The sequence below is a fragment of the Pelodiscus sinensis genome, chromosome 1 (assembly GCF_052426305.1).
Source record: "Pelodiscus sinensis isolate ZL-2025 chromosome 1, ASM5242630v1, whole genome shotgun sequence".
Lineage (NCBI taxonomy): Eukaryota > Metazoa > Chordata > Testudines > Trionychidae > Pelodiscus > Pelodiscus sinensis.
In genome coordinates, this window is record NC_143052.1 from 357,579,735 (window position 1) to 357,640,682 (window position 60,948).

Below are 60,948 nucleotides of genomic sequence, written 5' to 3' on the forward strand. Positions count from 1 at the left end.
GGAGAACCAAGTACAATGGCACAGAGGTAACACTCACAAATGTTCAGCCTTTGGCAAGGCAAGAGGCCAGAGAAATTCAGACTAATGCCTGGCACCTGTGAGAGGAGCAAGTTTGATTGGCACTGGCACGTAGACTCATAGAACCCTAGGGCGGGAAAAACCTTCAGGAGTCATCGAGTCCAGCTCCCTGCCCAAAGCAGGATCAACCCAACCAGATCAACCCAGCCAGATCAAGCCGAGACATAAAAACCTCTAGGGATGGAGATTCCACCCCCTCCCTTGGGAACCCAGCCCAGTGCTTCCCCACCTTCCTAGGGAAATAGTTTTTCCTAAAATCCAACCTAGACCTCCCCCACTGTAACTTGAGCCCATTGCTCCTTGTTCTGCCACCTGCCACCACTGAGAACAGCCTCTCTCCAGCCTCTTTGGAACAGCACTTCAGGGAATTGAAGGCTGCTCTCAAATCCCCCCTCACTCTTCTTTTCTGCAGACTAAATAAGCCCAAATCCCTCAGCCTCTTGGTGTAGGTCAAGTGTTCCAGCCCCCTAATCATTTTGGTTGCCCTACGCTGGACCCTCTCCAATGCATCCACATCCTTTCTATAGTGGGAAGCCCAGAACTGGACAGAATACTCCAGATATGGCCTCACCAATGCTGACTAAAGGGGCATAATCACTTCTCTAGATCTGCTGGAAACGCTCCTCCCAATTCACCCCAATATGCCATTAGCCTTCTTGGTTACAAGGGCACCCTGTTGACTCCTATCCAGCTTCTCATCCACTGTAATTCCTAGGTCCTTTTCCGCCAAACTGCTGCTTAGCCAGTTGGTCCTCAGCCTGTAACGGTGCTTGTGATTCTTCCATCCCACATGCAGGACTCTACACTTGTCCTTGTTGAACATCATCAGATTTCTTTTGCCTCAATCCTCCAATTTGTCTAGGTCACTCTGGACCCTATCCCTGCCCAATGTATCTACCTCTCCCCCTAACTTAGTGTCATCTGCAAACTTGCTGAGGGTGCAATCCATCCCCTCATCCAGGTCATTAATAAAGATGTTGACCAAAACTGGCCCTAGAACCAGTCCTTGGGGCACTCCACTTGAAACTGACTGCCAACCATACATTGAGCCATCTATCACTACCCACTAGGCCCGACAGTCTACCCATCTTTCTATCCATCTTACAGTCCATTTATCCAATCCATAGTTCCTTAACTTGCTGGCAAGAATATTGTGGAAGACCGTATCAAAGGCTGTGCTAAAATCAAGATATATCACATCCACCAACTTCCCCATGTCCACAGAGCCAGTTACCTAATCATACAAGCTAATTAGATTGGTCAGACATGTCTTATCCTTCGTGAATCTATGTTGACTATTTCTGATCACTTTCCCCTCTTCCAAGTGCTTCCTAATGGATTCCTTAAAGATCTCCTCCATGATTTTTCCAGGGACTGAGGTGAGGCTGACAGGTCTGTAGTTCCCTGGATTGTCCTTCTTCCCTTCTTTAAAGATGGGCACTATCATTTTCATTTTTCCAATAATTCGGGGCCTCTCCTCATCTCCATGAGTTTTTAAAGATAATGGCCAAAGGCTCTGCAATGACATTTGCCAACTCCCTCAGTACTCTCAGATACATTACATCCAGACTCATGGATTTGTGTGTGTCTAGCTTTTCTAAATAGTTATAATTTGTTCTTTCTCCACCAAGGGCTGCCCACCTCCTTCCCATGCTCAACCTCTGTGAGGGAAGGGGGGCTAAAAGACACATACAACTGCCTTACTCCTAACATTGCCAACTTTCCTGGACTAGATACCATTGCCACAACATGGCATCCCTATTTACCATAATGGTGCCTAGTTTCTCTAGTTCAGGAGAATAGGCAACCCTACTGGCTCCTGTGAGTAGAATGGGGCTGAAAGACACCAATGTATGCCTGGGCCGTAGTAGGGGAAGAGAGCTGAGAGATGAAGACATATGCCCACCCTCTCTGAGGTCCTTGTGAGGGAAAGGGGACTGAGAAACACAGACACATCCGCTGCCCTCATGAAGGGAATGAACAGAAAGACTCAGACACACGCCCTGCCCCTGTCAGGGAAATGGGACAGAGAGATGTAGACACTTGGTTGGCCCCTGTGTGGGAAATGGTGTTGAGAGACTCCATCACATGACTGGCCCCTGTGATGGGAATGAGGCAGAGAGAGGGAGACCGTTGCTTGGTCCCTATGAGTACAACGTGGGACCGAGATACAGTCAATTGGCTGCACCGAGGAGAAACCATGGAGAGCCAGACACAGTAAAAGTGCCCGGCACTGACTCGGGAGCTGGGACAGTGATACCAACCGGTGCCCAGCCCCTACCAGGGATGTGGGGCTGAGAGGTGAACATTCAGGAAACCTCCTTGAGAGAGGATGGTGGAGTGGGGAGGAGACGGACGTGGTCCCCTCCCGAGTAGTTGGCCGTGTGATTCAGTGCTAAACTGCGCCGCACTCATGAGTTATTCAGCATCCTCCTGGAAACCCTTTTGTTGCCAGGCCCATTCTCCTCTACGCACAGTTCCTGCACCTGCCCCTCTCCCCCCATTCCTTCTCCGAGGCCTCTGCCAAGTCCCAGTCAAAGTCTCCTTCCCAAAGCTCCTTCATGTATTGAGACCCCTCCTGCCCCTTTTCTAGGCCTTGGCTAGTGTCCCAAAGCAAGGGGCAGATGAGCTACTTAGACATGTTCCTGCTGGCCTGAGACCCTGGGAAAGATTCCGAGAGGGGGCATGGCAGGGGAGAGGGGCCACTGGCTGGTGTGAAAGGGCATGTGCAGGGGGCACATAGATTTTCCATGTGATTGATCAGGGGCCTGGCATTGTGCTTAAGGCTTCAGACCAGGGATCAGATTTGGTTTCCCCAGCTCCGGCTGTAGTCCTCTCTTTTCCAGTCTTCTCTGCCTGAGAGTAACCAGACTAGGGCACAAGACCTCCCAAATGGGTCAACTGGGGATAAACTGCCCCCATGGAACCATTCCTCCTCAGCCTCATGGGAGCAAGTTAGCTGGTGCACAGAACAATAGCTGGCTTTGTTTATCGACTTTGGGCAACTCCTTAAGCACCCTGGACCTCACCCCCAACTGTGACGTGGAGTGGCAGCAGCGCTTCATTCTCCACAGACAATCCTTCTCGTCTGTTTGGCCTGAATCTCTCATGTGGCAGTGAGGATCCTTAACAGCACGTTGTAAAGGACCTTTCTGATGTGGCGCCCATCTCACTGGGCCCAGTGGAACTGACCAACTAGAATGATGCTCCGGAGTGGTGAAAATGTGAAGCCAGAGTGTGCTGCAGACATACAGACAAGCATGTGTAAAGTAAATTAAGTTAAATAGGTAGCAGATTTAAACTAAACAAAAGGAAGTTTTTCTTCACACAGCGCACAGTCAAACTGTGGAACTCCTTGCCAGAGGATGTTGTGAAGACCAGGAATTTATCAGGATCCAAAAAAGAATGAGATAAATTCATGGAGGTTAGTTCCAGTAATGGTGATTAGCCAGGATGGTTAGGAATGTTGTTTGTTAGAGGCTGGGCATGGGTGGGATCAGGGTGTGTCTAGACTACAGAGTTTTGTCGAAAAAAGTGGACTTTTGTCGACAAAACTATACCTGCGTCTACACTACCGCTGAGTTCTGTCGACATAACATCAACAGAACTCAGCAGTTTTGTCGACGCTGGTAAACCTCATTTTATGAGACATAACGCCTTCTGTCGACAGTGTTTCTGTCGACAGAAGGTGTTATTGCATGTAAACTGTCCTTTGCGTCTACACTACCATGTCGACAAAGCAGCTTGCTTTGTCGACAGAACTGAATGTAGTGTAGACGCTCTTTGTCGACAGAAGTTTTGTCGACAGTATCTGTCGACAAAACTTCTGTCGACAAAAGCCTGTAGTCTAGACGTACCCTTAATGATTCTCTATTCTGTTCATTCCTGCTGGGGGCACCTGGCACTGGCCACTGTCAGAAGAAAGGACACTGGGCTAGTTGGACCTTTGGTCTGACCCAGTCTAGCCATTCTTATGTTCTTATGCTTATTAGGCCTGCTCGTCTAGTAAACTAAAGTTAATTTCAGCAGTAGGGGGTGAGTGAATTGCCTGGATCCCCAGACTTGATGGCCTTAACTTTGCCTGCATGGACCTTGCTCCTCATCTTCTGACCCATGACGTGACCCTTTAGGCTGGCTTGATAGTCAAGATATGAAACACAGTCTGCTGGGTCCTTAGGTTTCTCACCCCAGAGATGATGGGGTTCATCACAGGAGGGAAGAGCAAGTAAATGTTGGTGGTGAAGGTGAGGAGCCAGCAATGTGGATGAAACATTACTTGGTTGCTAGGTGTTATAAAGCAATTGAAAAAAGATAATAAAAGAGTAAACCACAGAGCATTGCTTCCCTGGGGATCAGTTTCAAAAGTAACAGGGAAAGGGCTAGTTATAAGTGCACAGCTGAGAGAAGCAGGCTGGATTGCTGTCTACAATGAGAGACAACATGAGAGGTTATAGAATCATAGAATACTAGAACTGGAAGCTGACCAGGAGAGGTCATTGAGTCCAGTCCCCTGCCCTCATGGCAGGACCAGGCACTGTCTAGATCATCCCTGACAGGAGTCTGTCCAACCTGCTCTTAAACATCTCCACAGATGGAGATTCCACAACTTCCCTAAGCAATTTGCTCCAGTGTTTCACCACCCTGACAGGTGGGAAGTTTTTCCTAATGTCCAACCTAAACCTCCCCTGCTGCAATTTAAGTCCATTGCTTCTTGCCCTGTCCTCAGAGGCCAAGGAGAACAATTTTAATTATTATTAAATATTTAATTATTTAACATTTATTGAAAAGCCTGCCCCTGAAAGGAGACTCCAGATTGCAGAAGTGCCGGCATACGTGGAAAAGAAGTTTCTGCTCCATATGGCGTGAGGGCTGGTGTAACCCACATACCCGCTGGCTGTGGTGCATTGTCCAATGTACTGGCACCGAGATCACTTATGCAGAGAAGGAGTTTCTTCTGCAGCCTTAGCTGAGACTCGGCTGGTTTTTAGCTCGAGTAGTAGAGTGCCATCGTGGACTGAGTTCCTGAGTTCCCAGGTTTGGTTCCGCCTGTTGGCATTACACTAGCACAGCAGATAACTAGGGAATTGCAAATACTGCCAGACAATGTGGAGCAGGATCTGTGTGGAGACACTGGGCTGGAGCTAGGCCAGCTCAGAGGTAAAGTACAATCAGAAAGGTCTGAAAGGTTGAACGACAGGCGGGATAGGTACAACCAGCTGGGCACGAAAGAGCACAGGGTAGGTAGAGCGGGGGTAAACAACTGGACATGAAGGCGCCCAGGGTCCATCTTCTCTGTTCAGATTGAAGATCGTGGGACAGGGAAGGTCTCTAGCTGTGTATTGCCCAACATCTCTCAGGCTGCGACTCTGAGCTCACTGCGCCAGGTGGAAATGCTGAGCAAGAACAATGAAGATGGGAAGCCGGGCTTTCCTGCAAACACAACAAGCATCTTTATTAGCCCTGCTGCCCAGCCAGGCTGAGGCGGGATCCACAGTGGGGGTGACTGCACAGACCCGATATGTGGGACTCTAGGCTCGATTGAGGCCCAGGATGTGGAGCAATCTCTGGCGGATCCCAGGGGTTCTCACCCCGTAGATGAGGGGGTTCATCATGGGAGGGAAGAGCAGGTAAACGTTGGCGATGAGGATGTGGACGTGGGGAGCCACGTGGCCAAAGCGGTGGGAGAAGAAGGAGAAGAAGGCGGGAGTGTAGAACGCTATCATGACACACACGTGGGAGCTGCAGGTGCTGAGGGACTTGCGCCGGGCCTCCTTGGATGGCAAGCTGAAGATGGCCCGGAGGATCAGGATGTAGGACAGGATGATGAGGATAAAATCTAACCCTGCTGTTAGAAACGCCACAAGCAGACCATAGACTCTCAGGCCTGCGGTATCCACACAGGCCAATTTCACGAGTGCCATGAACTCACAATAAGTGTGAGAAATGACATTAGTTGTGCAATACGGGAGCTGCTTCAGCAGGAATGGGTATGGGCCCAGTACAATCATCCCCCTCAGCACAACACCCAGCCCGATCTTGGCTATGGCCTGATGGGTCAGGATGTCTGAGTGTCGCAGCGGGTTACAGATGGCGACGTAGCGATCGAAGGCCATGGCCAGCATGAACCCGGACTCCATGGTACCAACTGCATGAACCAAAAACACCTGGGTCAAGCAAGCGTCAATATGAATGGCCTGGTCCCTGAACCAAAAAATGCAGAGGGTTTTGGGCACGGTGGTGGTGCAGATGACCAGGTCGGCGAAGGCCAGCATGGCGAGGAAAAGGTACATGGGCTCGTGGAGACTCGGCTCGGATTTGATCACAGCCAGGAGGAGGCAGTTCCCCACAACAGACAGGATGTAGACGGAGCAGAAGGGGATGGAGATCCAGATGTGGGCCTCCTCTAGCCCTGGGATGCCGAGGAGGATGAAGGTGGAGGGGTGGGGTGTGGTCCAGTTAGAAGCTGCCATGGTGAGGCTGGTTGCATGTGTTCAGTTTGCTGGCATGACTGTTTCCTGCCCCTGCAACTAATTACACAATCGTTAAGTATCTGGTGGGAACATGACAAGATCTACATCTATTCTGTGCTAAAACAGTAACCTGCTCTTGAATTCTCCTGGTCAGACATTCCTCCCTGATTACATGGGCTTTAGCAGTAAGTGATGGCTCAGTAGTGGTTGTTTTCTGTCTTCTCTCCTCTCAGTTAATGCACTACACACAGCAGTAAGCCTTCTGAAAGGGACATAAGAGCATCTTCATGGCACTCTGAGATCTTGTGTCCTTTACAGGCAGGACAGAGAAAGAATTGGGCAGACAGCTGCTAACTACGGCCTCTGCGTACTGCTGCTCTACAAACAAGTAGCAACACACAGCCCCCAGGGTGATCCCTGCTGCCGCAGACACAGGGGATGTGGACCGTTCACAGTCTTTGCTGGAGAGCAGACTCCCAGCACATAGAAAGTGAAGCACAGAGGCCGGTGTCAATGCATTAACTAAACCCACGCTCAGTGTCTGAGGCAGAAGTTGCCTGCGGATATCGTCATCACAATTACACCCAACACGGGTGGATTCAATGACACGCTGACCGTCACCCACCAGCCAAATTCCATCTCCGGTCCCATGCAGTTGGTGGCTGTTGGATCCAATGAGACTGAGTCAGCAGCTGCTTTGTGAGGGCGGAATCAGACCTCATAGGGAACAGCCTGGACCCCGAATATCACCCCACTCACCCTGCCAGAATATACAGGGGACTCTGCGGCAAGGAGGAGAGCTAGGAAGCCTGTGAGGAAAGTCCCACTCAGTTCACATTTCCCAGCCGAGCCCCACTGGATCTCCCTGCTCTTCCGTGCAGTTAAAGGGGAATGGAACCGTGAGTGTCCTCCAGGCTAACAACATTCCTGCAGACCTGCTGCCCGGACAAAGCACTCAGCCTGCCCCTCTCTAAGCTTCCCTGCCTTCTGATAACCTGTGGGGTCCCCCCACAGCCATCGCCGTGCTGTACTTCTTCTGGGCTCTTGTGTGAGGCAGGGGCCATTCACGAGGGTTATTTCTGGACTGCCAAACCCTGCACTCACCCAGCTGTGCAGCAGAGAGGGGCTGACGTGGCAGTGGGCGGTGTCCGGAGTGGCTCTGTGCTGGGCCAGAGGAGAGCTGGGCAGGGAGATTTATAGCCATCGCTGTGCAATCCCAGCAGGGTTTGGGGCTCCCCTGAGCAGGTACAGCTCAGCAGAGAGTGTGAGACAGACAAACAGCCCCTGCTTTTCGGGCCTATCGAGCCCTGAGGGAGCTGGGGATTGCAACACGCCAGGGACCAGCAGAGACAAGAGAGAAAATGCTCCTTGGTATCAAACCAAAAAGCCAGGCTGGGTTTGCTTAAGGGGAGAAAATGTAGCAGCCAGTCGAAGTGGGGCACCTTCCTGGAGCCATTTATGGTTCTGGATGCAAGAAAATCATTCACGGCTGTTTGGGGGTTGAAACCACTTCTGAGAGTTGCTGCCAATGTGTTTGCCACTGTGACCCCATGTCAGGGCTGTGCCCCGCTCTGGCACTCTGAGGGCAGAAGGCGAGCTCCCGCAAGGGAGCTTAAAATAAAACAAAAACTTTGCCTCTCCTGGCACTGGTTACCAAAAATGTCCCCCCAGAGTCACAGATTTTGGGGAATCGCTGCCACCATCAAGTGATTTTTTTATCCCTAAGAAGGACGAACACTTAAACCTTCCCCCAGAGGTCCCCCAAGCTCTTTTGCCCCCAAAAAAGCTTGAAAAAAGGAAAAGAGAAAACAAGCTGCCGTCTCTGGGACCTGACCCCTCAGTCAAAGGCAAGTGATTTTTATTACAAAACAAAAGGTAAACGTGAGAAAGCAGACGTGGTTGCGAGATGTTATAGAGCATCTAAGGAAAACGAATTAGAACAAAGAGAAAAGTCTCAGGACACAATGCAAGATGGCAAATGGGGAGGCAGAGATCGACACAGAGCAGTTCAAACCAAACCACAGAATCAAGAAAAATACCCTGATCATGACTAGGTCCACTTTTCATTTACTTCCAATCTTTCCTTGTTCCCACTCCCATGCCCTGAATTCCTTGGAGGCATGGTAGTCCTGCCTGGGTTTAAATCATTCTGGCTACGTCTAGACTGGCATGATTTTCCAGAAATGCTTTTCACTGAAAAGTTTTTCGTTAAAAGCATTTTCGGAACAGAGCGTCTAGATTGGCACGGACGCTTTTCCGCAAAAGCACTTTTTGCGGAAAAGTGTCCGTGCCAATCTAGACGCACTTTTGCGCAAAAAAGACCAGATCGCCATTTTCGTGATCGGGGCTTTTTTGTGGAAAACAAATCTGGGCTGTCTACACTGGCCCTTTTGCGCCAAAAGACTTTTGCCCGAACGGGAGCAGCATAGTATTTCCGCAAGAAGCACTGATTTCTTACAGTAGGAAGTCAGTGCTTTTGCGGAAATTCAAGCGGGCAGTGTAGACAGCTGGCAAGTTTTTCCGGAAAAACGGCTGATTTTCCATAAAAACTGGCCAGTCTAGACACAACCTCTATGTCTCGCAACTCCTGGTTTTTCTCTCTCATACAAAGAAAGTAGGCAAGGAATCTCTATCCAGTTCAAATTTCAACCCTCTGTCTCGATTGGTTCTCCCGCCCCCATGGCCAACAATTTTGCTGAGTTTAACCCCTTAGTCACCAGGAGCTGGTCAGTGCTCCTCCTGTCCATTACACCCCATGATGCACCTCACTGACTCTGGGTCCTGCCAACTCCAGCTGCAGGTTTGGCCTGGGCCTGTACAGCAGCCCGAGTCCTGCATGACCCTGAGGAGTTCTCAGTCTGTGACTGCCTGGCCATGCCAGAGCCTGGGACCAGTGCGGGGCTTCAGGTGTCTCCCATAAATGCTCCAGGTTTCTCTGAGCTGGCTCCATCCTGCTCACTGCTCCCCACCCACCAGCTTGGGAGTGAGGGAATATGGGGAGCATGTAGCCCCTGTTGGAAGATAATAGGACTTGCTGCAAACTCAGGGGAAGTTTGGTTCTGACACCCCATGTCGGTTTTAAGCCTCCGCTGCAGGCAGTACAGCTTTACTGGTAAAGCCTCCTCGTGTCTGCACTACGGATTTCACCAGGTAGAAATGTTGCAAACAATCCCTTTACTCAGCACGGCTGTCCTGGCTAAAGTTTCTCGTGTTGCCCTGACATGAAACAGCTTTATCAGAGAAGCTCCTTATAGAACTGTCTGCAGAGCTACCCAAAAGCTGGGACATCCTGGTCAGGCCAGGGCATGGTGCTGAAGTGGCATTTCTCCAATAGCTGGCTTAGGAAGGGGAGCTGTCATTGGATGGTAGCTGATGACATAACTAGTATTTCTCCTGTGCTGGTTGGAAATGGCTGATGTTCTGGTCATGCTAGATTATGATACAAACCCTTTGCAAGGTGTCAACCTACTTCCTGAAGTGTGGCCACCAGAACTGGGGACAGTATTCCACCCATGGCTCACAGTAGTGGCCCTACTGAGAGGTTGTACCATGTCCCTACTTCTACCTGATGTTGCCCTTCTTATGCATCTGAGGATTGTTTGTTTTTTCTGTAGCATCGGCTAGGGAACTCACATTTCTTTGGGTAGCTACTGTGCCTCCTCCGTCCTGCTCACAGTCACCACTTGGCAGGACACCTTCTTTCATCTTACTAATGTAACCCACAGTCCTTGTTCATGGATTAGGACTTCACATTCTGTGGAGCCAACGCTACCGTTCCCACAGAAATGGATGAAGGGAAATTCCATGTCCTGGGACGGGGTGGCCAACATGTTATAGACGAAACAGTGGTGGATACAGCGCAAAGAGCCGAGGGAAAAAAGTTGTTGAACAACAGCAACAACAACAAAAGGGCCTCTTAAAAGGGCAGTAATAGAAATGTAGCCGTCTTAGTCTGGTGTAGCTGAAACAAAAAACAGGACTATGTAGCACTTTAAAGACTAACAAGATGGTTTATTAGGTGATGAGCTTTCGAGGGCCAGACCCACTTCCTCAGATCAAATAGTGGAAGAAAATAGTCACAACCATATATACCAAAGGATACAAATTAAAAAAATGAACACATATGAAAAGGACAAATCACATTTCAGTACAGAAGGAGGATGGGGGGGGGGAAAGTGAATGTCTGTGGGCTAATGATATTAGAGGTGATAATTAGGGACGCTATCTTTGTAATGGGTAAGATAACTAGATCCTTTGTTAAGACTCAGACACAAAGTGTCAAATTTTAGCATGAATGACAGTTCAGAGGATTCCCTTTCAAGTGCAGATTTAAAAGGTCTTTGTAGTAGGATGCAGATAGTTAAGTCACTGAGACAGTGTCCTTTCTGGTTGAAATGGCAAGAAACTGTTTTTTCTTTGTGATCCTGTCTGATATCTGTTTTGTGGGCATTGATCCTTTGGCGAAGTGTCTGAGACATTTGTCCAATGTACATAGCAGACGGACACTTTCGGCACATGATAGCATAAATTAGCTGGAGGTGAATGAGAAAGCGTGTGGTAGGGAGTGGGTCTCTAGAGGTGTATTGCCCAGCATCTCACAGGCTGAGGCCCTGATCAGGTTGCAGTGCGGAAGATCTAGGTTGGATATTAGGAAAAACGATTTCCCTAGGTGGCTGGTGAAGCACTGAGATGGGTTCCCTAGGGAGGGGGTGGAATCTCCATCCCTAGAAGTTAAGTCCTCGCTTGACAAAGCCCTGGCTGGGATGATTGAGTTGGAGTTGGCCCTCATTTGGGAAGCGGGCTGGACTGGATGGCTCCTGAAGTCTCCTCCAGCCCTAGGTTTCTCTGATTCTATAACGTGCTGCCCTCACTGTGAGCTAGGAAATGGGACAAATCTCCTTGTACCCCACATGCTGCAGGGCCAGGCCTTTGTGATACCCTGTTACTATAGCAACAGGCAGGCCTACACCCCCGCTGGTGTGAACAGCCAGAGCCCCATTGGCCTCAGCGCCAGGCCACCCAGCGATTCTGTGATACTGTTGGCCGGGTGGAAATGCTGAGTGACAACAATGAAAAGGGGAAGCCAAGTTTTGCTGCAAATCCAGCAAGCATGTTTATTAGTACTGCTGCCCAGCCAGGCTGAGGTGGGTTTCCACAGTAGGGAGTGACTGACCCATGTGCATCCCTGGACTAGCTGATGTAGCCTGCACAGACCTTGCTCCATTACTGCTGACTCCTCATGTGGGATTTTAGGCTGGCTTGAGGCCCAGGATGTAGAGCAATCTCTGGCGGATCCCCGGGGTTCTCACCCCGTAGATGATGGGGTTCAACATGGGAGGCAAGAGCAGGTAAACGTTGGCGATGAGGATGTGGACATGGGGAGCCACGTGGCCAAAGCGGTGGGAGAAGAAGGAGAAGAAGGCGGGGGTGTAGAACGCTATCATGACACACACGTGGGAGCTGCAGGTGCTGAGGGACTTGCGCCGGGCCTCCTTTGACTGCAAGCTGAAGACGGCCCGGAGGATCAGGATGTAGGACAGGATGATGAGGATAAAATCTAACCCTGCTGTTAGAAATGCTACAACCAGACCGTAGGCTCTCAGGCCTGTGGTATCCACACAGGCCAATTTCACAAGTGCCATGAACTCACAATAGGTGTGAGAAATGATGTTAGTGCAATACGGGAGCTGCTTCAGCAGGAATGGGTACGGGCCCAGTACCATGATCCCCCTCAGCACAACACCCAGCCCCATCTTGGCTATGGCCTGATGGGTCAGGATGTCCGAGTGTCGCAGCGGGTTACAGATGGCAACGTAGCGATCGAAGGCCATGGCCAGCATGAACCCGGACTCCATGGTGGTGAGTGAATGAATCAAAAACACCTGGATGAGGCAAGCATCGATATGAATGGCCTGGTCCCTGAACCAAAAAATGCAGAGGGTTTTGGGCACGGTGGTGGTGCAGATGAGCAGGTCGGCGAATGCCAGCATGGCGAGGAAAAGGTACATGGGCTCGTGGAGGCTCGGCTCGGATTTGATCACAGCCAGGAGGAGGCAGTTCCCCACGACAGACAGGATGTAGACGGTGCAGAAGGGGATGGAGATCCAGACGTGGGCCGCCTCCAGCCCCGGGATGCCGAGGAGGATGAAGGTGGAGGGGTGGGGTGTGGTCCAGTTGGAAGCTGCCATGCTGAGGCTAGTCGGGTGTGTTTAATTTGTTGTGTGTTCAGCTCAGTTCATATCTGCTTCCTGCCCCTGAAACTAACCATTAAACAATAATTAACCATCTGTGGGAACAGGAGAAGTTCTATTCTATTGTGTGCTAATTACATAACCTGGACTTGAGTCCTCCAGTACAGACAATTACTCTCCTATTATAGAATTTTTGGCAGTGAGTGAGGGCTCTGTAGTGGGTTTTTTTTTAAAAACGTGTGTCCATTCCAGGCAGGGCAAGAGAGAATGGGGCAGAGAGCTGCTAATTCCGGCCCCTGAGTCCTGCTGTTCTACAAACAACAAACAACAGAGAACCCCAGAGCAATCCCAGCAGCCGCACACACAGGGGATGTGGACCACTCACGCCGCTAGCAGGAGAGCAGAGTCCCAGCTGACGGAAAGTGAAGCACAGAGGCCGGTGTCAATGCCTTGAACTAATCCCACATTCAGGCTGTGTCTAGACTACATGCCTCTGTCGGCAGAGGCATGTAGATTAGACACATAGGCAAAGGTAAATGAAGCCGCTATTTAAATGATCGCGGCTTCATTTACATTTACATGGCTGCCGCGCTGAGCCGACAAACAGCTGATCAGCTGTTTGTCAGCTCGCGCGCTAGTCTGGACGTTCCCCCTGTCGACATCAAATCCCTTTGTTGGTAGCCCCGTTATTCCTCGTGGAATGAGGTTTACCGGGGCTGCCGACAAAGGGCTTTGATGTCGACAGGGGGAACGTCCAGACTAGCACGCGAGCCGACAAACAGCTGATCAGCTGTTTGTCAGCTGAGCGCGGCAGCCATGTAAATGTAAATGAAGCTGCGATCATTTAAATCGCGGCTTCATTTACCTTTTCCAAACAAACAAATCTACATGCCTCTGCCGACAGAGGCATGTAGTTTAGACGAACCCTCAGTGTCTGAGGCAGGATCTCAGATTCTGTGCACATCATCATCACAATTACACCCTACACGGGTGGATCCAATGCTACACTGACAATAACCTGCCAGTCAAATTCTTCCTCCAGCCCGGTGCAATTGGTGGCTGTTGGATCCGATGCGACCGAGGCAGCAGCTACTTTTTGAGGGGAGAATCAGACCTCACAGGGAAGAGTCTGGACACTGCATATCAGACCATCCACCCTCCCAGAATGTACAGGGGACTCCGCCACAAGGAGGAGAGCTAGAGGCCTGCTGAGGAGAGGAAAATTCACTCCTGAGTTCCTATTTCCCTGCCAAGCCCGGCTGGACAGCCCTGCCCTTCTGTGCAGTTAAATGGGAATGGAACCATGAATGTCCCTTAGGCTAAACACCTTTCCTGCAGACCCGACGTCCGGCCATTCACAGGTGTGGATGCAAGAAAATGTTACATGCCTGTTTGGTTGCAACCTGCCAGCCTGCCCCTCTCTGAGCTTCCCTCGCTTGTGACAACCATCAGGGTCCCCCCTCACCCATCTCAGCTCTCTGCTTCTTGTGGGCCATTAACGAGGGTTATTTAACAGATCCATAGCTCTGCACTCACCCAGCTCCTGTGCAGCAGAGACGGGCTGATGTGCCAGTGGGCGGTGTCCGGAGCGACTCTGTGCTGGGCCAGAGGAGAGCTGGGCGGGGAGGTTTATAGACATCACTGTGCAATCCCAGCAGGGTTTGGGCCTCCCCTGAGCAGCTGCAGCTCAGCAAAGAGGGTGAGAGAGACAAACAGGCCCCTGCTTTTCCCAGGGCCTGAGCGTACGGCGCCCTGAGGGAGCTGGGGTTTGCAACACGCCAGGGACCAGCAGAGACAAGAGAGAAAATGCTCCTTGTTATCAAACCAATTAAAAGCCAGGCTGGGTTTGTCGAAGGGGATGAAATGCAGCAGCCCATTGAAATGCTGTACCTTCCTGGTGCCATTCACAGGTCTGGATGCAAGAAAATCTTACACGGCTGTTTGGTGGCCGAAACCGGAACATCTGATGGTTGCTGGAAATGTGACCGGCATTTTGACCCACAGGCCGGGTGACGAGGAGTTCTCAGTCTGTGGCTGCCAGGCCATGTCACAGGCTGGGCCTAGGAGGTACCCAGTGGACAGGGCAGGGCTTGTGCTACGCCTCCGGTGTCTCCTTAAATCCACCAGGGTTCTCTGAGTTTGGGCTGACCAATTCCTTCTGCCGCCTCCAGCCTGAAACTGGGAGGATGAGGGGGAGCATGTAGCCCCTGTTGGAAGGTAAAGGGCCCTGCTTCCCACTCAGAGTATGTTCCTTTTACACAATCGCAGTGTGGCTCCTATGTAAGTTGAAAGCCTCCATCGCAGGCAGGAGAACTGTGCTGCTAAACTGTTCTCGTGTCTGCACTAGGGCTTTCTGCATCTAGAAATGTTACAGACACTCCCCTGTTACTCAGAAGGGCTGCACCAGCTAAAGTTTCTCATGCAGCCCCTGCCCAAAACACCTTAAACGGAGAAGCACGTTATAGAACTGTCTGCAGCACGGCCTGAAAGCTGTGACATCCTGGGTCTCTCTGCGTCATGGTCAGGCCAGGGCCTGGTGCCGAGGTGGCATTTCTACATTAGCTCAGGGGAGCTCAGTCACTGCAGGGCAGCTGATGACATCACTGGTATTTCTTCAGAGCTGGTTGGAAATGGCTCATTTTCTGGATGTGCTAGGCTATGCTATGAACCCTCTGCAAGGTGTCAACCTGCCTCCAGCTGTGGGGCCAATAGAACTGGGCACGGTATTTCATCAAGAGTTCACAGTTATAGCTCAATCCAGAGATTGTAGCACGTCCCTACCTCGACTTCAGGTTCCCCTTCTTGTGCGTCTGAGGATTGTCTGGTTTTGCCATAGCATCAGACTGTGAGCTCACTTTCATTTGGGTAGCTACGGGGCCTCCTCCGTCCTGCTCAGAGTCACCCCTTGCCAGGACGTCTTCTCCCATCTCACTAATGTAACACACAGTCTTTGCTCCTAGATTGGAACTTCACATTTGTGTGAAAACACATTTTCCAAGGGACCCACACTACTGTTTCCACAGAACTGGATATAGGGAAATCCTGTGACCTCTGATATGCATGAGGTCACACAGGTTATCATTACAATCCCTTCTGGCATTTTAGTTAATGAAATAGTGACCCAAGTCATTGACTCGATTGTCCCCATCATTGTTTACCAATCCACCGTTTTTTGTTTGTGTTTTCTGAAAATTTTACCAATAAACATTGGACAAAAGACATTGAACACTGGATCACTTCACTAGACAGACTCCAATTGGCTAATGCTTTCCAATTTACAATTCCTCCTCGCAAAGTCTTAGTTATCCAGCTTGTAGTCCATTTGACATGGGCTACATTGACCAACATAGTGCTATTTTAAAATCAGAGTGCCATACCAAATTAACTGCAATGATTCAATGAATAAGTATATTGCTCAGGGCAATTCGTTTTTTCAAGACAAATCTGTGATGTCTTCAGAAAAAATATGAGGTTTATTTGAAAAAAAGTATTTTCTATGAAATAATGATGTTGGATATTAATAATGCTGCTACTCTTCAATTCTATATTATATGGAAATTTATATTGTGTCCTATGTGGAAGTTTCCATAATTTTCTTTGCAATAAATATCATTTCCATTGTGCTTGGTATGCTTAAAGAAATCCTTGTTATTGTCTTTAAGATGATGGTCATGTTCTTTAATTGATTAAAGTTTGATTATTCTTCCTCAAACCACGAGAACTAGAGGTCACTCATTGAAATTAAAAAGCAGCAGTTTTAAGACAAACAAAGTAGTATTTCTTCACAAAATACACAGTCAATCTATGGAACTCCTTGCCAGAGGATGGATGTGAAGACTAAAACTGTATCAGAATTCCAAAAAGAGCTACATAAATTCAGGGAAGATGCATCCTTCAAAGGCTATTAGCCAGAATAGGCAGGGATCGTGTCCCTTTGCACTTGATTGTAAGAACGTGGGAATGGGTGATAGGAATGGATAATTTCAAGATTACCTCTTATGTTCATTCTCTCTCAAGCACCTGGCATTGGCTACTTGATAGGCCATAGGTCTGACATTGGAACATCAAATTAATCACTTGCATACATTGGGGATATTTCACATAAAGCATGTCATGTAAGGTATCCTAACACAGATTATGAATTTCTGAAGCTCACTGTCTTATCTAAATAGGTGTGTCATTAGTGTGTATGGCATGAGAGAAGTGTTGTGTGTTTGTCCTTAAACTATGCTGGGAGTGGAGGAACTGCCCTGATACTAGCACCTCTGTGACAACACCAAAGGAGGCAACCAATATCCAGGTAAGTGTCCAATAACCAACAACAAGTATTATCCGGCAGGGCAGTAATAATGCCACGATTCGCTTGCCCACGGCAATACCCGGGGAATTGCTTGGCCTCGCCTAGTGAGCAAGCAAAGCCTACCAGACATGCCGGGATGTGTGCTCCCCCAGGGCATGGGCTGAGGCTGTAAAATAAAAGATGTAGGCCAGGGGTGGGGAACGTCAGGCTCAGAGGCGGCCTCCAGCTTGCCTGGAGCCATCCCCCAAAGCATAGAGATCCCTCCGTGCTAGCACTCCAACCTCCATGCTACCCACCCACAGGGCTGGAGCACACAAAATCCTCTAGCCTGACCCCCCTCCCCCACCTCCAGGCTCTGCTGTGTGAAAGGAATGTGAGGAGGGCCCTTTTCCTTCTCAGTGAGCGGTTGCTCCCTTTGCTTCTTTCTAGTGTGTGGCCCCCGATGGTGTTTTCTGTGGTTCATTGGCCCTCGAGGCAAAAAAAGTGTCTCCAGCCCTGACACAGACCGTCCGACTTTCTTCTTCCTCCACCCCATGCAAGCTGGCAGCAATGAAAATGCTGACGCTCAGGAGACTGGTCCCTTTATTAACCTGTATTGGCCGGAGGCTGAGAGAAAACTGCTTAGTCCCAATATTGCCTAGTTTCTTAAGGGGAATCACAGGGTACGAGGAGTAACGGTAATTCAAATTAGGATCTTTAATTCAAACTACCTACTCCGTGCCGTGTGTATCCGCGGGCACGGAGTTCAGACTAAGGGGGATTTAAAAATGGCGGCACCCAGGAACGTGCAAATGAAGCCAGGGATTTAAATATCCTGGACTTCATTTGCAACTCCGATTGCCCTAATTACCCTACCTAGCTCGAACTAACGAGCTAGTGTAGATGTACCCATACAGACTGCATGCTTCCTTCTATTGTCCTTTGGTTCTGCCCTTTTGCCGATCACTTATACCTTATGGATCTGAATCCCTGCAGAGGGCAGTTATCTTAGTTCCCAGAGCAGAACTCTGCCCCCTCTGGCTGTCCTCCAGGGAGCCAGGTGTCTGCACAAATAGCCAGCCCCTGAAGGAAGGGCAAGGGACCCTCCCCTGAGGAGGCTTGTACACTAGTGTCAGTAATGGACCGGCAGCCCTGAGTGGCCCTTTGTAAAGGTTCTTGGAGGGAGGAGGCTTTTCTGTCGGCCTGATGAGTCAGTAACCCCCCTTCCCTGCAGAGTGAGATGCAGCCGGCAGCCTCAGGAAGCAGCCAGGGTGCCCAGACTGTGTCTCCTGCTCCATTGAGGGCCATGATTACACAGCAGATCAGTGGCTACAGGCCGAGCACTATCTAGGGCCTGCTCCTTGCACCTGATGGTGGCTGGTACCCAGGAATCGTCCCTCAGCTAGTTAGCAATGGATGGATGGGAATGGGAACCCATGCTGGCACCCAGCACCTAGAACAGTCTAGCTCTGGCATGGGACAGGGGAGATTCCCTGACTCCCAGATGCGGGTATGGGGGCTGTACCTGCTTGGCCCAGCACACCGTCAACCTCTGGAACTCTTTGCCAGGGGTTAATCGGGAAGCCAGAACTATAGAATCATAGAATCATAGGACTGGAAGGGACCTCAAGAGGTCATCGAGTCCAGCCCCCCGCCCTCAAGGCAGGACCAAGCTCCGTCTACACCATCCCTGACAGATGTCTATCTAACCTGTTCTTAAATATCTCCAGAGAGGGAGATTCCACCACCTCCCTTGGCAATTTATTCCAATATTTGACCATCCTGACAGTTAGGAATTTTTTCCTAATGTCCAATCTAAACCTCCCCTGCTGCACTTTAAGCCCATTACTCCTTGTCCTGTCCTCAGAAACCAAGAGGAACAAATTTTCTCCTTCCTCCTTGTGACACCCTTTTAGATATTTGAAAACCGCTATCATGTCCCCCCTTAATCTTCTTTTTTCCAAACTAAACAAGCCCAGTTCATGAAGCCTGGCTTCATAGGTCATGTTCTCTAGACCTTTAATCATTCTTGTTGCTCTTCTCTGTACCCTTTCCAATTTCTCCACATCTTTCTTGAAATGTGGCGCCCAGAACTGGACACAGTACTCCAGCTGAGGCCTAATTAGTGCAGAGTAGAGCGGCAGAATGACTTCACGAGTTTTGCTTACAACACACCTGTTGATACAACCTAGAATCATATTTGCTTTTTTGGCAACAGCATCACACTGTTAACTCATATTCAACTTGTGGTCCACTATGACCCCTAGATCCCTTTCCGCCATGCTCCTTCCTAGACAGTCGCTTCCCATCTTGTATGTATGGAACTGATTGTTCCTTCCTAAGTGGAGCACTTTGCATTTCTCTTTATTAAACCTCATCCTGTTTACCTCTGACCATTTCTCTAACTTGCTAAGGTCATTTTGAATTATGTCCCTATCCTCCAAAGAAGTTGCAACCCCACCCAAAAGTTGCAACCCCACTATACAAAAGTTATAAAAAAGCCCAAGTCCAGCAGTGCTAATTGGCTGGACTGGCAGGGACACAGCCCCATACTCTGGGTGCCCCACATTTTTGCGTCCCAGAGGCTGGGATTGGATGACCGTACCACTGGAAAACGGTTCTGTACATTGCCTGTGAAACCTCTGGATTGCTAAGAGATTGACCCTTGATCTTGTGCTTTGGAGAGAAGCAAGTAATCTACCTGGTACCACAAACCCCCTGTCAGAGGAATACAGCTGGGACACAGATATTGTATCCCAGGTCTGGCACCCTCCCTCCGGCCTTTGCCGTCCCTGCTTCCTGCAGCCACCGTGGGAAGCTTGGACCTTGTTAAAATCCGCCCGTCTCCACTCACTTTAAATTGCCTGAAGCCGCAGGCAGCTTGCAATCATGGCCCCTGTGTCTCTCCATCCCTCCAGGAATCACAGCCTGCCTTTGGCAGTAATGACCAGATGCTCCTCTTGTTTCTCCCACCAACAATCCCAGCCGCCTTCCGTCACCACAGCCCCGATTTCCTGTCAGAATTTCCTCCAGTGTACGTCTGCCTGGGCACTGGCTGTCCTCAGCAAACAACTCCCCCCCGTTTTCTCTGCAACTTTCCAACCCGCTGTTCTCCACCCAGAGTCTCATTCTCTGGGTACTGGCTTCACCCAGGTTTCTCTAGCGCCCCCTGCTGCAACCCCAGGGTGCTGGGGAAATCCTGCCCCCGCTTACATGCCTCCACCAATACTGGAGCCCGGTGCCCTGAATCAATCTGATTTGTGGTCTCCTCTGTCCTCTGTGGTTACTGGCCATGCCTGACGCCTCCCGCACAGCCTGCAGGAAGCCCTCTTGTTGCCAGTCCCCAGCCCGGTTCTCCTCTGCTCTCCCTGTTTGGAGATTGTCCCCCAAACCTTGCTTTCCACACCCTGCCCAGCCTCCAGTCACTACACTTCCACCCAGCCCAGCCATAGCCTTCTTCCCAGAGCTCTTTGCTGCAGAGAGACCCCATCCTTTCTCCGTCCCAGACCTCCCTTAGTCTCCAGAGAGCAGCCTGCTCCTTCCCAGGTGGTTTTCAGCACAGCTCTTACTGTCTGCCAGGGGTCTCTGCTCCTTGGCACCTTTCCCAGCATTCTCTGCTTCAGCCTGCGATTCCCATTCCTTCCCTGAGCAGACCAACACCCAGAATGCCGCACCCACAGCGGGCACTGGGCAAAAGGGCAGGCTGGATTGTTGTCTGCAATGAGGGCCAGCACGAGAGGTGGTTAAAAAGCCTGCCCCAGAAGTGATAGAACAAGAAGTTTCTGGTCCGTGTGGCAGAAGGGCTAGCACAGCCCAAGCAGTTGCTGCTAGGAAATGCGGAGCTGGATCTGTGTCTGGACACCCACCCAAAGCCTGGGTTGGAGTCAGGCCAGCTCTGACGTAAGGCACTAGTATAGGGTGCAGGGCAAAGGGACAGGCCCAGATGGCTGCGGAAGAGCTAGCGTGTGGTAGGGACCCAAAACAGCGAGAAATGCAGGTGCTCAGCAACCATCTGGTCTGTTCAGATTGAAGCTCATGGGAGAGGGAAGATCTCTCACTGTGTATTGCCCAGCCTCTCACCGGCTGAGATTCTGAGCTCACCAGGAGCAATGGTCTCAACTTGCGGTGGGGATGGTCTAGGCTGTATAATAGGAAAACCAACTTTTCTAGGAGGGAGGTGAAGCACTGGGATGGGTTGCCTAGGGTAGGGGTGGAATCTCCATCCCTAGAGGTGTTTCAGTCCCGGCTTGACCAAGTACTGGCTGAGATGGTTGAGTTGGGTTGGTACTGCTTTGGGCAGGGGGCTGGACTCGATGACTCCTGAGGTCACTGCCAGCCCTGGGATTCTGCGATTCCATGATCTGCTGCCTGCACTGTGAGCCAGGAAATGGGGGAAAACTCTTAGTGGCCCCCCATGCTTCAGGGCCAGCCCTTTGTGAAGTCCTGTGGGCCCAACTGTTACTATAGCAGCAGCCTGGCCAGCGCCTCAGCTGGTGTGAACGGCCAGAGATGCACTGACCTCAGCGCCAGGCCACTCTGGGATTTTGGGATTCTACAGAAGGGGTAGGCAAATTCCGGCCTGTGGGCCAGATTCGGTCCGCAGGGTTAGTCCCTGGTGGCCCCCCACCTCCATGTTTACCTGAGCCTTCATGGGTATCGGATGTTCTCAGGTCTGACTGGCTGCAAATTGCTGTTCACAGCCAATTCAAGTAGCGGGAAGCAGCGTCCCAGTCTGTGGTGCTTCCTGTAGTTCGCATAGTCCATGAATGGTGATTCATGGCCAACCAGAGCTGAGATCCTCTGATACGTGCTGAGGCACAGGTAAACGTAATGGTGGTGGCCCAACAGGGACTAACCCGGCGTTTTTTTTATTGTCCACCCTGTTCTATGGGCCGGGTGGAAATGCTGAGTGAGAAAAATGAAAAGGGGAAGTTGGGTTTGGCTGCAAATGCAACAAGCATGTTTATTAGCCCTGCTGCCCAGCCAGGCCCAGGTGGGAGGCCACAGCAGGGGGTGACTGAGTCATGTGGATTCCCTGCCTTGCTGATGTGGCCTCCTCAGATCTTGCTGCATTGCTGCTGACCCCTCATGTGGGATTTTAGGCTGGCTTGAGGCCCAGGATGTGGAGCAATCTCAGGCGGATCCCTGGGGTTCTCACCCCGTAGATGATGGGGTTCAACATGGGAGGCAAGAGCAGGTAAACATTGGCGATGAGGATGTGGACGTGGGGAGCCACGTGGCCAAAGCGGTGGGAGAAGAAGGAGAAGAAGGCGGGGGTATAAAACGCCGTCATGACACAGACGTGAGAGGTGCAGGTGCTGAGGGACTTGCCCCGGGCCTCCTTGGAGGGCAGGTGGAAGATGGCCCGAAGGATCAGAATGTAGGACAGGACAATGAGGATAAAATCTAACCCTGCTGTTAGAAAAACAATAAGCAGGCTATAGGCTCTCATGGCTGTCGTATCCACACAGGCCAGTTTCACGAGGGCCATGAACTCACAATAGGTGTGAGAAATGACGTTGGTTGTGCAATATGGAAGCTGCTTGAGCAGGAATGGGTGTGGGCCTATCACCATGATCCCCCTGAGCACAACGCCAAGCCCTATCTTGGCTATGGCCCAACTGGTCAGGATGTTGGAGTGTCGCAGCGGGTTACAGATGGCGACGTAGCGATCGAAGGCCATGGCCAGCATGAACCCGGACTCCATGTTAGTAACGCCGTGAATCAAAAGCTCCTGGGCCAGGCAAGCGTCAATATGAATGGCATGGTCCTTGAACCAGAAAATGCAGAGGGTTTTGGGCACGACTGTAGTTGAGATGACCAGGTCGGCGAATGCCAGCATGGCGAGGAAAAGGTACATGGGCTCATGGAGGCTCGGCTCGGATTTGATCACAGCCAGGAGAAGGCAGTTCCCTACGACAGACAGGATGTAGAAAGAGCAGAAGGGGATGGAGATCCAGACGTGGGCCGCCTCCAGCCCTGGGATGCCGAGCAGGATGAAGGTGGAGGGGTGGGGTGTGGTCCAGTTGGAAGTTGCCATGGTGAGGCCGGTTGGATGTGTTCAGTGTGCTGGCATGACTGCTTCCTGCACCTGCAACTGACCATTACACAGTCATTAATTGGCGGATAGGAATACAACAATTCTGCATCCATCCTATGCGACTAACCTGGTCTTGAGTCCTCCTGTACAGACATTCCTCCCTGCTTACAGCAGTTTTATCAGTAAGTGAGGGCTCAGTGGTGTTTTTTTTCTCTCCTCTCCTCTTATTCAAATCACTACTTTTTTACCTTTGGCAAGCAGGGCATATAGGGTATGTCTAGACCAGGCATGTCCAAAGTCCGGCCCGCGGGCCAATTGCGGCCCGTGTTCCGGTTTAATACGGCCCCACAGGTAATTTGGCAATATCTATCTTTTATGGCCCCCAACGAATCCATATGTATTGAGATGTAAAATCTCAGTTAATGTCAGTTGGTCTAAATCAGTTATAAATATATTTGGACACAACATGTACACTTGGTGTTATGTTCCTGTTCATATTTTTTGAACTTAAAAGTTGACAGACAACCTTTGTTACCAATAATATGTAATGTACTTTACAATGTTCCTGACATATATTTCAGCTTCCTGGATTTTTTTTTCATCTGGCCTTCAGATATGAAAGGCAGAGTGATTTAACACCTGTTTAGATTTGTCATCCATGTGACGAAATTGAAAGTATGCCGTTTGCAATAAACTTTGCATAAAATAGTTAATTTGCATTTAATTTTAATGGTTCAAAGAATGTCAGGCAAAATGGTCGGCCCTCACGCTTGTTCACTTCATCAAATCTGGCCCTCTTTGAAAAAAAGTTTGGGCACCCCTGGTCTAGACTATAGGCTTACGTTGACATAAGTTTTGTCGACAGAATCTGTCGACAAAACTTATGTCGACATAGAGCGCCTAGACTACATCCAGTTCTGTTGAAAAAGCAAGCCGCTTTGTTGACATAACAGTGTGGATGCAAAGGACAGTGTAGATGCAATAATGCCTTCTATCGACAGAACTCTGTCGATAAAAGGTGTTATTCCTCGTAGAATGAGGTTTACATACGTCGACAAAACTCAGGAGTTTTGTCGAATTTATGTCGATATAACTCAAAGGCAGTGTGGACGCAGGTATAGTTTTGTCGACAAAAGTCCACTTTTGTCTACAAAACCCCGGGCTACGTCTAGACTGGCCCCTTCTCCGGAAGAGGCATGCTAATTTCGAACTTTGGAATAGGGAAATCCGCGGGGGATTTAAATATCCCCCGCAGGATTTAAATAAACATGGCCGCCGCTCTTTTTCCGGCTCGGGGAAAAGCCGGAAAAGAGCGTCTAGACTGGCGCGATCCTCCAGAATAAAGCCCTTTTCTGGAGGATCTCTTATTCCTACTTGCAAGTAGTCAGAGGCCGGAATTAGCAGCTCTTTGCCAAATTCTCTCTGGGTGTGTCTAGACTACAGGGCTACATCTAGACTGGCCCCTTCTCTTGCAAGTAGGAATAAGAGATCCTCCAGAAAAGGGCTTTATTCCGGAGGATCACGCCAGTCTAGACGCTCTTTTCCGGCTTTTCCCCGAGCCGGAAAAAAAGCGGCGGCCATTTTTATTTAAATCCGGCGGGGGATATTTAAATCCCCCGCGGATTTCCCTATTCCGGCTTCTGAAATTAACATGCCCCTTCCGGAAAAGGGGCCAGTGTAGATGTAGCCCTGTAGTCTAGACACACCCAGAGAGAATTTGGCAGAGAGCTGCTAATTCCGGCCTCTGACTACTGCTGCTCTACAAGCAAGGAACCACAGACAACCCCCAGGGCGATCCCTTGCCACACACACATGAGATGAGGACCGCTCATACACCTGGCCGGAGAGCAGACTCCCAGCACACAGGAGAATCACAGAGGCCATTGTCCATGCATTGAGCTAATCCCAGTGACAGAGGCAGAAGCTGCCTGTCGACATCGTCATCACAATTTCAGCCCAACGCAGATAGATTCAAGGCTACGCTGACAATAACCTACCAGCCACATTCTGCCTCCAGCCCCGTGCAGTTGGTGGCTGTTGGATCTAATGAGATGGAGGCAGCAGCCGCTATGTGAGGGAGGAATTAGACCTCACAGGGAACAGCCTGGACACCGAATTTCAGACCTCCCATCCCACCGAGGATATACAGGGCGCTCTGCCCCAACGAGGGGAGCTGGGAAAGGAAAATTCGCTCAATTCATGTTCCCCAGCCAATCCCCACTGGACAGCCCTGCCCTTGTCTGCAGTTAAAGGGGAAGGAACCGCGAGGATCCACCTGGCTCGTCACAGTCCTGCAGGCCAGCCATGCAGACATGACTCTCAGCGTGCCCCTCTCTGAGCTTCCCTCGCCTGTGACAACCTGCAGGGTCCCCCCTCACCCACCTCAGCTCTCTGTTTCTTCTTGGCTATTGTGTGACCATTAACCAGGGTCATTTCTGGGCTGCCAGGCCCTGCACTCACCCAACTCCTGCGCAGAAGAGAGGCGCTGACGTGGCAACAGGCCGTGTCCGGAGCAGCTCTGTGCTGGGCCGGAGGAGAGCTGGGCGGGGAGGTTTATAGCCATCGCTGTGCAATCCCGGCAGGGTTTGGGCCTCCCCTGAGCAGTTGAACCTCAGCAGAGAGGGTGAAACAGACAAAGAGGCCCCTGATTTTCCCCTGCTGGGCGTACAGAGCCCCGAGGGAGCTGGGGATTGCAACATGCTAAGGGCTAGTTAAGACAACAGGTAAACCACTCCTAATTATAAACAATGAGAAGGTCCTGTGGCACCTGACGGAGTCACAGATTGATTGGAGCTTAAGCTTTTTTGGCGAAGACCATGAAAGCTTATCCTCCAATAAATCGGTTAGTCTATAAGTCACTACGGGCCATCTCGTCGGTTATGCAGATTCAGATTGACATGGCTACCCCTCGGATACTTGTCCTAATTATAAAGTAAATTAGAAGCTGTGCTGGGCTTACCAAGGAGTATGAACTGTAGGATCCAATTAATGTTCTGCACGTTCCTGGAGTCATTCATAGACCCAGCTGCAAGAAAATTGCCGTCTGCCATTCGGTGGCAGAAACCTCAACATTTCCCTGGTGCGACTATACTTGAGTGGCGTTGTGACCATATGCGCCAGGTCAGAAGGGGACTCTCAAGGCCGTTCCCCACTCTGGCACTCTGGTGGCTGAAGTTGAGGGTCCCAGGAGACTTTAAAACATCTTGTCCCTAAAAGCTTGTGTTAACTATTCTCCATTGTGCCACATTCCCTGGCTTTGGGTTGGTATTGTCACCGCCACCCAAATGCAAACACCCCTTTGAAGCCGAGGAAGGCGCACTTGGGAATTCCCTCCCATGAAGGACCCTCACACTCTTTTAATCCTCTCCCTTGAGGGAGCTTGAGTACGGTAATTTCCCTTGCTATGTTGGCTTTGCAGTCTTAGGCCTGTGCACACCGAACATCCCACCTTCTAGGACACAGGAACCGGTCCATTGTCTTACAGGGGTGATTTGTAATAGCAACGACAACAACAGACACCAACCTCACACACTTGGTGAAACTACTTGGTTGCTAGGTGATACAGAGCAACTGGGGAAGAAAAGTAAAACACAGAGGCTGTGTCTACACTGCACCCCTTTTCCGGAAAAGGGATGCAGAAGAGACAAATCGGAATTGCAAATGCAGACGGGATTTGAATTTTCCCTGCTCCATTTGCATGAACATGGCTGCTGCGTTTTTCCAGCTCGGGGCTTTGCCAGAAAAAAGGGCCAGTCTAGACAGGGATCTTTCAGAAAATAAAGCCTTTTCCAGAAGATCCCTTATTCCTGATTTTGACTTTCCAGGCTCTGCTCTGCTCACACAACCAGAACAAGAAGGTCACTGTTTCCAATGGGAGCTCCTACACGTGGTGGCTTCCCCTTTGCAGGCAAGACAATTTGGGTTCGTCTCAAGTTAGTGAGGCCAGTTTCGTTAACGGAATGACTGTCACATTCAGAAAAGGGCATTATCCCCCTCCCCCATTCATCGCAGCTACTCACTGCCCCGGCTCTGGCTAACTCAGGTGCGGGCCGGGCCCACCCAACAGTAGGAGGTCTTCCCAAGATGTTTCTGCCTGGCCATGCCCGAGATTGGCTTCAGGAAGTCCCTAGTGAGTGGAGGGAGGAAAGACTTGTGCTGGGACCAGAATCTCCCATAAGGCCTCCATGGTCTTTGAGCAGGTGCGGGCTCTGGGGTGCAGTTGTCAGGCCTGTCCTACTCTACCAAGCCTGGGATCAGGGGAACATGGAAAGCAGCAGCTCCATTGCAAGTACAGGATCCTGCTGCCAGCTCACTAGCTGCTCAGTGACAACACAAGCGATTAGGTCCCACATCTCATGGCAGTTTTCAGATGCAATCAGGGCATGACGGCTTTACTGGCTAACCCTCTGCGTGTAGATGTAGCTTATATGGGAAGCAAGTGGCATACACGACACATGCACAAACACTTTTCTGCGGGCAATGTTATTGAACCATGTGCAGAGCTGCCCGAATGCTGGGGCATCCTAGGTCTCTCTCAGTCATGGTCCATCCAGGGCATGGCGCTGAGGTGGCATTTCTCCATTAGCTGGTTTAGGAAGGGGAGCTCAGACACTGGATGGCAGCTGATGACATCACTGCTACTTCTTCAGAGCTGGTTGGACAATTGCTCATTTTCTGGACATGCTAGGCTGTGATACATCCCTTTGCAAGTTCTCAACCTGCTTCCTGAACTGTAGCCACCAGAACTGGGGACAGTATTCCACCAACAGCTCACAGTAATGGCCCTATTGAGAAGCTGTACCATGTCCCTACTTCTACTTCAGGTTTTCCTTCTTGTGCATCTGTGGATTGTCTGCTTTTGCTGTTGCAGCAGCCTGGGAGCTCACATTGCTTTGGGTAGCTACTGTGCCTCCTCCGTCCTGCTCAGAGTCACTCCTTGGCAGGACACCTTCTATCTTACTAACGTCACCTACAGTCTTTGTTCCTAGATTGGAACTTCACATTTGTGTGAAAACACATCTTCCAAGGGACCCACACTGCCATTCTCACAAAAATTGGATATAGGGAAATCCTGTGACCTCTGATATACACGAGGTCACCTAGGTTAGCACTACAATCCCTTCTGGCATTTTAATCAATGAGGCAGTGATCCAGGTCATTGACTCCGTTGTTCTCATCGTTGTTTACCAATCCACCATTTTTCGTTTGTCTATCCTGAATATTTTACAAATGAACATTGGCCCATGGACACATCACTTCACTAGACACACTCTGATTGGCTGATGCTTTCCAGTTTACAAGTCCTCCTTGCAAAGTCTCAGTTATTCAACTTATAGCTCATTTGATTTGGGCCACATTGACTGTCATAGTGCTTTTTAAATCGCAGAGTTCTATACCAAACTAACTCCAATGATTCAATGCATAAGTATATTATTCAGCACAATTCACTTTGTCAAGATGAATGTGTGATGTCATCAAAACAAAATATGTAGTTTGTTTGAAAAGACTTATTTTCTAAGAAACAATGATGTTGGATATTAATAATGCTGCTACTCTTCAATTCTATGTTCTGTATGGAATACTGTATGGAAGTTTATATCGTGTCCTCTATGAATGTTTCCATAATTCTCTTTGGGATAAATGTCATTTCCATTGTGGTTGGCATACTTAAAAAAATCCTTGCTATTGTTTTTAAGATGTTGGTCATGTTCTTTAATTGATCAAAGTGTTATTTATTCTTCCTCATAATCCCAGAACAAGAGATCACCCACTGAAATTAAAAGGCAGGAGGTTTAAGACAAAATACACAGTCAATCTATGGAACTCCTTGCCAGAAGGTGGTTATGAAGACAAAACTGTATCAGAGTTCCAGAAAGAGCTAGATAAATTCAGGGAGGATAAATCCTTCAATGGCTATTAGACAGAATGGGCAGAGATTGTCTCCCTATGCACCTGATTGTAAGAACGTGGGAATGGGTGATAGGAATGGATCATTTCAAGATGACCTCTTTTGTTGATCCCCTCTGAAGCACTTGGCACTGGCTACTCGATAGGCCATAGGTCGGACATTGGAACATCAAATTCATCACTTGCATATATTGATGATATTTCACATATAGCATGTCATGTAAGGTATCCTAGCAAAGATTATGAATTTCTGAATCCCACGGTCTTATCTAAATAGGTGTATCATCAGTGGGCATGAGGGAAGTGTTGTGGATTTGTCATCAAACTGTTCTGGGAGTGGAGGAACAGCCCCGATAGGATCACCTCCGTGACAACACCAAAGGAGGCAACGAATAGCCAGGTAGGTGTCCAATAACTAACAACAAGCATCATCCGGCAGGGCAGTAATAATGCCACAACTCGATTGCCCATGGCAATACCAAGGGAATTGCTTGGCCTGGCCTCGTGAGCCAGCAAAGCCTACCAGACATGCCTGGATGTGTGCTTCCTCAGGGCATGGGCTGAGGCTGTAAAATAAAAGACGTAGGCCAGGGATGGGGAACCTCAGCCTCAGAGGCAGCCCTCAGCTTGCCTGGAGCCATCCCCCAAAGCACAGAGATCACCCTGTGCTGGCACTCCAATCTCTCTGCTACCCACCCACAGGGCTGGAGCACACAAAATCCTCTAGCCTGACTCTCCCTCTCCCATGCTCTGCGGTGCGAGGGGAGCGGCTTCTCGGTGAGCGGTTTGTCCCTTTGCTTCTCTCTAGTGTGTGGCCCCTGATGGTGTTTTCTGTGGTTCATTGGCCCTCAAGGCAATAAAAGTGTCCCCACCCCTGACATAGGCCATATGATTTTCTTCTTCCTCCACCCCATGACTAATCTAATAAGGGGGACCAATCAGACTGCATGCTTCCTTCTATTTTCCTTTGATAATTATTCTGCCCTTTTGCCGATCGCTTACGCCTTATCGATCTGAATCCCTGCAGGGGGCGCCTGTCTTAGTTCCCAGAGCTGAACTCTGCCCCCTCTGGCTGTCCTCCAGGGAGCCAGGTGTCGGCACAAATAGGCAGCCCCTGGAAAAAGGACAAGGGGCTCTCCCCGTTCAGGCTCGTATACTGGTGTCAGTAATGGGCCAGCAGCCCTGGGTGGCCCTTTGTAAAGGTTCTTGGAGGGGGGAGGCATTTCTGTTGGCCTGATGAGTCAGTAACCCCCCCATCCTTGCGGAGTGAATGGCAGCCAGCAGTCTCAGGGAGCAGCCAGGGTGCTCAGAGTGTGTCATCTTCTATATTGGGGTCCATGGTACCACAGCTGATCAGTGGCTGCAAGCTGAGCACTACCAAGGGTTAGCTCCCTGCACCTGAGGATGGCTGGTACCCAGGAATTTTCCTTCCTCTAATTAACAATGGATGGACAGGAAGGGGATCCCATCCTGGCACCCAGCACCCAGAACAGCCCACCTCTGGCCCGGAGGGCAGAGGAGATTCCCTGTCTCCCAGGTGAGGTTATGAAAGGGTGTTCCTGCTTGTCCCAGCACACCGTCAACCTGTGGAACTCTTTGCCAGTGGATAATACGGAAGATAGAACTATAAAACAGTTTTAAAAAGCACAAGTTCATCAGTGGTAATTGGCCAGACTGGCAGGGACACAGCCCCATACTCTGGGCGCCCCCATATCTCTGCCTCCCAGAGGCTGGGATTGGACCACTATCCCACTGGAAAACGGTTCTGTTCATTGCCCGTGAAACCTCTGGATTGCTGGGAGACCAGAGACTGGGCTGGAAGGACCAATATCTTCTTGTGCTTGAATTGGAGAGAAGCAATTAACCTGCCCGCTACCACAAACCCCCTGTCAGAGGAATACAGCTGGGAAACAGACATTGTATCCCAGGTCTGGCACCCTCCTGCCGGCCTTTGCCGTCCCTGCTTCCTGCAGCCACCGTGGGAAGCTTGGACCTTGTTAAAATCCGCCCGTCTCCACTCACTTTAAATTGCCTGAAGCCGCAGGCAGCTTGCAATCATGGCCCCTGTGTCTCTCCATCCCTCCAGGAATCACAGCCTGCCTTTGGCAGTAATGACCAGATGCTCCTCTTGTTTCTCCCACCAACAATCCCAGCCGCCTTCCGTCACCACAGCCCCAATTTCCTGTCAGAATTTCCTCCAGTGTACGTCTGCCTGGGCACTGGCTGTCCTCAGCAAACAACTCCCCTGTTTTCTCTGCAACTTTCCAACCCGCTGTTCTCCACCCAGAGCCTCATTCTCTGGGTACTGGCTTCACCCAGGTTTCTCTAGCGCCCCCTGCTGCAACCCCAGGGTGCTGGGGAAATCCTGCCCCCGCTTACATGCCTCCACCAATACTGGAGTCCGGTGCCCTCAATCAATCTGATTTGTGGTCTCCTCTGTCCTCTGTGGTTACTGGCCATGCCTGACGCCTCCCACACAGCCTGCAGGAAGCCCTCTTGTTGCCAGTCCCCAGCCCGGTTCTCCTCTGCTCTCCCTGTTTGGAGATTGTCCCTCAAACCTTGCTTTCCACACCCTGCCCAGCCGCCAGTCACTACGCTTCCACCCAGCCCAGCCATAGCCTTCTTCCCAGAGCTCTTTGCTGCAGAGAGACCCCATCCTTTCTCCGTCCCAGACCTCCCTTAGTCTCCAGAGAGCAGCCTGCTCCTGTCCAGGCTGTTTTCAGCACAGCTCTTACTGTCTGCCAGGGGTCTCTGCTCCTTGGCACCTTTCCCAGCATTCTCTGCTTCAGCCTGCAATTCCCATTCCTTCCCTGAGCAGACCAACACCCAGAATGCCGTACCCACAGCGGGCACTGAGCAAAAGGGCAGGCTGGATTGTTGTCTATATTACGAGTCAGCAGGAGAGGTGGTTAAAAAGCCTGCCCCAGAAGTGCCGGCGTGCTGGCTAAAGAAGTTTCTGCTCCGTGTGGGATGAGGGCTAGCACAGCCGATAACTGGGGAATGGCAAATACTGCTAGGAAATGGGGAGCTGGATCCATGTCTGGACACCCAGCCAATGCCTGGCTTGGACTCAGGCCAGATCTGAGAGAAGGCACTAGCAGAGGAAGCAGGATGGAGTGCGGAGGGGGGTGCAGGGGGAGATCCAACAGTTGGAAATGAAGGTTCCCGGGGTCCATCTTGTCTGTTCAGATTGAAGCACCTGGAAGAGGGAAGGTCTCTAGTTTTGTATTGCCCAGCATCTCACAGGCTGAGACACTGAATACATGGTCTCAAGTTACAGTGGGGGAGGTCCAGGTTGGATATTTGGAAAAACTATTTCCCTAGGCCAGTGGGGTAACACTGGGATGTGTTCCCTAGGGAGGGGGGTGGAATCTCCATCCCTAGATTTTTTTATGTCCCAGTTTGACCAAGCCCTGGCTGGCCTGATTTGGTCCTGCTTTGGGCAGGGGGCTCGACATGATGACTCCTAACCCCAGGATTGTAGGATTCTACGATGTTCTGCCCTCGCTGTGAGCCAGGAGACAGGGGCAAAACTCCTAGTGGCCACCATGCAGCAGGCCCAGCCCTTTGCAATATCCTGTTACTATAGCAACAGCCGGGCCTGAGCCTCAGCTGGTGTGAACGTCCAGAGCCCCAATGGTCTCAGCACCAGGCCACCCATGGATTCTAGGAGTCTATGGGCCAGGTGGAAATGCTGAGTGGGAACATTGAAAAGGGGGAGCTGGGTTTTGCTCCAAACCCAACAAGCATGTTTATTAGCCCTGCTGCCCAGCCAGGCTCAGGTGGGTTTCCGCAGCAGGGGTGACGAACCCACATGCATTCCTGGCCTTCCTGATGTGATTTGCATGGTCCTTGCTCCATTGCTGCAGAGCCGTCTTGTGAAACTTTAGGCTGGTTTGAGGCCCAGGATGTGGAGCAATCTCTGGCGGATCCCTGGGGTTCTCACACCGTAGATGATGGGGTTCATCATGGGTGGGAAGAGCAGGTAAATGTTGGCGATGAGGATGTGGACGTGGGGAGCTATGTGACCAAAGCGGTGGGAGAAGAAGGAGAAGAAGGCGGGGGTGTAGAATGCTATCATGACACACACATGGGAGCTGCAGGTGCTGAGGGACTTGCGCCGGGCCTCCTTGGAGGGCAGGTGGAAGACGGCCCGGAGGATCAGGATGTAGGACAGAACGATGAGAATAAAATCTAACCCTGCTGTTAGAAACGCCACAAGCAGGCTATAGGCTCTCATTGCTGTGGTATCCACACAGGCCAGTTTCGCAAGTGCCATGAACTCACAATAGGTGTGAGAAACGATGTTGGTTGTGCAATACGGGAGCTGCTTCAGTAGAAATGGGTGTGGGCACAGTAACAGAGCGCCCCTCACCACAACGACAAGCCCTATCTTGACTATGGCTGGACGGGTCAGGATGTCCGAGTGTCGCAGCGGGTTACAGATGGCGACGTAGCGATCAAAGGCCATGGCCAGCATGAACCCGGACTCTATGGTACCAACCGCGTGAACCAAAAACACCTGGATCAGGCAAGCGTTGATATGAATGGCCTGGTCCCTGAACCAGAAAATGCAGAGGGTTTTGGGCACAGCGGCTGTTGAGATAACCAGGTCGGCGAAGGCCAGCATGGCGAGGAAAAGGTACATGGGCTCGTGGAGACTCGGCTCGGATTTGATCACAGCCAGAAGGAGGCAGTTTCCCACGACAGACAGGATGTAGACGGAGCAGAAGGGGATGGAGATCCAAATGTGGGCTTCCTCTAGCCCCGGGATGCCGAGGAGGATGAAGGTGGAGGGGTGAGGTGTGGTCCAGTTGGAAGTGGCCATGCTGAGGCCAGCTGGGTGTGTTCAGTTTGCTGGCATGACTGCTTCTTGCCCCTGTAACTAACCATTACACAATCATTAATTGGTGGATGTGAACATGACAAGTTCTACATCCATCCTATGAGACAACAGTAACCACGTCTTGAGTCCTCCAGTTCAGACATTCCTCTCTGGTTACAGAGGTTTTAGCAGTTAACGAGGGCTCGGTATTCCATTTCCTTGTGTCCTTTGTAGGCAAGGCATAGAGAGAATTGGACAGAGAGCTGCTAATTCCGGCTTCTGAGTACTGCTGTTCTACAGACAAGTAACAACAGACAACCCCGAGGGCGATCCTTGCTGTCTCCCAGCAGACAGAAGCTGAATCACAGAGGCCAGTGTAAACGTATTGAACTGATCCCATGTTCAGTGTCTGCAGAAACTTCCTGCAGACATTGCCATCACAATTTCAACCCAACATGGATGGATTCAATGTAACACTGACAAGAACCTGCCAGCCAAATTCTGCCTCCAGCCGAGTGCAATTGGTGGCCATTGGATCCAATGCGACCTAGGCAGGAGCCAGATCTCACAGGGAACAGCCTGGACACATATTATCAGACCTCCCATCCAGCCCGGAACATACAGGTGACTGCTGCAAGGGGGAGAGCTGGAAGCCTGCTGGGGAGAGGGAAATTCACTCCCGAGTTCACATTTCCCAGTCAAGCCACACTGGACACTCTGCCCTTCTGTGCAATTAAAGGGGAATGGAACCGTGAGTGTTCCCCGGACCTGCCGCACAGACGTGGCTCCCAGCCTGCCCCTCTCTGAGCTTCACTTCCTTGTGACAGCCTGCAGGGTCCCTCCTCACCCATCTCAGCTCTGTGCATTTTCTGAGCTATTACGTGAGGTAGGGGCTGTTAACGAAGGTTATTTCTGGGCTGCCAAGCCCTGCACTCACCCAGCTGTTCAGCAGAGGGGCTGCCGTGGGCAGCGGGCGGTGTCTGGTGCGGCTCTGTGCTGGGCCAGAGGAGAGCTGGGAAGGGAGGTTTATAGCCATCGCTGTGCAATCCCAGCAGGGTTTGGGCCTCCCCTGAGCAGCTGCAGCTCAGCAGAGAGTGTGAGACAGACAAACAGGCCCCTGCTTTCCCCCTGCTGGACATATGGTGTTGTCAGGGGAAGACAACATGCTGAGGGCTAGTAGAGATAAGAGGAAAAACACTCCTAATTATAAAGCCAATTAGAAGCAGTCCAGTGGTTGCCAAGGGGCTTGAACTCTAGGATCTGATTGACGTTCTGCACGTTCCTGGAGTCATTCATAGATCCAGCTGCAAGGAAATCGCTGTCTGCCATTTGGTGGCAGAAACCTCAACATTTGACTGTTGCTACTAACTTGAGTGGCATTGTGACCATATGCGCCAGGTCAGAAGGCCTCTCTCAAGGCCGTTCCCCACTCTGGCACTCCAGTGGCTGAAGTTGAGGGTCCCAGGAGACTTTAAAACATCTTGTCCCTAAAAGCTTGTGTTAACTATTCCCCGTTGTGCCACATTCCCTGGCTTTGGGTTGGTATTGTCACTGCCACCCAACTGCAAACACCTCTTTGAAGCCCAGGAAGGTGCACTTGGGAATTCCCTCCCATGAGACATCCTCAACCCGTCTGGAGGGAGCTTGAGAGCTGTGATTTCTCTTGCTAGGTTGGCTTTGCAGTAGGCCTGAGCACACCGAAGCTCCCACCTTCTAGGACACAGAAACCAGATCATTGTCTTACAGGAGTGATTTGTAATAGCAACGACAACAACAGACACCAACCTCACACACTTGGTGAAACATTACTTGGCTGTTAGGTGATCCAGAGCAACTGGAAAAAAATTAAAACTCAGAGACTTGCTTCCCTGGGGATTAGTTAGGAAAGTTCAGTGTGAGGGGTAGTTGTATGTGCTCAGCACAGAGAAACAAACCAGAAATAACAAAAATACCCTAATCACGTCTGACTAAATATTCCCTGTTCTACTCACGTATCTGTTGCTTCAAGAGTTAGACCTTGCCTAGACATGGATGTGTCTGGATTCTCCATGCCTGGTTCACTGGCTTCATTCATGACCCTCCAGGCTCGGCTCTGCTCACACAACTGGAAGAGGAAGGTCAAGGTTTCCAATTGGAGATCCCACTCTCTGTGGCTTACCCCTTGCAGGCAAGACAATTTGAGTTCGTCTCAAGTTAGTGAGGCCAGTTTCATTAACGGAATGGCTGTCACGTTCAGAAAAGGGCATTATCCCCCTCCCCCATTCATCGCAGCTGCTCACTGCCCCGGCTCTGGCTAACTCAGGTGTGGGATGGGCCCACCCAACAGTAGGAGGTCTTCATGAGCTGTGGCTGCCTGGCCATGCCTGAGATTGGCTTCAGGGAGTCCCTAGTGAGTGGAGGGAGGAAGGACTTGTGCTGGGACTGGAGTCTCCCATAGGGCCACCATGGTCTCTGAGCTGGTGCTGGCTCCAGGGTGCAGTTGTCAGGCCTGTCCCACTCTACCAGGCCTGGGATCAGGGGAACATGGAAAGCAGCAGCCCCATTGCAAGTACAGGATCCTGCTGCCAGCTCACTAGCTGCTCAGTGACTACACAAGCGATTAGTTCCCACACCCCATGACAGTTTTAAGATTCAATCAGGGCATGACGGCTTTACTGGCAAACCCTCCTTGTGTAGATGTAGCTTATATGGGAAGCAAGTGACATCAGCGACACATGCACGAGCAATCACCTCCAGCCAACATTGCTGTCTCAGCTAAACTTTCTAGGGTATCATAGAATACTATGATAGAATACTAGGACTGAAATATCTCCAGAGATGGGGATTCTACAACCTCCCTGGGCAATTTATTCCAGTGTTTGACCACCCTGACAGTTAGGAACTTTTTCCTAATGTCCAACCTAAACCTCCCTTGCTGCAGTTTAAGCCCATTGCTTCTTGTTCAAGTTTTCTCCCTCCTCCTTGTGACACCCTTTTAGATACCTGAAAACTGCTCTCATGTCACCCCCTCAATCTTCCCTTTTTTAAACTAAACAAACCCAGTTCTTTCAGCCTTCCTTCATAGGTCATGTTCTCTAGACATTTAATCATTCTTGTTGCTCTTCTCTGAACCTTCTCCAATTTCTCCACATCTTCCTTGAAATGTGGTGCTCAGAACTGGACACAATACTCCAATTGAGGCCTAATCAGCAGAAAGTAGAGCGGAAGAATGACTTCTTGAGTCACAATACACCTGTAAATGCACCCTAGATTCATGTTTGCTTTTTTTGCAACAGTGTCACGGTGTTGACTCATATTTATCTGTTGGTCCACTATAACCCCTAGATCCCTTTCTGCAGTACTTCCTAGACAGTCGCTTCCCATTTTGTATGTGTGAAACTGATTGCTCCTTCCTAAGTGGAGCACTTTGCATTTGCCTTTATTAAACTTCAACCTATTTATCTCAGACCATTTCTCCAATTTGTCCAAATCATTTTGAATTATGACCCTGTCCTCCAAAGCAGTTGCAACCCCTCCCAGCTTGGTATCATCTGCAAATTTGATAAGTGTACTCTCTATGCCAATATCTAAATTGTTGATAAAGATATTGAACAGAACTGGTCCCAAAACAGACCCCTTCAGAGCCCCACTTGTTATACCCTTCCAGCAGGATTGTGAACCGTTAAGAACTACTCTCTGAGAATGGTTATCTAGCCAGTTATGCACCCACCTTATAGTAGCCCCATCTAAGTTGTATCTAGTTTATTGATAAGAATATCATGCAAGACCGTATCAAATGCCTTACTAAAGTCTAGGTATACCATGTCCACTGCTTCGCCTTTATCCACAAGACTCGTTATGCTATCAAAGAAATCTATCAAATTGGTTTGACATGAATTGTTCCTTACAAATCCATGGTGGTTGTTCCCTATCACCTTACTATCTTCCAAGTATTTGCTGATGATTTCCTTAATTACTTGCTCCATTATCTTTCCTGGAACAGAAGTTAAACTGACTGGTCTGTAGTTTCCTGGGATGGTCTTATTTCCCTTTTTATAGATGAGGACTAGATTTGCCCTTTTCCAGTCTTTTGGAATCTATCCTGTCTTCCATGACTTTTCAAAGATGATAGCTACAGGTTCAGATACATCCTCTATCAGCTTCTTGGCTGTGTCTACACTGGGCAACTTATTCCAGAAAATCAGCCGCTTTTCCGGAATAAGCTGCGAGCTGTCTACACTGGCCCTTGAATTTCCGGAAAAGCAACGATGCTCTACTGTACAAAATCAGCCGCTATTCCGGAAAAACTATTCTGCTCCCGCTCGGGCATAAGTCCTTATTCCGGAACACTGTTCCGGAAAAGGGCCAGTGTAGACAGCCCAGTAGTCTTTTCCGGAAAAGCGCGTCTACATTGGCCACAGATGCTTTTCCGGAAAAAGGGCTTTTCCGGAAAAGCAGCCTGCCAATGTAGATGCTCCTTTTCTGGAAAAACTGAAAACGGAATAGCATTCCATTTTAAGCATTTCCGGAAATTCATGCCAGTGTAGACACAGCCCTTGAGTATTGTAGGATGCATTTCATCAGGCCCTGGTGACTTGCAGACATCTAACTTTTCTCAGTGATTTTTAACTTGTTCTTTATTTATAGTAATAGAGATGTAGCTGTGTTAGTCTAGTCTAGCTGAAACAAAAGACAGGACTATGTAGCACTTTAAAGACTAACAAGATGGTTTATTAGATGATGAGTTTTCGTGGGCCAGACCCACTTCCTCAGATCAAATTGTGGAAGAAAATAGGCATGACCATATATACCAAAGGGATACAATCAAAAAAAAGTGAACACATAGAAAAATGACAAATCACATTTCAGAACAGAGGGGAAATGGGAGCGGGGAAGGTAAATGTCTATGAGCTAATGATATTAGAGGTGATAATTGGGAAAGCTATCTTTGTAACGGGTAAGATAATTAGTGTCTTTGTTAAGACCCCGGTGTAAAGTGTCAAATTCAAGCATGTCATTCACATTCCCTTTCTTGTCCAGATTATGGACTGCTGAAATCCACTGCCTTAGCTTAATGTATGATTGTGTATGGCATGAGATAAGTGTTGTGTGTTTGTCATTAAACTATGCTGGGAGTTGAGAACTGCCCAGATATTATCACTTCCATGATAACAACAAAGGAGATGTCCAGGTGGAGATCCAGTAACCAGCAACAACCATTGTCCAACAAGGGAGTAATTATGCAATGACTCGGTTGCCCATGGCCATACCAGGGGAATTGCTTTGACCTGGTGAGTCAGCAAAGCCAACAGGTGATTCTTCCTCCAGCATCTGTCTGGGCACCGGCTGCCCAGAGTAAAGACACCCCCTGTTTCCTAGAAAACTTTCCAACCCGCTGTTCTTCTAGAATCATCTGCCTGTCTGGCCACTGGCTACACAGGAAATAATCCCGGCTTCCCTAATGCCCCCTGTTGTTATCCCAGGGTACTGTTGAATTTCTGCCCTTGCTAAAATGGAACCCCCAGTGATGGAGCCCGGGGCCCTGAATCAATCTGATTTGTGGTCTCCTCTTGCCTCTGTGGTTACAGGCCATGTTTGGTGCCTCCTGCACATCCAGTCAGAAACCCTCTTGTTGCCAGTCCCCAGCCCTGTTCTCCTCTTCTCTCAGTGTGCGGAGACTCCTCCCCTCCTCAATCCTTGCTTCCACACCCTTCCCAAAAGCCAGTAATTACGCTTCCACCCAGCCCCGGCCATAGTCTTCTTCCCAGAGCTCTTTGCTGCAGAGAGACCCCATCCTTTCTCCATCCCAGTTCTCTCTTATCCTCCAGAGAGCAGCCTGCACGATCCCAGGCCGTTTTCAGCACAGCTCTTGCTGTCTGCCAGGGAACTTAGTGAAAACAGGGATATGATTTAGCTCCTTGCTACCTTCCCAGCGTTCTCTGCTGTAGCCCACAATTCCCATTCTTTCCCTGAGCAGACTGACTCCCAGGATACTTTGCGTTTGGCCAGAACTGGGTACAGGAGCAGGCTGGATTCCCATCTACCATGAGAGCCAAACAGAAGAGGTTAGTAAAAAGCCTGGCCCTGAAAGAGACTCTGGGGTTACAGAAGTGCCGGCATGCTTGGAAAAGACGTTTCTGCTCCAGATGACATGAAGGCTGCTGTAACCCACACACCTGCTGGTTGTGGATCACTGTCCCATGTACTGGCACCTAGACCACATAGAGAGAGAATGAGTTTGCTCTACAGCCTCAGCTCAAATCCAGCTGGATTTGAGCTCAGATGGCAGAAGCTCATGAATTCTCATGAGTTCCAGAGATCCCAGGTTCTGTTCTGCCTGTTGGCATTATGCTAGCACAGCAGATGACTAGGGAATTGCACATACTGCTAGAAAATGGGGAGCTGGACCTGTGTGGAGACACCCACCCAAACCCTGTGTTGAAACCAGGCCAGCTCTGAGATAAGGTCGATGCAGGGCAGCAGGGAAAGGTGCAGAGGGCTGGGCATGAGAGAGAGTGTGGTAGGGAGTGGGTCGAAAAGCTGGAAATTAAAGTGCCTGGAGTCCATTTTGTCTGTTCAGATTGAAGCTCATGGGACAGAGAAGCTGTGTATTGCCCAGCATCTTATAGGTTAAGTCTCTGAGCTCACTGGCAGCAATGTTCTCAAGTTGCCGTGGGGGAGGTCTAGGTTGGCTATTAGGAAAACTATTTCACTCGGAGGGTGGGGAAGCACTGGGATGGGTTCCCTAGGGAGGGGGTAGAATCTCTATCCCTCGAGGTTTATAAGTCCTGGTTTGACCAAGCCATGGCTGGGATGATTGAGTTGGGGTTGGTCCTGCTTTGGACAGGGGGCTGGACTTGATGACTTCTGAAGTTTCTTCTGACCCTTGGATTCTAGGATTCTAGGATTTTCTGCCCCCTGTGTGAGGCAGGTGTCATGGCTCAGTTCCCTAATCTGGCACTTCAAGAGTAGATATGGGGGCCCGCTAGCAGAAATAAAATCTATTAGAACCTGTCTCTGTAATTCCCAGGAACAAACTTATCTGGCCTGAGTTTCCCTGAGATCCAAAAAGAAATATTCTGATCTGACACCACCAAGTTTATCTAAAAATATAAAATAAACTCTTTTCCAGAGAAGAAACCACTCGGAATCACTGTCCTGAGGCAAAGCTCTCCAGCCTGCCCCAACTTCCATTTTGCTTGGAGTTGGGATAATAGGCAGAGATCAGTAGGACTCTGCTTCTCCTGGGTAACCTGGTTTCACTTAGGCACATAGGTTTAAGGACACAAAAATCAACCGACACCAGTTGACCAAAACAAAAAGAAAACACTTTTATTATTAAAACAAGATTGCTGTTGAAAGCATAGTAAATGACTGGGCGTTAAAAACCATGGATTGAAATAGACTCAGGGATTCTCTCTGGGCTGTAATTCTTAGTTACAAAAGAGAAGAGAAAAAACAATTAATGAGCTCAGACATGATTTCCAAACCCCCAAACAAGGAAAACAATAAAACCTGGCGGACTATCTAATTTTTCCCCTACTTACACATTTCAATTAATTCAAGGAGTCTGTTGCTGGGAGAGTCCATCTCTCCTACTCCATGGGGAAAAACTGCTGCTTGCACCAAAAAAACCAAAACCAAAACCCACCGTCCTAAAACAACCTCTCTCTCATTTGAAATTTCTTATCTGCATTTTATTGGTAGAATGCCCAAAGCCCCTTCCCTCACGTACATGTCCACAGTTAGCTTAACACTTTCCTCGCTCTCCAGATAAGGCAAACTCTCCCTTGCAGCTCCTATTCATAACAGCAGGAAATGGGGCAAAACTCCTAGTGCCCTCCATGCTGCAGAACCAGCTCTTTGTGAAGTCCTGTTGGCCAAATCCTTAGCACATCCGAGCCCATGCAACAGCTGGTGTGAACAGCTGGAGCTCTGCTGGCCTTAGCACCAGGCCATCCTAGGATTGTATGATTCTATGGGCCGGGTGGAAATGCTGAACCAGAACAATGAAAAGGGGGTTTCCTGCAAACTCAGATGAATGTGTGTCTTATCCCTGCTGCTCACCCAAGATGAGGTGGGTTTCCATAGCAGGGGGTGACTGAACTATTTGGATCCCTGGCCTTGTGGGCCCAGAGTCAGCTGCATGGTCCTTGCTCCACTGCTGCTGACCTGTCATGTAGGACTCTAGGCTCGTTTGAGACCCAGGATGTAGAGCAATCTCTGGCGGATCCCCGGGGTTCTCACCCCATAGATGAGGGGGTTCATCATGGGAGGGAAGAGCAGGTAAATGTTGGCAATGAGGATGTGGACATGAGGAGCCACGTGGCCAAAGCGGTGGGAGAAGAAGGAGAAGAAGGCGGGGGTGTAGAACGCTATCATGACACACACGTGGGAGCTGCAGGTGCTGAGGGACTTGCGCCGGGCCTCCTTGGAGGGCAGGCGGAAGACGGCCCGGAGGATCAAGATGTAGGACAGAATGATGAGGATAAAATCTAACCCTGCTGTTAGAAACGCCACAAGCAGGCTATAGGCTCTCATGGCTGTGGTATCCACACAGGCCAGTTTTACGAGTGCCATGAACTCACAATAGGTGTGAGAAATGACGTTGGTTGTGCAATACGGGAGCTGCTTGAGCATGAACGGGTGTGGGCCAAGTAACACGGCTCCTCTCACCACAACACCAAGCCCTATCTGGGCTATGACCCGACTGGTCAGGATGTCCGAGTGTCGCAGTGGGTTACAGATGGCAATGTAGCGATCAAAGGCCATGGCCAGCATGAACCCGGACTCCATGGTAGTAAGTGTGTGAATCAAAAACACCTGCGCCAGGCAAGCATCAATATGAATAACCTGGTCCCTGAACCAGAAAATGCAGAGGGTTTTGGGCACGGCGGTAGTTGAGATAACCAGGTCGGCAAATGCCAGCATGGCGAGGAAAAGGTACATGGGCTCGTGGAGGATCGGCTCGGATTTGATCACAGCCAGGAGGAGGCAGTTCCCCACGATAGACAGGATGTAGACGGAGCAGAAGGGGATGGAGATCCAGACATGGGCTTCCTCTAGCCCCGGGATGCCGAGGAGGATGAAGGTGGAGGGGTGAGGTGTGGTCCAGTTGGAAGTGGCCATGCTGAGCCCAGTTGGGTATGTTCAGTTTGCTGGCATGACTGCTTCCTGCCCCTGTAACTAACCATTACACAGTCATTAATTGGTGGATGTGAACATGACAAGTTCTACATCTATCCTACGCTACAATAGTAACCACGTCTTGAGTTCTCCAGTTCAGGCATTCCTGTCTGATTACAGAGGTTTTAGCAGTAAGTGGGGGCTCGGTGGTGGGTTTCTTCTGTCCTCTTCTCTTACTCAAATCACTACAAAGTACAGAAAGTACCTTCTGAAAGTGAAATAGGAGCATCTGCATGGCACTCTGAGACCTTTTACCTTTTGCAGGAAGCTCATCGAGGCTACTTCTAGACTTCAAGCCTCTTTTGAAAGAGGCTTTTTCGAAGATACTTTCAAAAAAAGCCTCTTTCGAAAAAGAGTGTCTAGACTTTTTCGAAAGAGAACACCCAAGGAGTTTGGATGCTCTCTTTCAAAAAAGCACAGTTTGCATTCCATAGCGCCTTTATTTCGAAAGAGCACTTTCGAAAAAAAGGCATTATTCCTCGTAAAACGAGGTTTTCCGCCTTTAAAAAAACTGCCGCGTCCTTTCGATTTACTTTCAAAAGAATGCAGCAGCCGTCTAGATGCAGGGGAAGTTTTTTCGAAACTTCGTCTAGATACACCAAGAGAGAATTGAGCAGAGAGCTACTTATTACAGCGTCTGTGTACTGCTGTTCTACAGACAAGAAATGACAGACCATCCCAGGGTGATCCCTGCTGCCGCACACACGGGGGATGTGGACTGCTCACACCCGTTGCTGGAGAGCAGACTCCTAGCAGACAGAAGGCGAGGCACAGAGTCCAATGTCAACCCATTGAACTAATCCCGTATTTCAAGACACCGCTGTGTCTCAGGGCAGAAGATGCCTGCAGACGTCGTCATACCAATTTCAACCTAACACGGATGGATTAACTATCACGCTGACAATAAGCTGCCAGCCAAATTCTGCCTTCAGCCAGATACTAGCGGTTGCCATTGAATCCAATGCGACCAAGGGAGCAGCCACTTTGTGAGAGGGGAATCAGACCTCACAGGGAACAATCTGGACACAAAATATGACCCCACCCGCCCTGCCTGAATATACCGGGGACTCTGCCACAGGGAGGAGAGCTGGGAAGCCTGCTGGGCTCCATGAAAGAGAGAGAAATTCACTCCTGCGTTCACATTTCTCTGCCAAGCCCCCATGCACAGCCCTGACCTTCTGTGCAGTTAAAGGGGAATGGAACCGTGAGTGTCCCCAGGCTAAGTACTTTTCCTGCAGACCAGCCATGCGGACGTGGCTCTCAGCCACCCGCTCTGAGCTTCCCTCACTTGTGACAACCTGCAGGGTCCCCCCTCACTCATCTCAGCTCTCTGCTTCTTTTGGGCTATTGTGTGACCATTAACCGGGGTCATTTCTGGGCTGCCAAGCCCTGCACTCACCCAGCTCCTGCGCAGCAGAGAGGGGCTGACGTGGCAGTGGGCGGTGTCCGGAGCGGCTCTGTGCTGGGCCAGAGGAGAGCTGGGCAGGGAGGTTTATAGCCATCGCTGTGCAATCCCACCAGGGTTTGGGCCTCCCCTGAGCAGGTACAGCTCAGCAGAGAGTGTGAGATAAACAAACAGGCTTCTGCTTTTCGGGTGTATGGTGCCCCGTGGGAGCTGGGGATGCAACCTGCCAGGGACAAGCAGAGACAAGAGAGAAAATGCTCCTTGTTATCAAACCAATTAAAAGCCAGGCTGGGTTTGCTGAAGGTGATGAAATGTAGCAGCCTGCACCTTCCTGGAGCCACTCACAGATGTGGATTCAAGAAAATCTTACATGGCTATTTTGTGGCCAAAACCACAACATCCGATAGTTGCTGCAAATGTGACTGGCATTGTGACCCATAGGCCAGGTGACGATGCCCTTTACTGCCCCTGGGTCCAGCCAGCTCCATCTACTGGTTTGGCCTGGCCTGTGCAGCGGCCTGAGTCCTACATGACCCTCTCTCCATCCTGGTGAGGCCAGGGCTTGGTTCTGAGGTACCTTTCTCTATTAGCTGGCTTAGGAAGGGGAGCTCAGACACGGGTTGGCAGCAGATGACATTACTGGTATCTCTTCAGGGCTGTTTGGAAATTGCTCATTTTCTGGAGGTGGTAGACTAAGCTAATTCGAATTAGCGCTGTAGTGGTAGACGTACCCTCGAAGACTTTTTGTCAATCAAGTGCCTCTATTCACTCCTTAACCAGCAATCCTTTGAGAATAGCCCGTCCAAGCCACCTGTCGACGTCCCCCAGAAGCAAGCATTGGAAATACAAGTACATGGCTAAGATGTATAAGTTTAATTAAAAAAGATACAGACATAGGAATAAGATTAACAGAACCAATGAATCAGTCTTCTCTTTTCTAAACTAAACAAACCCAATTCTTTCAATCTTCCTTCATAGGTCAGTTTGTCTAGACCTATAATCATTCTTGTTGCTCTTCTCTGGACCCTCTCCAATTTCTCCACATCTTTCTTGAAATGCGGTGCCCAGAACTGGACACAGTACTCCAACTTTGGAGTATTGGAGTTTGGAGCACAGGTGGTATTCTCTTCGGTCCTTTCCGTCAAAGGTAAGGGCCTGGGCAGAGACAGCTGCATCCTGGAGGTAATGCCTGTCTGCGAGGATGGTGTTGCCAGGAGGGCTTTGGCTTCCTTGACCACGGGATGCTATTCCAGGAAGGACTGCTGGGCAGAGATGGTATTCACCTTTCAAGGAGGGGAAGACCCTATTTGCACAAAGACTGGCTAACCTGGTGAGGAGGGCTTTAAAATAGGTTCGATGGGGACAGATAAGCAAAGACCACAGGAAAGTGGAGAATATGGAGACCTGGGAGATGAGTCGGAAATGGGAGGGAGCGTGGGCTATACTGGCAGAGAGAAAGGAGGGTCAGGGCAAAACTGGGAGGCAAGGTCAAATCACCTAATTCCTGGAGGTGGTACTAAACTAATTCGAACTAACATGTCTAGAACTAAAAACTAGTTTGAATTAGCGTTTTGCTAATTCGAACTAGCGCGTCCACACTGATTGGACGCAGGGGGGCATTTAAGGGCGGCTGAAACTGGTTCTGGCAGGGCATCAGGTCAGTAGTTGCTTTGTGTGGCTGCTGTCTGAGGCTATCTGAGGTTCGTGCTTAAAGGGACCCCTCCGGACAGCTGGTTCTCAGCTTTTCCTGCTTGCTTGCCAACCTCGCCGAGGGACAGCAAAGCGTTGGTCTCTGTGCCCGTCTGTGTCGGTGCTTCCCTTCGGGGGGGCCGCCGCAGGTGGCAACATGGAGCCAGAGCTCGCCCTGCACCTTCTGGTGCACTTTCTGGACTTGCTGCTGCAAGCCTGCCACCAATGGCTCAAGGCTGCCTGGCACCTCCTGGTGCACGTCAGCCCCCTGCCTCTCCGCCTGGCCACCCTGGGGGCCGTGGAGGAGCCGCGGCGGCGCCCCGGCACCGGCGTGCCCCACCGCGTCAGGCGTCTGGACACCAGCACCGACTGGTGGGACCGCATCGTCCTGGAGCGCTGGGAGGACCGACAGTGGACCCAGAACTTCAGGGTGAGGAGGGACACCTTCCTGGAGCTCTGCGAGTGGCTCGCCCCTGCCCTGCACAGAAGGGACACTCGCATGAGGCCCGCCATCCCCCTCCAGAAGCAGGTGGCCATCGCCCTCTGGAAGCTCTCCACGCCGGACAGCTACCGATCCGTCGGGAACCAGTTCGGCGTGGGGAGATCCACCGTCGGAGCGGTGCTCATGCAGGTACGGCACTCGTCGGCCACTGCGCCGGGAGGGGAGGGGGGCTGCGAGAAGGGGATGGGCCGCCCCAGGGACAAAGGAGGGCTGGGAAGAGGCGAAAGCGCCCCACACCGGAGGGGTCGGTCTGTCCCTGCCGTACTACACACCACCAGGGGGGTTGCTTCCGGGAGTGGGGCGCGGGGCACTGCCAGGGCACGAACGCTCCCAGCCACCCGGGCGCCCCACTGATTGGCGCTTTGCTGTGTCTCTCTCCGCAGGTGGTCAAGGCCATCAACCGGGTGCTGCTCAACAGGGTGGTCTGCCTCGCCGACCTGGACGCCATCATCCGGGGGTTCGGCGCCCTCGGCTTCCCCAACTGCGGTGGGGCCATCGCCGGGACGCACATCCCCATCCGTGCCCCGGAACACCAGGCGTCCCGGTACGTCAACTGCAAGGGGTACTTCTCCATCCTCCTGCAGGCCGTGTGTGACCACTGGGGCCAGTTCACGGACATTAATGTGGGCTGGTCCGGCAAAGCACACGACACCCGGGTGTACCGCAACTCCTCCGTGTGCCAGTGGCTGCAGGCCAGGACCTTCTTCCCCGACCGCCACATCAGGGTCGGGGACGTAGACATGCCCGTGTGCCTGGTGGGGGATGCCGCCTACCCACTGCAGCCGTGGCTGATGAAGCCCTACACGGGGCACCTCAATCCCTCCCACCAGGACTTCAATGCCAGGCTGACCAGGGCCCGCATCGTGGTGGAGGGGGCCTTCGGGCGACTGAAAGCCCGCTTTCGATGCCTCCTCACCCGTCTGGACCTGGCCGAGCACAACATCCCTCCCGTGGTGGCAGCATGTTGTGTGCTCCACAATTTGTGTGAGTGAAAGGGGGAGGCTTTCCTGCCAGCCTGGACACTACGGTCAGCCCCGCACCGCCGCCATCCTGGAAGCCCAGCGGGGGGCCGTCCGGATCCAAGAAGCCCTGCGGGAGAGCTTCCAGGTGAAGGAGGACTGACCTCTCCCTTGCATGCCCCACTGGGGCCTTCTTCCACCCTACCCCCCTTCCCCTTTCCCCTCCCTACCTACTGTCAAATAAAGACTCCTGTTTTTCAAACAAAAACGTATGTTTATTTCACATAACTGGGGTGGGGGAAGGGAGGAATGATGGTGGGAGAGGGGAGGGGAGCCACCCAGAGGGGCCGATGCCCAGTACAGACAGATCTCACCCCGAGCCGGAGCGGAACCCAAGGCCCGAGGCCGGAACCCGCGGGGTGTGTTTCCAGTTCAGTCAGGAAGGGCACTACAGAAAGGACTGCCCACTCATGGACTGCACGTTCGGACAAGGACCCGCGGGGAAGGTAAAGGGGGGTAACTGGGATAGTGCACAAATAACACATGGGATACGGGTGGACGGACGGCGGGTGAGAGTGGTGCTAGACTCAGGATGCGGCCAAACGATAATAAGGGCCGACGTCCGTAAGCCCCGTAAACCTCGGGGCCCCTGGGTGTACATGCGGTGTGTCCACGGGGACATCCACTCTTACCCCACAACACGGGCGGTGATTGACGATGGTCAGGTGAAAGGCACTTGTGAGGTGGCAATCACGCCCAAACTAGCCTACCCCGCATTACTAGGAAGAGACTGGCTGAGGTTAGCCTGCTTACTGAGTGACTGGGGGCCGACGCCAGGGAACCCGAAGGGGAAAGTACACGATGGGCAGGTTCTAGTGGCCCACGGAGAGGAGGTGGCAGGACCATTGACCGGGACCGGACCCCAGCTAGACGCGCAGGCGACAACACCCCACCTGGGATTAGATGAAGGGGACTTCGTGTCTCTACAGCGGGAAGACCCGACCCTCCGGAACGCGTGGGCACAGATAGGGGCGGCAGAGGGAAGGGGAGGGCAAAAGACCCCAGGGCCCCACTTTGAGGTACACCAGGACCGCCTGTTCCGCGTCACCCCCGAGGAAGCAGGAGGGGAGGAAAGGCGGCAGCTGATCGTACCCTGGCCATACAGGTGGAAAGTAATGGAGTTAGCCCACGACCACGCCTGGGCGGGCCACTTGGGAATTGAAAAATCGCAGCAATGAATCCTCAAGTGATTTTATTGGCCGGGGGTCTACCAAGACGTTAAAGACTTCTGTGCCTCTTGCCCCCAGTGCCAGCAAACTTCCACGTCCAAAGTGCCTCCTTCCCCCCTCATTCCCCTCCCCATCGTGGGGACCCCATTCGAGCGCATCGTGTTGGATTTGGTAGGGCTGCTAGAGAAGTCGAGCCGGGGCATGCATATATTTTAGTCATCATTGATTACGCAACCAGGTACCCCGAAGCGGTCCCCCTGAGGAAGGCTACAGCCACCGCGATAGCAGAGGAACTGGTAAGGGTATTCTCCCGAGTGGGGTTGCCAAAGGAGTTGTTGACTGACCAGGGGACTAACCTAATGTCCAAAGTAATGACGGAACTATGTAGACTCCTCCAGGTGCGGAAGCTCCGAACATCCGTTTACCATCCTCAGACGGACGGGGTCGTGGAACATTTCAACCGGACACTAAAAGGGATGTTACGTAAGTTCGTCACAGACGATCCCCGGGACTGGGATAAGCTGTTGCCCGCTTTAATGTTCGCGGTCCGAGAGGTACCCCAAGCGTCACTCGGGTTTTCCCCCTTTGAGCTACTGTACAGGCGACGCCCGCGGGGGATCCTCGACCTGGTAAGAGAGGGGTGGGAAGAACAAGTAACCCCGGCCCTTGGGGTAGCGCAGTATATAGAGAAATTACGAAGGAGCCTCCGGGGTCTGGCCGAAGGGGCACGCGAAAATCTCCTAAAAGCCCAGGAGGGGCAGCGGGCCCATTACAACCGTAGAGCCCAGGCCCGGACATTCGCACCAGGGGACCCTGTGTTACTATTACTCCCAAAGGGGGAGTCCAAATTACTGGCCCGGTGGCAGGGACCTTTCAAAATAGTGCGGCAGGTAGGTCCCGCCGACTACGAAGTCTTGATCAATAGCAACCGGAAGGAAACGCAGGTGTATCATGTAAATCTGCTGAAAAAGTGGAACCCCCGGGAAGCCCTCCTGATCGACCCTCGGCCCACCGACATCGAATTCGGGCCCTGGGGAGAACCCGAGATAGCCAGCTATCAGGCCAGGATTGAGGAGACGCTTTCGGAGACCCAGCGGGAACAGGTGAAACACACGCTGCAACAATTCCAGGGGGTATTGACCAGCCAGCCGGGACGAGCCCAGGGGATATGCCACGACATCATAACCGAGCCAGGTAAGGTGGTGCGTGACCACCTGCGACCGTTACCGCGCAAGCTATGGGGTGTGGTGAAGGAGGAGCTCCAAGCGATGTTGAAGTGGGGGGTGATCCGGGAGTCGCGAAGCGAATGGCGAAGCCCAATAGTGTTGGTACCGAAGGCAGACGGATCCACCCGATTCTGCATTGACTTTTGCAAGGTAAACGCGATCTCCAGGTTCGACACGTACCCCATGCCCCGCATAGATGAGTTGCTAGACCGATTGGGGAGGGCCCACTACCTTTCAACCATAGACCTTACGAAGGGATACTGGCAGATCCCCCTGTCCCCCGGGGCCCAAGCCAAGACGGCTTTCACCACTCCATTCGGGCTGTATCAGTTTGTGAATATGCCCTTCAGCTTACATGGGGCCACGGCCACCTTTCAAAGGCTGATGGACCATATCCTGAGGGACCACCAAGAGTATGCTGTGGCTTACATAAATGACATTATTATCTTTAGCGGATCCTGGGAGCAGCACTTGGGCCACATAACAGCCGTACTGGGGGCACTCCAACAAGCGAACTTGACAGCTAACCCAAAAAAGTGCCACTTCGGGAAAACAGAAGTATCCTATCTGGGATATACGGTGGGACGAGGGCAGCTTAAGCCCCTGCTGGGTAAAGTCCAAGCAGTACAGGAATACCCCGTCCTGACCACGAAAAAGCAAGTACGCCAATTCTTAGGGCTGGCCGGCTACTATCGGCGGTTCGTGGACAATTTTGCTTCAATAGCCGCCCCCCTGACCGATCTGACAGGCAAGGGGCAACCACAACGTGTAAGGTGGATGGAGCACTGTGACGCGGCCTTTAAAAAACTGAAATACGCACTAACTCACGCCCCGGTACTAATCCAGCCTGACTTTAACAAACCGTTTATTCTGCAAACAGACGCATCCGACCTCGGGGTGGGAGCAGTGCTAGCCCAAGAGGAGGAAGGGGAGGAACACCCGATATTATACTTGAGCCGTAAGCTGTTCCCCCAAGAAAGGGGATACGCAACAATAGAAAAAGAGGCCCTAGCCCTTAAATGGGCCGTTGACTCGTTACGCTATTTCCTTCTAGGCGGCAAATTCACCTTGGTAACGGACCATGCGCCCCTGCAATGGATCCGAAGTATGAAGGATACGAACCCTCGGATATTAAGATGGTATCTAAGTCTGCAACCATACCAATTTACAGTAAAACACCGATCTGGCACCGCTAATGCGAATGCAGACTGTTTTTTGCGGGTACCGGAAAGGGCGAAGGAGGGGGCAGCAGGACTAGGAAAGGATTTAAGGGGGGAGGTGTGTGACGAGGCAGCCGGTCCCATCCCGCTGCCCCACACTGTCAGGAGCGGCGGGGGAGCCGCGGGGGAGCCCGAGATCGCTCCGCCCGCTGCGGATACGGCCGTGGCGGTGGGGCCGCAGCCCAGACCAGCGCACTCAGATTACATCACCTGTGACGTAACCCCGGGACTCCCGGGGAGCCGGGTGACGCAGCCGGGGGCGGAGTCTAGGGGGGATGCGGAATGGCGGCCCTTTCAAAAGGGCCAGGAGGAACAGGAGTCGGGGGGAGAACCGGAGAAGCCGAAAACCCCTGTGGAGGCTCGGAGGCGGCAGCATGCGGTGAGTCTCTAGCCGCGATGGGGAGGTTGACTGACCCGAACCGGGGAGAGAAGGCCCAGGGCAGGGCCGTGGACCCCGTGAATGGAGGGTTAAGGTGTCTCCACTCCCTCCATTGGCAAGGGAGACCTTCCCCCTGCCTTAGGGCCCTGGGCTGGGACTCCGAGAGAGGGAGGGCCTGAGTCCCCTCCCTGGTCCCCCCGTGCGACCCACCGTGCGACTGGCCCTGGCCGCCATACCAAAAGGCGGGTCAGTGGTCCCTCGGTACGAGGGGACTTTATTGCCCCCCCTGAACGTGGGCGGGGCGCAAGAGACCAGTCCATTACAGGTGGTCATTAGGAATTAACACAAAATCTTAGCTCAGGCTACAAAGCAGCATCCTCCACCTGTAAAGAACTGTGTCATGTGTAGACAGATGACTTGCTCGTGTGACAAACTCCATTTTATCGCTGTGCTTTTCCACAGAGAATGAAAAGATTCCCTCCACATGGCCTATGAAATACAACGGGCCCTGAAGGTTCCTCCGTATTGTCTTCAGTCTGGCTTCTCATCTTAAGGGGACCTTTGCTATGACATGAAGGGTGACTACAGGACTGACAACACATCCTAATGGAGGATGTGCTCCAGAGACTTGACTTAAGCCAGCCTTTTATTCCAAATTGCTACAAGCCTGCACTCAGAGCTTTGCCATGGGTGTAAGTATTTGAGGGTATGTCTACACTACCACCCTAGTTTCGAACTAGGGTGGTTAATGTAGGCATTCGAATTTGCAAATGTAGCCCGGGATTTAAATATCCTGGGCTTCATTTGCATCTTGCCAGGCGCCACCATTTTTAAATCCCCGTTAGTGCGGACTCCGTGCCCGCAGCTACATGCGGCACGGAGTAGGTAGTTCAAATTAGGCTCTCTAATTCAAATTACCGATACACCTCATTCCACGAGGAGTAACGGTAGTTTGAATTAGAAAGCCTAATTCGAACTACCTATTCCGTGCCGTGTGTAGCCGCAGGCACGGAGTCCGCACGTACGGGGATTTAAAAATGGCGGCGCCTGGCAAGATGCAAATGAAGCCTGGGATATTTAAATCCCAGGCTACATTTGCAACTTCGAATGCCTACATTAACCACCCTAGTTCGAACTAGGGTGGTAGTGTAGACATACCCTGATTCCTTTCACTATTTTAACTCTCATCATCTCTTTCTTTCTTTTTACAAATAAACCTTTCGATGTTAGATTCTATAGGACTGGCCCAGCATATTTTTTTTTCTGAGTAAGATCTTTGTTATCTTGGAAAGTGGCAGGTCTTTTGGGAGCAGAAGAACCTTTTCATTTGGTAGGGTTGTTTGTCACAACCTCTCCTCTGTATATAGAAGGGTGCTGGTGAGGACACGGGGGTACTGTCTATTGCTTGTACAGTTTCTTGCTAGCCTGTGTGGTGAATGGAAGTGCTCTTTGGGACCGATTTGCTGCTTTACAGTGGAAGAGCCCCAGTCTTGGACTGTAAGTAGCCCTGTCTCTAAGCAATTCACTCTGAATAGACCTTCTGAGAAGTGTCCCACGGAACTTCTTTATTACAGTCAGCTTTATCCAAATTTGACTGTCTACAATCTACCCATCCACTCTGGCATTTACAGGGTATCAGGCCCTATGGAGAGCTCACATGAACTGTAGTTTGTATATTAATTAACTATACTTTTTTAATATACACACATGCTCAGAGCAGCCAACCCCCCCATGACTCACAATAGAACGCACTAATTCTCATTTTCTCTGGGAAGGCCCCTAAATTACTGTTTACTCTGAAAGCTGCATAATTAGCCTATATGCCCAGAGGGGCTTTTCTCCAGCCTGTTTGCTACCAGATGCCTCTTCCCCACAAGACGCTGAGTGAGCCCCCCGGGACTGCACAGGGCTACGTTATAAATGTTGCGCGGCTGCCCGTGTTGAATGATACAGCAGACGCGGGGCTGAGAGTGGCACAGCACTCGGCCACCTGAGGTGATTCCCAGGGAAGACAAGTCCCTCTCAGCGCTCACAGGTACCAGCTCCGGCTGAGGAGCTCCCCTGCTCAAGGAACCCAGGGCGACGTGGGTGTGAAGGGGGACAGAGTCAGTCCGCGGAGCTTTCCATGCTGCACAGGCACTGCACATCCCAGGGCCCTTCTCACATGTGATGAGTTTGCTCCAGTGTCATGGGACAGAACCTCACTCTGTTCCCTTCATTCCTGCCCACTCTGGCTGATGGCCTCCAGTCTAGACGCGGATCTTTCGGAAAATAAAGTCTTTTCCGAAAGATCCTTTATCCCCCTTAAACATTCTTACCTCTACCTATTTACTGCATCGCAGGGAGGTGGGTGATCCATGCTGATGAGGGAACCTCTGCTGTCAGTGGAAGTAGGGTCTACACTGGGGAATGATGGAATGGGTGTTTAGTGTGAACAAGCCCAAAAGCAGCTCTTCCACGAAAGCCTCCAGTCTCGATCTGCAGATGGGAGGAGTTGGAGAATCCCGCTTTTCCCTTCCCAGTGTGTTCCGAAGACTCTTCACCTTCAGTGCTGACCATTTGGCCCTTATTTGCAACTGGAATGTTTTTGGTTTCATCTTTCAGCCATTGGCCCTGGCTCTGCCTTTCTCTGCTAGAGTTCAGAGACCATGAGTACCCACAGATTTTCCCCTTAAAAGTCTCAGTATGATGGTCTTTTCGATAAGAAAATGGATAAAGCTCTTTAAGACTCTCACAGCCAGGCCTTTTCTCCAGCCTCCATTCATTGGAGTTGTAATAGAGATGTAGCTGTGTTAGTCTGGTCTTGCTGAAACAAAAGACAGGACTATGCAGCACTTTCAAGACTATCAAGACGGTTTATTAGGGGATGAGCTTTCGTGGGCCAGACCCACTTCCTCAGATCAAATTGTGGAAGAAAATTGGCACAACCATATATACCAAAGGGATACAATAACAAACAGTAAAAAAATATAAAATTGACAAATCAGATTTTAGAACAGAGGGGGAGTAACGGGGGGAGGAGGGGAGGTTAGTGTCTATGAGATAATGATATTGGGGTAATAATTGGGGAAGCTATCTTTGTAATGGGTAAGATAATTAGCATCTTTGTTAAGGTCAATTCGTAAAGTGTCAAATTTAAGCATGAATGACAGTTCTGAGGCTTCCCTTTGTAATTTGGTGTTAGAGTCTCTTTGAAGCAGGATGCATGTAGTGAGGTCATTGAGATGATGCCCAGTCTGGTTGAAATGGCAAGAAACTGTTTTTACTTTGTGAAACTGTCTGATGTCTGTTTTGTGTGCATTGATTCTTTGGCAAAGTATCTGAGAAGTTTGTCCAATATACATAGCAGACGGACACTGTTGGCACATGATGGCATAAATTATATTTCTGGATGAACAGGAATATGTGTTCTTGATCTTATAACTAATATGGATCAGTCCAATGACAGTGTCAGCAGAGTAAATATTTGGACAAAGCTGGCAATGGGGTTTGCTGCAAGGGAAAGTTCCAGGGTTGATATTAATGTGGTATGTCCTGTGGTTGATGGTAAGAAGCATCCTGAGGTTAGGTTGTTGTCTATAGGGGACTATAGGTCTGTCTCCCAGAGCCTCTCGGAGTGTAGTATCCTCTTCCAGTATAGGTTGTAGTTTATTGATAATGTGTTGGACGGGTTTAAGTTGGGGGCTATAGGTGATGACAAGTGGTGTTCTATTGTTGGTTTTCTTGGGTCTGTCTTGAAGTAGATGGTTTGTAGGTATTCGTCTGGCTCTTTCAATTAATTTTTTTATTTCTCCGAGTGGGTAATTAAGGTTTATAAATGCTTGGTAGAGATCTTGAAGTGTCTGGTCTCTGTCAGTAGGATTAGAGCAGATGTGATTGTATCTAAGGGCTTGGCTATAGACGATGGATCGTATGGTGTGTTCTGGATGGGAGCTGGAGGCATGTAGGTAACTGTATGAGTCAGTGGGTTTTCTGTAGAGAGTGGTATCTAATTTACCATTGGTGATTTGTCCTGTGGTATCCAGGAAATGGATCTCTTGTGTAGAATGGTCCAGGCTGAGATTGATGGCAGGGTATAGGTTGTTAAAGTCTCTGTGGAATGCATCCAGTGTTTCTTGGCCATGGGTCCAGATCATAAAGATGTCATAGATGTAGCAGAAGTAGAGAAGGGGTAAAAGGGGATGGGATCTGAGGAAATGTTGTTCTAAATCAGCCATAAAGATGTTACTGTATTGTGGGGCCATGCAGGTGCCCATGGCTGTGATGCTGATCTGGAGGTATAAGTTGTCCCCAAATTGGAAATAATTGTGGGTGAGAACAAAGTTACATAGGTTTGCTGCCAGATTGGCAATGGTATTCTCTGGGATAGTGTTTCTAATTGCTTGTAATCCGTCTTCATGTGGGATGTTGGTGTAGAGAGCTTCTACATCTATGGTAGCAAGGATGGTGTTATCAGGGAGGTTATCGATGTTTTGTAGTTTTCTCAGGAAGTCAGTAGTGTCTCAGAGATAGCTGGGAGTGTTGGTTGCATAGGGTTTGAGAAGAAAATCTACATAGCTGGATAATCCAGTGGTGGCGTGCCGATACCTGAGATGATGGGACGTCCAGGGTGTCCAGGTTTATGGATTTAGGGAAGCAGATAGAACAATCCTGGTCGGGATTCACAAGGTGTTTCTGTGTGGATTTGGTCCCGAGTAGAGGTAGGGAGTTCTTTAAAGAAACAGTGTAGTTTCTTTCGGAATTCTGTAGTGGGAGCAGAGGAGAGAGGTCTGTAAAATGTGGTGTTGAAGAGTTCTCTAGTTGCCTCCTGGTCTTAGTCGGATTTATTCATAATGACCACAGCACCCCCTTTGTCAGCTGGTTTGACTATAACGTCCGGGTTGTTTTTGAGACTCTGGATAGCATAGTGTTCAGCAAGGCTGAGATTGTATGTCATTTGTTGTCGTTTGCGAATAATGTCAGTCTGTGCGTTGTTGCGGAAGCTGTGTATATAGAAATCCAGATTGTAATTCCGACCGTCAGGAGGAGTCCATATAGAATTATTTTTCTTTTGGTGTTGATAGGGGGGATCTGGTTGTTCAGACTGATGTTCATTGGTAGTTTGGAAATATTCTCATACGCTAGGCGTCCAGACTACAGTGCTGTGCCACCAAATAGCTGATCGGCACAGCGCAACAGCCATTTTGATTTAAATGAAGCGGCGATTATTTAAATTGCCGCTTCATTTCCCTTTGCCTACAAAGATAATCTACATGGCTCTGTCGATGGAGCCATGTCGTGTAGACATGCCCTAAGGTGCTGCAGGACCATTTGTTGTTGTTTTTTTGTTTTTTGTTTTTTGTTTTTTGTTTTTAGTTTTTTGTTAGTTACAGGTTAACATGGCTACCCCTCTGAGCGTATGTCTACACTAGCCCCCTAGTTCAATCTAGGGAGGCTAGATGAGGGTGACCGAAATTGCAAATGAAGTGCAGAATTTAAATATCCTGCGCTTCATTAGCATGTTCCCGGCCAGTCACCATTTTAGAAATTGACTAGCCCGAAGTAACTGCCCGCCTCTACACGCAGAAGTGAAACGGGATTACGAATTAAAGCCCTAAATCAAATTAGCTGTTATTCCTCCTGCAATGAGGTTTACCAGCTAAGTCGATTTAGGGCTTTCATTCGGAATCCCATTTCATTGCCGTGTGTAGATGCGGGCAGTTACTTCGGGCTAGTCAATTTCTAAAATGGCAACTGGCTGGTAACATGCTAATGAAGTGCAGGATTTTTAAATCCCCTGCTTCATTTGCAATTTCGGTCACCCTCATTAGCCTCCTTAGATCAAACTAGAGGGCTAGTGTAGACATACCTTGAGACTTTTCTTGAGACTTTAATAAGTTTCCTTTCTCCCTCTAGCAATTACCCTAATCCTTTTCTAGGATTCCATTACTTCTTACCAGACTTAATAACCTCCTTTTCTGGTATCCTTCACACTACCCAGCATGAATTTTTTTCCCTTATGTTTTGAACGTCCCTTACAAATTTTCATAACTTCCCATTTGTATTACTTGCTAACTATTTACCGTATTGCTATTTTGTATTGCTTGCTAACCCATTTAGCTATACTTTGCTTCCTCCAGTCACCAGCTGCTGCCTTCACTTAGCTATTGATCTAAAAGTTTTTTTTCCAAAGTTCTCTACTTTCTTGACTGTGGAATCAGAGTCTTATATTAACATTTTCTCTCCATCCAGGCATTTGTATTGTGACCATCACTCTAGACTCCGGGCAAATACAGGAGCACAGGGGAGCCTATGGTACATAGAAGTATTCTATTGTTACTCAGAGTTGGAAACGTGCTCCCATACTCCATGTCAGATTCCAACACAACCTTCTTCACCCACCCCTCCACCTTCATCCTGCTGGGCATCCCTGACCTGGAAGTGGTCCACATCTGGATCTCCATCCCCTTCTGCACCATGTTCATCATAGCCCTCTTGGGGAACTTCGTCATCCTGTTCATTGTGAAGACAGATCCAAGCCTCCATGAGCCCATGTACTATTTCCTCTGTATGCTGGCTGCCACTGACCTCATCCTGTGTACATCCACCCTACCCAAAATGCTGAGCATCTTCTGGTTCAATTCCAGGGAGATTGATTTTGATGCCTGCCTCACCCAGATGTTCTTCATTCACACCTTCTTTGCTATGGAGTCTGGGATCTTCATGGCCATGGCTTTTGATCGCTATGTGGCCATCTGCGATCCCCTGAGACATTCCACCACTTTGAGAAACCCCATCATTGTGAAGATGGGACTGGCCATACTGCTGCGTGGCAGCATACTCGCACTTCCCTGTCCCTTGCTGGCCAGGCAGTGGCCATATTGCAGAACCAACATCATCCCTCACACCTGCTGTGAGCACATCGCTGTGGTGAATCTGGCCTGTGCCGACATCCGCCTCAGTAGTTACTACGGCCTCTTTGTGGCAAACATGGTGATTTGTCTGGATGTGTTTTTTATCACTGTGTCCTATACTCGGATCCTCAGGGCCATCTTCAGCCTCCCCACCAAGGATGCCCGGCTCAAGACTTTTGGGACCTGTGGCTCCCACCTCTTTGCCATATTAGCTTTTTATATCCCAGGTCTATTCTCTGTCTTCACGTATCGGTTTGGCCATAATGTGGCCCTGAATTTCCATGTTCTCTTTGCCAATGTGTGCCTCCTGGTGCCCCCCATGTTAAACCCCATCATTTTCGGTGTGAGGACCAAACAGATCCGGGACAGGATCCTCCGACTTTTTACTAATAAAGGAACCTAAAGATTTCCCCTGATGCTCTGGCTCTCAGAATGAGTTCTGTACAGAGCTGACTTCTGACATGGTGCTGGGCCCTCTTCTCTGAATCACTGACTGCCAGTCAAGGAGAGATGAAACTCTTTCCTGATCAAACTGTGCTGTGTTAGTGGGACAAACTGTGGAATCGGTCAATGTACAACTCACTGAGTTGACACCTGTTTAATTGCTGGTAACGGGACCCTCAATGTCCTATTTCTGCTCTGCATCTCCCCCCACAAGGCCCAGACAGTGGTGCTTGCTTTTATCTTCCCTGACCCTGTCACTCACTGGATCATCTCTGTGTCCCTCCTCTGCCTAGATGGAAGGCTGCCCTTTCAGATTTTGATTTAGTGGGTTACTTAGCAATTAGCTGACAGGAGCACTGTATCTAACTCCCATATAAATGAAAGAAAAATAAATATTACACATCCCCAGCTTTGTTACTAATATAGTCTGACCTCTTGAGGCAAGTCACTTTAAACACAGGTTTTTGTTTTAAAAATTAATATATATTCTTACTTAGTTGCTAACTCTGCAGAGGGAGAAACACACCCATCAGGACTTCTGAGTTTTATATCTGGGAGCGTGGAATGGTCTAGTGCAGTGGTCCCCAACATGGTGTCCACGGGTGCCATAGCACCCGCAGAGGCATTTGTGTGTGCCCGCCAAGTGCTCGGGGCTGGCCTGGCCCCAGGCACGTGGCGCACGGTGAGCACCGGCCCCAGGAGTACCGCGGTGCATGGGGGGAACGCTGGCCCCGGGCGCACGGCGCTTGGGGGGGGCGCTGGCCCCGGGCGTATGGGGGAGCCTCGCCCCCTGGCGTGCGGCTATGGGGGGGGCCCCGCCCTCTGGCACCCAGCGGGCGAACAGCCACACCCCCTGGTGCCCGGCAACCTTAAATGGTTGGGGACCACTGGTCTAGTGCTTTACAGTGGAGAGCAAATATTTCTGGTATTTATATAAGAAGATCACTATAATCATACTGGGAAAGATCAATGGCCCTTCTAGCCCAGTAGCAGGTTTAAAACAACCAAAAGGAAGTACTTCTTCATGCAATGCATGGTCAACCTGTGGAATTCCTTGCCAGAGGATGTTGTGAAGGCCAGGACTTTAAGGGTATGTCTACACTACCCTCCTAATTCGAACTAGGAGAGTAATGTAGGCATACCGCACTTGCAAATGAAGCCCGGGATTTGAATTTCCCGGGCTTCATTTGCATAAGCCAGGCGCCGCCATTTTTAAATCCCGGCTCGTTCGAACCCCGTGCCGCGTGTAGCCGCGAGGCACGGGGTTCGAACGAGCTGGGATTTAAAAATGGTGGCGCCCGGCTTATTGAAATGAAGCCCGGGAAATTCAAATCCCGGGCTTCATTTGCAAGTGCGGTATGCCTACATTACCCTCCTAGTTCGAATTAGGAGGGTAGTGTAGACATACCCTAACATAGTTAGAAAAAGGAATAGGTAAATTGACTTTGTGGAGGTAGAGATGAGCTGGAGAGTCCTCCAATCTTGGTTCTGACTTTTCATGACTTTGTTGCTGACTTTCTTCTGAAAAGGAACTCTACCTATTAAGAGAGTATGTAGATCCTGCTGGAAAAAAAAGGTTGCTTCTGAACATGCTAACGATCCATCTGGCAAACAGGGAAGGGGGAGGGCCATACTTTAGAGTAGGGACCCCACGTAAATTTTACCTGAGGTCCCATACTGAAAGGGACACTGAGGAGAAAGCAAAACCAGTAATTAAACATATGATAAGCTTCAAGGAGGCATTGAAAGATACAATGTGTATCGAACAAACCAAAAAGTCAAAAGAGAAGGTCTGGTATTACAAAAACTCTGGGAAATTCCTAGTTCGGGTATAAGATTTTTGTGTATTGGTTAAATCTCATGATGAAAAGTTTGCTGCTAATTGTAAATCTTATGAGAAAGAATTAGGTATTCATGGTGAATCCTATGAAAAGGGATAATACGCATGATTTTGGGAAACGCTTCTAAAATATTAGAAGTAGTGAACAAGAAATCTTTTAGGGACATTGTTTTTCAGCTAACAGCTCAACAGAGGCTCAAAGTTTGC

The 60,948-nt window shown here is 50.3% G+C and overlaps 6 protein-coding genes across 6 annotated transcripts; 1 reads left to right on the forward strand and 5 right to left on the reverse strand.

Annotated features, from left to right (window-relative positions):
* Positions 1 to 5,606: 5,606 nt before the first annotated feature.
* Positions 5,607 to 6,548, reverse strand: LOC102451072 (olfactory receptor 52K2-like). Its single transcript, XM_025180230.3, has one exon. It carries the CDS (start codon positions 6,546 to 6,548, stop codon positions 5,607 to 5,609), a length of 942 nt encoding a protein of 313 aa, XP_025036015.3.
* Positions 6,549 to 11,797: 5,249 nt separating this feature from the next.
* LOC102451313 (olfactory receptor 52K2-like) lies at positions 11,798 to 12,736 on the reverse strand. The gene has a single exon (XM_006114204.3). It carries the CDS (start codon positions 12,734 to 12,736, stop codon positions 11,798 to 11,800), a length of 939 nt encoding a protein of 312 aa, XP_006114266.3.
* A 9,380-nt stretch (positions 12,737 to 22,116) lies between these two features.
* LOC102451557 (olfactory receptor 52K2-like) lies at positions 22,117 to 23,058 on the reverse strand. The gene has a single exon (XM_006114205.5). It carries the CDS (start codon positions 23,056 to 23,058, stop codon positions 22,117 to 22,119), a length of 942 nt encoding a protein of 313 aa, XP_006114267.5.
* Positions 23,059 to 32,851: 9,793 nt separating this feature from the next.
* Positions 32,852 to 33,793, reverse strand: LOC102451790 (olfactory receptor 52K2-like). The gene has a single exon (XM_006114206.3). It carries the CDS (start codon positions 33,791 to 33,793, stop codon positions 32,852 to 32,854), a length of 942 nt encoding a protein of 313 aa, XP_006114268.3.
* An 8,163-nt stretch (positions 33,794 to 41,956) lies between these two features.
* LOC102452036 (olfactory receptor 52K2-like) lies at positions 41,957 to 42,898 on the reverse strand. The gene has a single exon (XM_006114207.2). The coding sequence runs from the start codon at positions 42,896 to 42,898 to the stop codon at positions 41,957 to 41,959; it is 942 nt and encodes a 313-aa protein (XP_006114269.1).
* A 15,014-nt stretch (positions 42,899 to 57,912) lies between these two features.
* LOC112544294 (olfactory receptor 52E8-like) lies at positions 57,913 to 58,860 on the forward strand. The gene has a single exon (XM_025180231.3). It carries the CDS (start codon positions 57,913 to 57,915, stop codon positions 58,858 to 58,860), a length of 948 nt encoding a protein of 315 aa, XP_025036016.1.
* Positions 58,861 to 60,948: the final 2,088 nt, after the last annotated feature.

Excerpts from the sequence above, each read along its gene's own strand:
- LOC112544294 (XM_025180231.3), top strand. The coding sequence starts at position 57,913 with ATGTCAGATTCCAACACAACCTTCTTCACCCACCCCTCCACCTTCATC.
- LOC102451557 (XM_006114205.5), bottom strand. The coding sequence starts at position 23,058 with ATGGCAACTTCCAACTGGACCACACCCCACCCCTCCACCTTCATCCTG.
- LOC102451313 (XM_006114204.3), bottom strand. The coding sequence starts at position 12,736 with ATGGCAGCTTCCAACTGGACCACACCCCACCCCTCCACCTTCATCCTC.
- LOC102452036 (XM_006114207.2), bottom strand. The coding sequence starts at position 42,898 with ATGGCCACTTCCAACTGGACCACACCTCACCCCTCCACCTTCATCCTC.
- LOC102451072 (XM_025180230.3), bottom strand. The coding sequence starts at position 6,548 with ATGGCAGCTTCTAACTGGACCACACCCCACCCCTCCACCTTCATCCTC.
- LOC102451790 (XM_006114206.3), bottom strand. The coding sequence starts at position 33,793 with ATGGCCACTTCCAACTGGACCACACCTCACCCCTCCACCTTCATCCTC.